The 72089-nt window shown below is 29.5% G+C and overlaps 4 protein-coding genes and 1 long non-coding RNA gene across 8 annotated transcripts; 3 read left to right on the top strand and 2 right to left on the bottom strand.

The window, feature by feature from the left end:
- Positions 1-20494: 20494 nt before the first annotated feature.
- Positions 20495-21153, top strand: LOC105151388 (trypsin inhibitor). Its single transcript, XM_011065064.2, has 2 exons — positions 20495-20722; positions 20934-21153. The coding sequence occupies exons 1-2, from the start codon at positions 20626-20628 to the stop codon at positions 21101-21103; spliced, it is 267 nt and encodes an 88-aa protein (XP_011063366.1). The 5' UTR covers positions 20495-20625; the 3' UTR covers positions 21104-21153.
- Positions 21154-22971: 1818 nt separating this feature from the next.
- On the bottom strand, positions 22972-26321 carry LOC147908766 (uncharacterized). The gene is made up of 2 exons (XR_015545878.1): positions 25415-26321; positions 22972-24376 (listed from the first exon to the last, which is right to left on the bottom strand). It is a non-coding gene; the product is annotated as an uncharacterized LOC147908766 (long non-coding RNA).
- A 608-nt stretch (positions 26322-26929) lies between these two features.
- Positions 26930-30222, top strand: Pop2 (CCR4-NOT transcription complex subunit Pop2). Of its 2 annotated transcripts, none has more exons than XM_087408539.1 (7): positions 26930-27119; positions 27533-27618; positions 28384-28569; positions 28676-28835; positions 28965-29241; positions 29333-29473; positions 29754-30222. In XM_087408539.1, the coding sequence occupies exons 2-7, from the start codon at positions 27603-27605 to the stop codon at positions 29880-29882; spliced, it is 909 nt and encodes a 302-aa protein (XP_087264665.1). In that variant the 5' UTR covers positions 26930-27119; positions 27533-27602; the 3' UTR covers positions 29883-30222. The 2 variants fall into 2 exon arrangements, with proteins under 2 accessions (XP_087264665.1, XP_087264666.1); XM_087408540.1 differs by lacking the exon at positions 26930-27119 and adding an exon at positions 27810-27899.
- Positions 30223-31146: 924 nt separating this feature from the next.
- Positions 31147-44267, top strand: mesh (sushi domain containing 2 mesh). 2 transcript variants are annotated; one of them, XM_087408538.1, is made up of 15 exons: positions 31147-31712; positions 32299-32540; positions 32973-33160; positions 33296-33611; positions 33918-34086; positions 34157-34414; positions 34869-35065; positions 35137-35282; positions 35360-35641; positions 36197-36666; positions 37172-37446; positions 38936-39362; positions 39492-39674; positions 42654-42804; positions 42878-44267. In XM_087408538.1, the coding sequence occupies exons 1-15, from the start codon at positions 31292-31294 to the stop codon at positions 42969-42971; spliced, it is 3819 nt and encodes a 1272-aa protein (XP_087264664.1). In that variant the 5' UTR covers positions 31147-31291; the 3' UTR covers positions 42972-44267. The 2 variants fall into 2 exon arrangements, with proteins under 2 accessions (XP_087264664.1, XP_087264663.1); XM_087408537.1 differs by lacking the exons at positions 42654-42804; positions 42878-44267 and adding an exon at positions 40137-41956.
- Positions 44268-49131: 4864 nt separating this feature from the next.
- On the bottom strand, positions 49132-52471 carry LOC105151423 (uncharacterized). Of its 2 annotated transcripts, XM_087408542.1 has the most exons (4): positions 51916-52471; positions 51172-51318; positions 50043-50257; positions 49132-49260 (listed from the first exon to the last, which is right to left on the bottom strand). In XM_087408542.1, the coding sequence occupies exons 1-4, from the start codon at positions 52350-52352 to the stop codon at positions 49241-49243; spliced, it is 819 nt and encodes a 272-aa protein (XP_087264668.1). In that variant the 5' UTR covers positions 52353-52471; the 3' UTR covers positions 49132-49240. The 2 variants fall into 2 exon arrangements, with proteins under 2 accessions (XP_087264668.1, XP_087264667.1); XM_087408541.1 differs by lacking the exon at positions 49132-49260 and having other exon boundaries at positions 49934-50257.
- Positions 52472-72089: the final 19618 nt, after the last annotated feature.

The following is a 72089-nucleotide window of genomic DNA, read 5'->3' as shown; positions in this document are numbered from 1 at the left end:
GTCTAAAGTCAAAGTTGGTGCAACCGAGCCTTAGAGAAATTTAATACTTTATGCACACAAATATGTAAAAAATATGAATATGTATTTAATACCATGCAGAGTTAATATAATTCTCATCATGTTAGTATTAACATTAATATCCCATCAGAAATGATTGGTCGAATCGATGTAATTATTTCTGGCTGGGATAATGTGGATTTAAAATTCTTTGTTTTTATATTACTATGCTTTGCCTATGCCCAGCATACATGAGATTAAAGCAACAACTACAATACCAGACTTGAACTTTTTAGGGAGTAGATAAGACAGCTGCGGATTGATGAACTTCTTCTCTTCTAAAGAAAGACGGAGCTCAATTAATCTGCAGCTGAGCATTGGGAAGAAACATTAGATCATGTTTAATTATTAATTAGTGGATTTCTAAGGAGATCAGCTCCCCTCCAAGCTTATTATTATTATTATTATTATTATTATTATTATTATTATTATTATTATTATTATTATTATATCAACATCAACACGATGAGAATTATATAAACACTGCATGTGGTATTAAATCCACACTTATTTTTTAGATTGTATTAAAATGGTTAATGATTAATTACTTATTTTTTAAATATAAAAAGTATTAACAACAATGCTTTTAATATTCAAAATAAATAATCATTAAACAATTTAATACTTACAGTAAATTTAAAAAAAAATTGACTGATAACTAATGATCTCTATCCTTTCCCTTAACAAAATTTGGCGTCTCTACAATGGACTAGTTTGATGCATTACTAATCTATTTGTGCACATCCTTTGACGAAAGCAGCCGAAATTTATCTTAACTTATGAATGACAACTCCTCGTATACGCTCAATATAATGGCCGGAATATCATCATGTGTATTAAGGGTTAAGATCGCGATTACCACACTGAAAGATTGGCTGCAGCAAATTGGATAAATAAAATATGGCACAGCATTTTTAATTAGCTGCAACAGTCAATTTTTGGTTGCTGTAGTCAATTTTTGGTTGCGTTAGCCTATTTATAATACAATATCAGTATAGGATTTCGATGGACTAATGCAACCAAAAATTGGCTGCTACAGCCAATTAAGAATGCCATATTTTACTATCTAATTTGCTGCAGCAACCAATCTTTTTTTTCAGTGCACCTCTCCAGGGAGTCTCAGTTAGAGACTTTTATATCATAAATCACTGATTATCCGCTCAAATTTTTTTTTAATGTGCACGTTGATTTTCCTTTTGTTTTTAGAAGGATATTTTTGGTCGAGGGAAGGGCTAAAAGTTATTTCTAGGGCTAGCGGTTATTTCTTTTTAGAGGACGCATTACAAGACTATTTAAATTTCGATAATATCAATCTTTGACGAGAGAATCACACATTTCACATTTCCAGTAGAATACTAGTCGAAAGGTGGCAACAGAGTCTCTACCAAACGTTCGCATTTCCCACCGAGCTAATCGTCGTAGTGTAACTTTAATAAGTTTGCGTATAATTTGACTGTAAGATGTCCCACACGGTGCCGAAAATGTAACCCAAGTACGCTGCTGCGCCTAGATCACTGCAACGTGTCGCCCTGGCGCTATCTCCGTCCCTTAACAAAGAAAGGCTAATATTATGGAGATGAAACTGTATGTATGTGCATAAATTTGTCATAAATTCTCCGGATGCGTCCTAAGATCTCTTGTCGAGATACAAAGCGCGAGCCGCGTTGCGCCGCGCAGCGTAACATCCGCCGATTATAAAGGACTATGAGAACTATGACTTGTTCAGTCACTGTGTCACTAGATATCAATACCGAAATTTCCGCTCGAGAAATCGGTTCTATTTTGCCACGTCGTTCTTACGTCCGCACGACTCTTTCCACAAATGTTTTCAGCAGTACGCGACGAAAACTCGCAATCAGTAAATGGAAACGTTGTCGCTCCGACAGCGACACGACGCAACGTGATCAAAGTGAATGGCTGGAATCAATCGGAATTTGGCAGAGTGACAAATGCAGTCACGGCGATCGACGTCCTATCGAAACGTTCACCGATCTTTCTTTTATATATGTTTGCACCACCTGCTCGAAAACGAAGTTATCACTACCATCGTAACAATTTGTCCTATTTCACGTAACGAGAAATACGAGAGTTCTCTCTTCCTCTCATTCTGTGCATTCGTCATTCATTTACAACTTAAGACGTGTTATCTTAATTAACAATTAGGATAATACGTCTTAACGAACGTGCATAGAAAATTCTTTAGATGAGATTCATTCTTTGAAGGACTTAATTCGACAGATTGTTCATTTATCATAAGTAAAAGCGATACGTTATACATATGCATATATATATATATGTGCGATAATACATTGATGTTAAAATTACAATATACACGTACAGGTGGCAGATAAAATTGATGTAAGCACTGAAAAAAAGTGAAAGGTTGTATTAATTGAAAATTTGATAGATTCAACTAACATGATAGTAGACGACGATTTCATAGTCATGACGTTTTGTTAAGTAAAATTTAATACACGTTCGTGTCGGTATCGCAATTATTTCTTCATATGAAATATTTTCTATATGTAATTTAAATATACCGATGGATGATAGATATATTTTCTAGAACAAATATTTTCTATCAGATAGCATATATACCTGCGAATTCACTGCAAAATTCAATATATCAAATGTGACGCTTTAACGATTACGATATTGCGCCGGACTAACGGCACAAATCATGCTTTCTGAAATAAAGATCGACATACATCCCGTTTTATAAATCATATACATTCGCAGAATATTATTGAATACTCGCACATTTGTTGCACTAGTATCTGCACCGATCAGTTTTTTTTCTATTCCCGATGTATCTTCGAACTTTTATAAGTTCCTATTTTCCTATTTTCTAAGTAATAAAAAAATAAGATTTCCGGCTCAGTCATCTCGAGGCGTTGCCGTCCGTATTAATTTTGCACGGGTAATGCAAAAAAGAAGTAATGAATAAATTTGAATGAGCAAAACTTCGCTGCGTGAGAATATTAGAACGCACGCAGCACTTCTTTTGCATAATCATCTTTAACCACGGGGACCGTAACACAGAGCAGCGCGGCAGCTACACCGGCGTATTCCCGCAAATAGTGTTAATGTATAAAGTTGCCGCTTGAAAAAAAGGTGAAGAAAAAAATGCGCGTGATGCTTCACAAGCTGTGACATGGTCAAAAAGTTACGTTTAACTTGAGTTTCTAGAGAGACTCGTAAACACCGCTTGAAAAAAAGAGCTTGCTCGCTCATTGCTGGAGGCTATACATAGCTCGGAAACTTTTTCTTGCATTCGATGATAATTCATGAGAAAGTTTAATCCTTTCGCTCGCAGAGTTCCTGTTGCGAGCATACTTTTTCGTTGTCTGTAATATGCAAATTTCGAACTCAACTATCGCATCACTTTACTCACATATTTCCGGATATAAATTACTTAGCGTCGGTGATTTTTGAGTAAAACGATTGAAAAAGGAGAAACAAGGTAGGCAACGGTGACATTTTTTTATAGTAATGGAACTAATTACGCTTATTAATATTTCTTCTCTTCGGTTGACTCGATATAGTTTTGCGCTCTTCATTCGTAAGTAAGGGATATGGCTGATATTTATAGTTAATTCTTATATTCAAGATTGCTTTAAGTTCAGCCTTGAGGTGTCACAAACCAATCAGAGAGCCGCATTAGCGTCTTAAGACATTACTTAAGACGGTCTTGAAATAAGAATCGACTATGAATACCGACAATCACTTTATTTAAAAGACACAGTCTTTCAAATAGCGATATAACTTTCTTATATACGATTATTTGAGACTGAGGGAACGTGATATGCGAGCGATCTTTAAGCGTAATTTAAGCAATGTAAAGCTGCACTTAAACTAAAGTAAGATGTAGAAAATGCTTGAGTCTCTCGAGACGAGAAGCGACACGTCTTTAGCGATGCACTTTTTATCGTAATTTTGTTCTATCACGTTGTATGATATCCCAATTAGCTCAGATCAGATTCGAACTTCGATTAACTCGCGCGGTAATTTATCAAAAAATTAAAACTATGTATTTGCACATGCATTACACGATAACGTGCTATATCATTTCGTTATAAACACAAAATACTGGATGTTTCTTATTGTAGGACAGTCTGTGCAATATGATATATGATTAATGTTTTTTTGATGGCTACTCCCAGAAACCTTTTGATTGCGAAAATGTACATTTTCCTGAATTCAAACGCTACAATACTTGAATTTAATTTAATTTACATATTTAAATTACATATTTAATTATCCACTAAAATAAAAAAACGAATTGTGGTCTCTGGAAGAGATTCTTGCGGAATTCCAGAATTTTGCATAGTTTAAGAATCGTTCGTCCAGGATAATGAAAAACTAGTAACCTGATGGTAGTTACGTATTATTAAAATAGTTTAATATCAAATACAGATGACGGATAATACTCATTAATATATGGATTAAATGAGTCTTGTGATAATTACGTTTTATATGCTCCAATTCCTCATCGCCAAGTTATAACCGTAGTATATGAAGTATTTTAATTCTTGAGAATATAAAATGAGGATTACTATATGTAGAAAAGTATTAATAATCACGTAATGAAAAGGAAAGGGAAGGAGAATCACGTAATTTTCTCCGAAATAGTTAATGTCGATCAATATATATTTTCAGAATTAATTATCAGAGAACTTTGTAATTTGCGGCATTGTTAAAAAAGATATCTACTAATAATAATTATCTAAATAAGGGGGGAGGGGAATCGCGGATTCATTAATAATTATTAAATATATAAAATTTTAATTTTAAAATTTTTAGATGTATCTTTAGAAATATATAAAAATATTGTATGTATAATTAGATTGAATGAGAATAATAAAATAAATATATGTTATTTCATTATTCTCATTCAATCTAATTATATATATTTCATGTATTATATGTATTAAATTTAGTCAAATAAAATTGTATATAAATTTGATATATGACATAATCAGTTATCAAAGAAAGTAAAAACTAATTCTAAGACAATCTGAAGGATGATATAGCAATGAATGTTATCATTATTCGTTAGAGATCGTGGAAATAATGTTTTATTTAATCAAGATAAACGCCGATATTTTCGTGCGCAAATCCGGTGTGTCACTCATCTACATAGTAATCATGTTATCGCATGTGTTCCAGGTGACTAACTCACGCTATCTTGCAAAATAGCATGTGTCTAGCAAAATAAACGGCAGGCGTATAACATGGGTAACGTTTTGACAATTCGTCGTTACATTAAAGTGAGTGAAACGTGTATACTTGTAAACTGTAAAATTGAAGTTCAAGTGAATCTTTATTCTGGCTCGAACTGTGTTTTTATCTGCAAACAAGATTAGACGAGATGAAGTCGTGTGTCTCAGTTTGTTCACCAACGAGTCTACCTGGACGGATGTTAATTGAAGAGTTTTTCAGAAAAATCAAATAAGTTTAAAAAATTAAATTTTTAGAAAACAAAAAGAACTTTTTATCTTCAAACCGTTTATTATTGTAAATATAATTATTTTTATCCGGATGTAAGAGGTATAAGAAGAAAGTTGTAGGCTATGATATTTTGAGAACCTATTTAAAAAATAAAAATAAATCTCTGAACCTTGCAAAAATTTTATATTATGTATTTGTCTCATAATATTTTAAATTGATCTCTTTTATACCGTTAATAATAAAAGTAAAAAAGGAAATATTATTTAAAATAAAAAGAATATTTTTCCACATTTTGCAAAATGTTACAAATTGCTCTTAACAAAAACATCCTTTGTTAAACTCTTTTATTTTTTTGTTTAATTCTTGCCAGAACAAAATTGGCCATGATATATCGCTATAATAGAGAATAATTTGACGTCAATAATTCAGAATTTATTTTAAAAAATAAACTCGTTCGGTTTTTATGGAAAACTCTCAAATTATGAAATATTAAACAAAATCGACGTCATGGGATACCAATATCAGCCTTGACATTAGGTGATTATGCTTGTTATCAATCATAGCGTTCACGCACTGGATATTCTCGCGCCGCGATCAGAAACTAGCATTCGAGGATCTCTAGGGGACGGTAACGGTAGCAATAATAGTAGCTGGGGCGATCTGGGCAATGACTCCGCATTGTTCTACAGCAGCAATAAATGTCAGCCGATCACGTTCGTCCAGACGCAACGATTACGCTTTTCTTTCTTCTGCCCGCGTTCCTTTTGCCGCCTCATTCGTCGGCTCAATCGTGACCGAGCACCATACAGTACGAGCTTTCGAACTTTAATGCGATCGATTTGTCGAACGGCTTGTGCACGAAGGCGAAGGAGGAGAAGAGGGAGAAACTACTCTCACCCACGTTGTAAAATATACAGTTTGATCTTTCCCCGTGAGAGTTAATTCGTGAATTGCGGAGAATCTGCGGAGTAACATTTCCAAAGGTGATATTTTTTATTTGCCATCGACAATTCACTGTCATTAAAAATAAATAGAGAAAGCTTCTGCATCATAAATCAACGGACACAACTACCTCGACCGCCGTTGATTTTTTCTCAGGACAAATTGAAATAAAAAGATCCGTAACCGAAAAAAGAAGTAATAATTCCGTAATATCTTCCACAACGTATGTATCGTGAAAATCGTGTAATGACAAGAATTCGCAGTACCAACAGATTTTAACTGAGTATCAAGAGTCTCAGCAACCAAGAGTCGTTCGCAGAATCGCTTCGCAAGCACCAGAGAGAGAAGATTACACGATAACGGAGGAATATCTTTCAGCGATAACCATCTGTTCGCAGGATGGTCTCACCAATTGACTCCTATCTCCTCACCCACTGACCTGATTATATTAATTAATCGCAAATCGATAGCGCGTTCTCGTGAGAAGGTTTTAGGAGGCATGACGTGTCGCGGACAATGAAGAGATCATAAGAAAAGCCGATGGTAACTACAATAAGTAAGAACTGAAGAGGGGTAGATGATGATGAGGAGATAGAAAAGGAGAAGGCAGGGGATAGAATAAGTAAAGGAGGTTACTGCGACGAGACATCCGAGATAGATCGCGGAAGTCACTACTCGGCCTTATTACATCGTAAATTCTCGCTTAGTGATGGATAACATTAACCCATCGGCAACGACAAATTACTTAACTCCGCCGAGGTCGGGTGGCGCAGCTTCGCCGCCGTTCACCCGGAACTGGTTCTTCTTCCGCGCCGCGGTTCTCGTAACCTCGATCGATGCTATGTTGTCGAGAGTGTTGTATCTTTGAACCCGATGTTTCCAATAACGCAGCAAAATTCCAATACAATCGTGCAGTGTCACAAACATTTTTTATTCTGCCGGCATCTAATAGTTCAAGGAGAAAAAGAAATAACAATACAAGTCGGATTGTCTTGATTGCCTCGAGCAAGATGTATCCAACATGTATCCGGAACAAACGGCTCGAAAAAAGCGTAAAAGGCATCCGGTGAACTTGATTGATTAATGTGATTTTTAGATATCTTTAGCTTTTCTTTCTAAACTTTTTCATTTAACAAGTTATATACGACTCATGATAACATCAAGAAAAAAAGCTGCAAATATAAGTACAGTATGGTAATTGATGCGCAAATGAAAAATAATAAACAATTAATTAATTAGATATAAAAATGTAATTATTTAATCATAATATATTAAGACCCTTCTTGGAGTTTCTTTTTAATCAACCTTAGTTTAGAATTAGTTATTGAAATTATAAGATGCTATTAACATCCTATCAATATAAACCCAGAGGTGAAAGATTCTTGTCAGAGAAATGTCGTCAAAAACGTATCTTCACACTTTTAACAATTAAAAGGAAGCATGTGAGATAATTATGTGTAATTATAAATTAGAAACTTAAAAATAATAAAATATTATTTAACTTAAAACATTTATTCATTGCTCCTTTGATGTCTAACAGTGTAAGGCTTGAAATAATGTTAATGGACATATGTTCCACTCCAGATTAACATTTGAAACAAAATTTCAACCCATAATATAAAATTATATGACTAGTCACGATAGATATAAATTAGTTTATAAATAATAGATGAAGACTGAGATGATACATAAACAACTTTCTCGCATCACTTAAATAAAAAAAAACTTTCTTTCTCGTATTTACAGATAATAACATCCAATTTAAAGCAATGTTGCTGATTCTTTTCCATTTCATCTTCATGGCATCAGTACGTTAATGAAATGTTGTTATATAATAATCAAGCGTTGCCGTATTAGAACATTACGTTGTTCGGCGCACGGTAGTTATTGGTCTGTAACTAGAAGAGGCGCAATTCGCTTCGCTGAAACTGCAGTACTTCGTGTTTACGTACGCGATGCGATTCACGTGGAAGAGCACCGTAGCGGAGTACGTTACATCGATTTCCTCGGAGAGCCGCGACCCGCTGTAACCGGATAATTCATTAGCGATACAACCCGAGACGCTGTGAATTCACGCGACTATTAAACATTCCACGGATTTCCCAGAAGGAGAAGAGTCTCTGAATCATTTTCCCTTGCTGTCGTTGCGGCTGCATTGCCATTATCTGTTATACGCTAAAGCTTCCGGTTTCATTGGACATGATACGGCTTATTAAAACAGCATGGAAACATTTCATCACCAGCAAAATAATTATCTCGAATCTCCAGATTAAGTGCGATAAAAATAAACGAGCGGAAATTCTTTTAACTTTAACCATCTTTCCGTATCATACGTGATTTGAAAATAAAACAGAGTAAAACAACTTTAAACAATTTGAAAAAGAGAACTTTAAATTTAGAAAATTATTTAGATCAATAAGTACTAGGAAAAGAAGAAAGAAGATATTCAAATGTTTGATGTTTCTTATAAAGAGAAAAATTCTTGCAATCTTGACGTGTATATTGATGATTTAATAATATGTAGCGTCGACACGATAAAGAACGGGCATAGCTACCGGCGCATATAGCGAGAAAATCACCTGCAAATCTAAGTGTTGAACGTGCCATTTATCATAACATGATAGGTCAGAAACCGTACAACCGGATATTACAAGCCGATAAATAATATAAGAGTAAAAACTTTAATGCTGAAAGAAAATTGTAAACTGCGAACAAGTGGGAAGTAACATAAGTATCTAAATAAGATTGTTATTAGCGATTTCTATGACAAGTCGACAAACGATGTAGATAATAAACCTACGAAAAGTGAAAATTATTATTTTCTAAGCTTGCGAAATGGTCAATCCTTAAATCATGAACATCTTTTCTAAACCGACTTTGATCTGAACTTAGCTTATCGTCATTAAAATATTAAAGAAATTTCAAACTACAGAGATAACGTATGTAAGTTAGAAAACTTTTGAAGAATTTTACAACATTTATGGAGTTTCATGTTAACGTTATATCAGTTTATTTCAGAGAGTCAAAATTATGACACACGTAGTCACGAAAACTTTATTAATTTAGAAAAGTGAGACAGATATACATAGTAAGTTTATATAAATTCCGTTGTAATGCCGTCAATATTCCATAAGCTCTCGATGATTTGCACGTATGTATATATAAACAAGATTCGTACTAAATGAATGTCCTTTTTCTGGTTTCCGATAATTTGAAACAGCAATAGCAGTATAAGCAATATCAATTATCACGTGGAAATGGAATGGCAAAAGCATGTTTAACGTACAGATGAAAATGTTGAAATCGCGGGATTATCGAAATCCCGAATCAACAAAACTTCACGTACCGTCATGTACAACGTGATAAACTTTTTCTTTAATTTTTATCAAATGATAACTAATTACTCACCGATAACTTCATCGTGCAATTGACATTTCGCTCAGTAAGATGATAAAGTGGCAGAATCTATTACAGCAGAATAATCGATCATATTTGGAATAAACTTTTTAAACAGCTGCATTTAAATTTCTATTGTATCGATTTTAAGGAGTACAGAAGGAACATTATTTTATTTATCTTGCTTGTTTCTTTAGGAAATCTATGAAAGCAACTTTCCTCTAATAAAATCGTCAAGTTGTGTTACATATATGTCATACATATAATATTTTATCTCGAAAATTAAGTAACTCCTGAGATTTCTAATTATTGTCTTTCCGAGTGATCGAAATCAGCTTCAGACGGAAGTAGAAGTTGGCTATATATGGTGTACCTACGTACGTTCCTTAGATACCAGAAGGAGGAGTACTGTTGATAGATTCCTCGATCTCGTTAGGAGTGAATCTCCGAACGTAAATGGCTGTTCGTTCATTTGCTCGAACAGATCGCTTCTGATAAGCGCACCCAACTCACAACCGTCATCATATCTTGCAAAGCTTTGATAAGAATCTTTCGCCACAGCATGCAGTTTAGTACAATGCAAACTTAATTAAATGGAACCTTGCTGTCGTCATCGTCTTCGTCGTTGTCATCGACGTTGTCGTAGTCGTCGTTGTCGTCGTTGTCGTCGCTGTCGTAATCGTAGCCCTCCTCGTCGTCATTGTCAGTCTTGTTTCAGGTAAGCTGGTAGACTTCGATAGAAAAGCACAGAGCGATACGATACTCAAGAACAGAGCAAACAATGGCAGGAATACCCGATCTAGATGTGTTTCCCCGTCATTGATATCGAGCATCGCTGTGAAAGAGGTTTCACCTGAATTTATATCTGAGACGGATGCTGACTATCTAGATGTTAGAAATGGCGATGCTTCTCGAGCGCGCAAAGTGCATTGAACGCGACAGCGTCGAATTCGAGATCCAGTTTCCCAAAGCCGCGCGATCCTGCCCACGTAATGTAACGCGCCCCGTTTCCACCGGCATTCAACGTCGCCGAAACTCGTGAGAGTCATTAAGAGATCGCATACGAATTCTCCGATTTCACAAACTTAATCGAGTCGGTTGTTCACGACGCTGATGATCCGCGCATCCGGCGTCTGTTCGATGAAGCTCCATCAGAAGATACATCTGTTAAGTTCCTCGGTGACGTTAATGCGCGTATTTGTAATAAACGCATATCATGATTGCAAAAAGATCGCGTTTATAAATGCGGATATGCACGAGCCGATTATAAAGAATTCAATTATGAACTCTCTAATATAATTATTATCAGATCAATTATGGCGATCAATTATCGAACAGATCGTTTCTGGACATTTAACATTTCTCTATCAATATAAAAAAAAAAGAAGAAATGAATCTCGCGCATACCATGTACACAAGAAAAATTTTATTGAAATATCTAAAATGTTTAGGCATATATAGATCTAAAAATAATTTTATTAGATAAGCATCAAAGATATCATAGCATCGAAATAATTATATAGGAAACTCAAACATAAAATAATGAGCAATACTGCAAAAAGTTTTGATATTTATTCTAACAATCAGATTAATTGTTCATACATAATTATGAAGGTCGTTTGATAAGTTCCATGATGACACAATCCATTTGGTAATGTAACGCTTGAAAAGTTTCACTCTTCAAACCTTTCCCGGCCAAAGGTCAGCCAGAAATGACGCATTGTTCATGTTTGATATAAATCATAAATAATGTATTCATGCATACACAAACGACACACATACGAAACTTCAATTTTTATGCACCTTTTTCATATAAAAATACGCGCGGGCGTATGTGTGTGAAAATGAGAGTAGGGGTGGAGTGGGGATAAGATTGGGAGTGAGGGTGATGAGAGTGGATGGCATATTGTTATCTAAAATCTCTTGATTTATTACAGAAATGCTTTCGAGGCATTAATAAAATAAAACTTTAAACGGCTATAACAAAAAAACTAGTCATTTTCAAGCTTTGTGTCTATGAACACGTTTTACATACTTTTACATGCATTATCACATATATTGATTCTTAGATCATTATCGAGATTGTGTTAAATAATCAACATTTGTCACGTATATCGCGATTAAATGCACGACAAGGTATATCGGAAGTAATGCAGTTCTCTACAGTTGTCGTGAGGTATTATTGTTTGGGACGCAATATTATCGATATGTTATTTGTATGATATAGAGTAAGCATACTAATGATGCTGCACAAATTGGACGATATGTAGCGCTGGGGCACGTTTGATGAGCAACAAATTATGAAAATGCACCATTCGTTTGCCATGCATTAAATTAATTAAGAGCTTTAATTAATTTTGATTTTCGCCATCGACAAGTTATACATTTTGCGGTCGAGGAAATGTATTTATTCAGTATTTGATGAAATTCTGCTGCAAACTATTGCATTTCTACAAAGCTACATGCTTTGTCACAAACGCTCCGTCACTGTGTCGTTTGCACGTAGCTCTACGCAACTGTAAATCTCACAAATGAGCTTTATTCGTTTGTGAAATTAAATTAAAATTTAACAGCCACTTCTCAAAAATGTAACGAGTACTTTTATTTATACAATTTAGTACTTTTAATTAACTCCTCAATTTTCTATATCATAGTGTCGTCATAATTAAAACTCAAATTGAATTTTAAATCTTTTACTTGAAACTCTTTACTGATTATGCTCATTGAATTTTACAACGAAATTTTCAATTAAATTAAATATTATATAATATATATTACATATACATATATAGGTATATACATAATTGAATCACGCTCCATCTCCGTATCGCACAAATCTTTGGAACAGCACGTACATAGTAATTCCCTAAGAGCGCACCTGGTCGCTCTCTCATCGAAGCAACTTCATTCGACTGGCGTTGTTCGCCACCACGATTCGAGAGACACGGGTTGTACGGAGTCCGTTAATTGCCGTTGACCAAACGTCACAAGCGACACACCGATCGAGCGAACGGCTTACCTACCTGCCAAATTATGCCCGTTCCTCCCACGGGTTGTGAGCTCGCATGCAAATCACTCGTACGTCGTCTTGCCAGCATGAGCTCAGCACAATTCACCGTGCTCTGAATTGCTGCTGGTACTGCCGACGCTACTGCTGCTGCTGCTGCTGCTGCTGCTGCTGCTGCTACTGCTGCTGCTGCGGCTGCCGTTGCTGCTGGTGTACGGTCCGTGCAGGAGGAAGCTGTAAATCAAATCAAGCGACTTCGAGTACTTTGCAGCAGTGTGAAGCTCGATTATCTCTGAACGAGTTAAAGGGATCATTTTATACACACATATACAATTAATTAAGAAAAGTAATGGGACGATCGTCTGCAACATGATAAAAAAGATATGGAAATGTATCATGTTTTGTTATTTAAAGCATCACAGAACTGCTGTTCTCGATATTCCCAATAATAATGTGAAAAATTGTATCATATACGGAAATTTAAAATGTGATAAGAGAAAGCTTAACAGAAAGGATTACAGTCAAGTCAAATGAATAGTTGTATCTCAGGAGAAATATTATCTTGCTTATCGAGAACATTCAATTTCCTTTCCTCCCTGTGAAATAATCAGGTACGAAATGTCTCGGGTTACTTGCTTGAAGGGAAATTAAATAGAAGGTTTAATATCTTCAATATTATTTCAGATATTTCTCATATTTCATTTTAGCGTAATTAAATTTAGTTATCGATATATCATGTTACTCTGATAGAATAACTATTGCGTAAGACATATATTCAGCTCTCACGGCAGAGATTATATCGCACACGAGCACAGACAGACTGTCAGATAGAATCCGACTGAAAATTTGATTTCAGTTTCGGCCAGTTTCGGCTAAAAATTGAAGTTTCGATTAGATTTTGATTTTGGCCAATAAAATTAAAAGAGAGTTTCAGCGACGTAGCCGAAATTAAGTTGTAAGAAGTATTTATTTAAAATTTATTTTATGTAAATATTTATTTTCTATAGATCTTTTACTTCTAAAGACTTATTTAAAAAGTCATTTCATTTCAGTTTTTGTTATTATTGAGATAATATGATTACTACAGATAATGTATAAGTGACTATAATTGCATGACAAAATAATTATGGCTTTCATATAATAATTATGAGTTTTATTTTTATGATTATTACTATAATGTTCATAATAATAACCATAATATTTCTCTTAAATATAAAAATATTATACTGTAAATTTTATGATTTCAAATATTAATATAGTAAAATATTAAGATATAAATATTAAGATATAAATAAATTAACTATTTTTATTTGCTAAATACAATCGCAATTATAGTAAATATAACTATTTTCTTAAATTTACTTGCTGTTTATATGGTAATAAAACATATATTAAGAAAAAAATTAAAGGTTTTTAAGCAGTGAGTGTAACTATTATTAAAAACACATTTAACTATATTAACATTATATTTGCATGATTAAAACAGCTATAAATATACCTGTAGTTATCTCAAAAATTACAATAAATTATACATTAAGTAATTGCAATCATTTGTTCCCTATCAGAGTACAGATTATGATAATATAGGAGCTGTAATATTAGAATAGTGATGATATGTGTAATTATTGTTTCAATATAAAATTATGATATTTATGGAGAAAAAGTATATGGTATACATATAGGTATATGCGCAATCTTATACATATGGTCGTTTTAAGATTCCTATGGATGTTTCGGTTTTCGATTATGGTTTTAGCCAAAATTAAAAAAGATTATTTTGATCGGACTCTATTAAATATATTAAATTATCTATCGTTTCTCTATAGTTTCAATTTCCAGTCAATGAAAATCAGAAAATTATTTTTGATTTAAATAATTTCTTTCCATTTTTAAGACAGACGGATAGTAATATTTTGCACTCTTGTGTAGTAACTGTAATAACATTTTCCATTTCTAAGATTATTTAAATAAAACTGACCCAGTTGATGAGATAATGTTCAATCTTATAAAGCCAAAACTGAGAATGAATATATTTTTCAAGAACTCTTCGAGTTGGGATCGTATTGAAACAGGTGGCGACCGGCTTGCCTTGAACACCAGACGAAAAATTGCACCTGTTCTCCTGAGTTTCGTGATATTTTTATTCCTGCCGAAATCACGAATGGGACGAATTCAGCCTTAAGAGTTACTTTCGAGAGCACCTCAACATAATAATTTTTAGCCTTACCATATTCCTGCACCTGCACCTGCGACTTTTTAAGCGCTTTAAAAGCAAATGAAAATTACATCGCGCCGCTAATTACGCATTGTCATAATTATGAATAATGAGAAAGCGATAATAATTATGATATTGCGATAAGCAATGGCAATTATGATTCCATTATGTAGAAAACCTACTATGAGAAGAGCAAAAAATTAGTATCCACATCGGCATGTTCGTATGGTTCTTATTGAAGCTACGCTTCTATAATTACCATATCCCATCTTACCTAACGAGAGCTTTCCTCCGGAAAGCTCCAAAGATAATCTTCTTACTTGTCGAGGGAAGCTAGTATCCGCCAGATAAGAGAATCCTGTATAGATATCGTTGGATTAGATCGCCGTAAAAGCAATAAATCTTGTTATTGTAACAACCTGAGAGTATGTGACTTTCGTGCACACATGACTTGACTCAGATTAAAAATTAAACTGACCGAGTATCGTTAATTCAATAAAAATATAAAGTCGACAGCTATCATCCATTTTCTTTTTTTAAATATTTATAAATAAATATATATAAATAATTAATAAATGGAAGTAAAATATCAGTGATGTACAACTAACGACAGTATTTCTATGCGCTCTTCAAGAATGAGCGGATATGTCGAAGATATTAAGGGAGTTCTCGCATTTCCACTATTATGGAAACTGTTCAGAAAGTACGCGAAGTTAAAAATACATTTCCGAAATCGGATGATTCGTGTCCAAAGTTACGGTCCATTGTGCGCAACCGGATATTTTCTCGGTGCTAACCGCGAGTGCAATCCGCAATTAATATCTAGCCGAACGACGTGTATTGTTTAGACAAGAGTAATGCTCATCGCAATAGCCAGGTAAGGAAGTCTAGTTCCACCGATTCAGACAATGGCACAGCGTGGGATCGCAACGGTACGAACTGTATAATATTATCGTAAAACACCCGTTACCGGTATACCATCGACATTCATTAAATCATGAAGGTATCGATTGCGAGGCATGGCCACGAAGCGATATTATCGCTATCATTCTATTTGTATTCGTTTCGTCGCCGAAGTTACGCGCATCGCACTGTACATACAATTCGCACGATTCTATGATACAGGTCACACATTTCAACGATAATAATGCTCCTTTGCGTCGTTTTATAACATTGCTATACATATCAATGATATTACATACACGTGCTAAAAGTGGAATCACACGATGTTTGATTTCTTGAATGATAGCATGTATAAAGTTAGGCTTGCTCTGATGTATGCTAGAATTTGTTCATACATTGAGCGCTGCATGTTGCATATACATGATTTTTATATTTATGGATTATGCTATGGATTACTTCATAGCTTATTTCCTTGCATGCATCAATCAAAAGAAATAATTGCTAATTTCATAGTTATTTGTCAAACGTCAGACTGTATACATCAAACCAAGCACAGCAGCACGCAAGTGTGCAAGAATTATCATTCAAAAAATCGAGCATCGTGTGATTCTATCTTAATATCAAGAATGATTACATGTATAATATTTTCGAGAATAAAACACCAGCAATATTGCTCGTTCATTTCACTAATAGGCTATCATCTGCCGGATTGTGAAGTTGTGATTATTTCGTATTCTTAATAACATTAAGATGCTATCAATATATTCAGTGATACAATATTATGGATACGTAAATTTTAAATTCGAGGAAATAGGATACTCATAATTAATAACACAAGATTTTTATACATTTACAATGTCCCACTTAGATAACTCTAAATTATTTAGACAAAAATAAGGCAAATTATACATAAATATATCTTAAATAAGAGACATACTTTAAAATTGATTTTATCGGAGAAAGTTTTTAAAGGATGAGGAAAAATTTTGTTCTAACATACTTCATTCATATAAATTTTGAAAAATTTTTTATTTCTTTTCCATAAGCGCTTTAATATTTCCATAAAAAGGAAAAATATTACCTCAGCCGGAAATCGAACCCGAATCTCTAGCATTCCGTGTACTATTTTTATTCCGCAATAAGAATTAATTATTTACAGATTTTAATATCATTCAACAGTATTAAGATCATTTTAAGATGCGTAAGTGCATCGAATTGTTAAATTGCTAGTCAATTTAACATGTGAAATTAGTTTAGTAGAGTTTGCGTTTTAAGACGGAAAAATCATTTCGGCGCGTAATTTAAAGAACTACATACGTAGTATATAAATTCACACAGAATTATACATAATTATATAAGAGCACTTAAGATCTAACCAGACCGTTAAAGACATTTATTTCCTATTGTATATTGAAGTATGTTAGAGCGATGCAAATAAATCTTTAGTTTTCAAATTATAAAAAGAAACAGTTAACATACGGGCTGCATACAAAAGATGAACAGAAGCTGCGCATCCTTAGAACATACCAATATGTAAATGAAAGGAGAATTGCTTATGTTGCCTATGTATCGAGCATGAAGTCCATATTTGTGCGAGAGAGAAAACTAGAAAATCTTAAATGTTCGCTATGCGCATATCATCGTCTGTGTGAACTATACAGTTGTTTTAAGGTTTCTCACATATTGACAACAAAATAAAATGAAGTGGTACATAAGAAAATGAGCTGAGTAGCATTACAATCAATTGAGACTTCATAGCTTTCTCTCTCGCATAGACGTTAACTTTAGTTTCAGAATTCAATTTCTCTTCCATTTATATATGTTCCAAGGGCGCATCTCACCATCACGTCCAGATATTGATATGAAGAACGCATACTGATCAGATGCATTTACAGCTGGATCAACAATTCTGAATTAATTTTTACATGATTAAATTATAATTAACAGCAATTTTGTAACAAACGTTAAAATAAGGATTTTATTCTTTATTTCAACATATCAAGTTTCCTTGAGTACAAAGTATAATAATTATTATAATTTTCGGTTTCTATAAAATATATATATATATATTATATAAATGTAGAAATAAAACGATCCCTGAATGATCACAAAAAAGTAACAATTTCTTTAGACCTGGTGCGAAGAATTATTAATAAAAACCAAAGCGCAGTACGAAACTTTTCAAGCGATCGCAAGAGCGATCCAACTCAGAACTGTAGTTCCATACTTCCGTGTTTCTGCTTTATTAGGTAAGAGACACGCGCCATGTAACAATAAGTCGTGACTCAAAGAAACTATATATGTGATGGTTAATACATTGGGAATGATGCTTTCACGCGCGATAGGATAATGTACGCGGTAGTATCGCTTCCCTCATAAAAGCGGGATGAAGGGAGAAACTACTATGTATTCGAAGCAGCGGAAGTTACCGTCAGCTACCTGACACCCGCCTCGGAGTTTGCAGCAAACTAATTTCGTAAACCTCCTGATAACCGGCGCATTTAATTGATGCCGCTCTCGAAATGAACCTATCGTACAGATTTTATGGCGCAACACTTAAATCCGGGAAGAGCCAGGCAGATAAGAATAAGTTCACCCTTGCCCCGCCGTCTTGTTGAAGAAATTCCCATATCTATTGCAGTGCCTAACGCGATTAATACACAGTTAGAGAAAACTTATATTTCAAGTTCAACACATTTCAAATTCAACACATTTCGTAAACGACTCACTTAAATTTTTATGTTAATTTAACATAGATAAATATATTTAATAGTAAATTGTGTAAGAAATTAACGTAAGGTAGTAACATATATTATGTAAAATATAACATTGATACAATTTGGAAGCATATTTTTTTAGAAAAATTAATATTTCAATGTATTAAATTAAAACATATTTTATTTATTTATCTTATGAAAATTTTCGTTTTAAAATATTTTCTATTTTTATATAATTTGTTCATTTATAAATTGTGTTGTATTGATAATAAGAAATGAATATCAATTTAACGTAAAATATTCAAATAACACATTTTATGTTAAATTAACATTAAAATATGTTAAAATTTAATTATGTTAAAATTCAATACTGATTTTAACACAAATATAAACTACTTTTACTAAGGATTGGAAAGTACTTTTTAAAAATACACAGTAAAAAAAATTGTGTATTTGTGTTGGAAACGGTTTACTCACGTTCTGTGTTAACAATTTGTGTTGAATTTTGTAAAAAAACATATTCAAGTATTAACATAATGAGATTGTTATTTAAAGATTTTATGTAAAATTGAAATTCAATATTTCTTAATGTTAAAATGATACAATGTGTGAGTAAGTGAACAAGTTACATAAAAATCTGTTTTAAAAAGTAAATTCTAACAATAAGATAAATAAATAAAATATGTGTTAATTTAACATATCTTAAATATTAATTTTTTGAAAAAAAAATATTTTTATGATTTATTTATAAACTATGTCGATATTACCTTTTTTGTATCTATTTTGTTACATAATATTTGTATAACTTTCTAACATATTTATCTTGTATTAAATTAATCCAAAAATTTGATCGGACCGTTTACGACATGAGGATTATGTTATTATAAATTCGATACATTTTTTTTAACAGTGTAATTAATTTACTGTTATTAGTTATCGAGTCAAAAAAAGTAACTAACATTACCGTTACTAGTTATTGATTTTCAAAAATAACTCGTTATAATTACAAGTTAAAAATTTAGATGATATTTGCTTTCAGATATGATTTGAGTTCTATTTCTCATTTAATAATCAAAAATATTGCTACACATATGTTGCTTGACATATGTTGTCAAAGTCAAGATCATCGAATCTGTTTCCGTTGTTATCATATTACCAAGAAAAAACTTGCAATATCTGTGTGTAACAATATTCTTGATTATTAAATGAGAAATAGAACTCAAATCATATCTGAAAGCAAATATCATCTAAATTTTTAACTTGAATCAATTACAAATATAAGTATGTCAGAAATATCAAGCTGATAACTATATTTATGTGTTAAATTAGGTATACCGTGTCTTAAAATTGGTTTCAAATTTTTCACAACTAAACGTGGGCCTTAGATAAATATTAGAAAATATACATATATACGATTTCTCTTGTCAAGATACAGAATGTAAAAGTCATACGTACATGCATACATATCTGTAGTTATGATACACAAATTAGGCCAGGTAATTGGTTTACGTTTGACCGTGATGGAAATGAGCATTTTATTGTCAGACGAATAAGGCACATGCAATTAAATTCTGTGATTAACATTTTTTTTCCATATGGTTATTGTTGCGATAACTTTTTATACTCCCGTTATAACAGCTGTTATTCAATATACAGAAAATGATAAACTCTACTGATTGTATGAAATAAAAATGCCGTTAATTTTGTATAAAAGTCTTACAGTATCTATATATATATTTAAGAAACTCATATAAATAAGATTAGGATTTTTTATAACCTATTTATGTAAAGATAATCCCCTTCTCTCATATAAATAGCACGGTTTATATAGAAGCAATTTCCAGACAAGATATATAATCTTTCATATTAGTGCATACTGATCGTCAGCAACAAGATTTTTGGAAAAGTATTAATACGCAAGAGTGGAAATATATTGTATGTACGCGAAAATGAATCTTAAACCACGTTTATTATTTGTGTTTATTATCGTTGTATTAATGCACGAGACAACATCTAAGCAATTATATCCATCATGTAAGCACTCTTCTTTTAAACGTGACATTTTTTATTACATTACTTATTGCAATATTCTAATTATAAATCGAATTTTATTAAAATGTATATTCTGCGTAGGCTTAAGCTAAGTACAAAAGAATTAAAGTTATTAAATTCAAATTCACATGAGAACTTTGACAAAGAGATTTGTGCATAATTTAACACATTTATTTGTTATTGCTTATTTTAGCAATTTGCCTGTTGCCTATAAATAGTGGCCCTTGTATAGCAAATATACTGAGATACGCGTACAATTCAGCTTCCGGACAATGCGAACAATTCGTATATGGTGGCTGTGATAGAAATGCAAACAATTTCAAAACTATGTCCGAGTGTGAATTGGCATGTAAAACTATATAATGATGGACAAAAATGATAAGCAAGAGATTCAATAAAGATTTAACAAGAAATTTATTTTTATACTTTACTTTAACCCTAGTTATACACACACTTTTTTTTATTCTTACACACATTCTGGGATCCCATCCATATTTGTTACTGTAACTTTCGTAAAAATGAACATATTTCAACTTTTTTTTCAATCGATGGAAAATTGATTAAGAAATAAGATATGTAAAAGTCGATAGAATTAAGAAACTTCATACAGGTTCAAAGAAAAAGAAAAGTTCAGAAATATGAAAAAAAAATCTCGATTTAGCAAATTGCACTGGAATTTTTGGCATCTAAGTATGTATAGTTCAGATTAACAGTACACTGTTGGAAAAAATGTGTCGAATTTAATATAAATCATATATCGCAACGAACTTTGGCTTAATTTAACACAAGATGAATATGTTAGAAGATTACACAAATATTATATAAGAGAATAAATACAAAAAAAAAATATTGGCATAGTTCGTAAACAAATCGTGGAAGCGTTTTTTCAGAAAATTTATAATATGTTATATTAACATGTATTTCATTTATTTGTTTAGAATTAATGTTTTAAAACATATGATTTTTATGTTATTTGTTCATTTACTTATAAATTGTATCATTTTGATATGTTAAGAAACGTTGAATATCAATTTCATACAAAATCTTTAAATAACATAATCACATTATATTAAATTAACACTCAAATATATTAAAAAATTCAACACAAACTGTTAGCATAGAACATGAGTGGACCGTTTCACACATACACAATTCTTTTACTGTGTAATAGAAATTATAATTTTAATGACGTAATGTAATTAAATGTATATAATAAGAATACAAAAAAGCCCTTATTTCCGCATCATTGTATATTTTAATATGATCTCCAGTAGCACATGTCGATTTATATATGATTCCTAAACATATTTAATATTCTACAACTGTCTTTAAAGTTTTTAATGTAGATTATTAGATATGTTTAGGAATCGTATATAAAACGTATATGAACGAATAAGTATTTGGGATACTTTAACATAAATAAAAAGACTAATGCTTGTAATTTTTCACCTTTTCTTTTTTCTCTTTTTTTCTGTTTTTCCTATAATATTAAAGATACAATAATAATATAAAGAGTATTTTACAATTTCAAAAATTTTATAATTTTATAATTTTATATTAATCCTTAGTACACGCGATGAACTTTCCAATCTTTTACTATACACAATGAATCATTTGTGACTGGGTTAATTTTTATTACTTTTATGAGAATATGTAAGAATTATATTAAGAGAGATAGATTTTTTGTATCTACATATTTAGCACATATTCTGATACTTATTTTGTTTCATTATTAAATTATTATATTATATAAGAATGTATTTAAAATATATTTGAAGTAAAATGGAGAAAATAATCCTAAATCAAAAGCGGGCATTAAATATTATTATATTTCAACAATAAATATTAATATATTATTAAATATTATTATATTTGAATGCCATAAAATCATGTTGTCACAATTTATGACCATCATTACATTTTTGATAGAAAAATATTAGCTTCTGTCAGTGTACACCTGATCGCTTCCGGCCCTTTCAATTTACAACGGCAAAGACGATCACTTTGTGATCTGCATAACTTAGAATAACTTCCTGCAACGAGACTATAGTCCTCTATAAAGGAAGTTGCTTTAAGTTATATAGTAGACACAACTTGCTACATACATCGCAATTTTATTGCGAAGAAATCATTCAGCATAATGTATGAGGAATAATGAAAAATAAAACGAAAAAATTTATATATTATTCGGGCTTCAATCCCCGATTCAGGTAATATTTTTCGCAATAAAATTATTTGCAGATTTTTGTGTTAATAATAAATAAATATTAAATCATGCTAGCATTAATAAAACTATTATTAATATTGCCTGTTCTCTCTGACTTGTGGTTTCTCACAGTAATGCAATATTTGCCGAGAGGGCATTAGTACACAGACATGTTTCGGATTTGCACTTTACGTGTTACATTATACATTATACAATACAGTGCATATTAATCCGCAGATACTCGTTTTAAATAAATGTTAATGTAAATAATAAATACTATTTGCCTGTTATTTACTATATAAAATACTTGTATTCCAAATAGTAATGATCGATTGACGCATTCTTTAAATAAATATTTCTATTAAATCTATTTCAATTGTTTCTTTGTACTGTGTTAAAAAAAATATTTATTTATTTTATTATTTTTTCTATCTCAACTATTTTCCCCAGCAGGTCATAGTAGTAGTCTGACTTATCGATTTCATTTAAATTACATTGGGCCGATAAATTAGATTATTACTATATTAATTTCCAAAGAACATGTATCTCTGATATTCAAAAATGTCTTGAAATAAATGTTTTTAAAACTTTTCCAAAAAATGTCTTTCAAACTTTTTGGAAAGACGTACATCTAAAAATTATTCAAGTTTTGAAGCATGAGTAGCTATTTATATTATCGACTGTAAATTTTATTTACCTAGAAAACATTGAGACGTCTCAAAAGATATCATAAAGATGTTTTAAAATTCATAAAAGCTGTTCTACAATGTGCTTTTTGTTCCCTGTTTTTTGTTTTTTGCTATTTACATCTTGATTTTTTTCTTTTTATCCGGTTTTTTGTTTTATATCGCCCAAGATAAAAGTTAACTTCGAAAGAAACAAGAAAAATGTAGCAAGAAATACAATTGTCGATAAAATGGTTACAAAGGAGAAAAAAACAAAAGGTAAAAAACAAAAACAGGAAACAAAGAGCACGTTGTAGAATAGACTTGGAAGAAAATTATTAAAAAAGCATCTATAATATATGGCGTTTATTTGATAGTTGAAATAGAAAATAAACAAATATATATATATTTTTCAGTGCAAGAAACAATTGAAATAGATTCAATAGAAATATTTATTTAAAGGACGCGTCTATAAAATTTCTATTTAAAATATGAGTATTTTGCATAGTAAATATAAAAAAGGCAAATAATATTTACTGTTTACATTAACATTTACTTGAAATAAGATACTTATTATAATTTAAACAAATTATATAATACTTTAGGAAATAAAATATAAAATTACAAATATCTATACCAAATTAATATTAAGATGAGAATTAAATATTGCAAATCTACAAATACAAGCTTAATGGATTTCAATTATCATTTGATCACGATGCCACTAGTCTCGGAGCCATTGTTCGTTCCATTGTTCACCACGACCTGTAAATGAAAAATGAATATAATTATTAAGTTGCCGAAAAAAGGTTTCGTTTAATTTCGTTTTAACGTCCGAAAAAATTTCCGTATTTCGAGATAATATAGGATGTTATTTCGTATAACAAGTTAAATGTAAAACTCTGTATAACTCTGCGTTTTAAGAATATTATTGAATTACTGAAAATTGTGGCCGAAACGTTTAATGTTTTAATGAATGTAATAATAATTAAATATCACAAACTATAACTTGTGCTGTGGTTTTTTATGCTCTTATTTTTTATATGTGTTAAATGTAAAAGTATGAATTTGTATAGATTGATATCCGAGAATCTATTTGTTAATTATTCGTGCGATACACTTCCGACTGAACAAGTTTTGCGTTTAAACAGATTATCAGTATATGAATACCGAATCTATATAGCTAAGCAATAGTTAAATATCGAAAAAGAATTAAATATAGACAATATTAAATATTAAATGTCTGGATTTTAATTACTGTATTTAATTGCGTCACTCGTCTCAAAGCCGATCCATCTCGCCATGTCATCCCCTATCTGCCGCGTTCTGCGGCGCAAATGAAATGTAAATGCGATCAAAACAGTGAAGTGGTTTCATTTCCAGCCCGCGGTTAACTTCACGCGTTAAAAGCGACGCGACGCGCGACACAGCAACACAACTGCATTACGCATCATGATTTTCAGCCGAACCAACCATTGCGAAAAATGCGTTTGAACGAATGATTAGTTTATCAATGCTGAATCTACATTACGCGATATTTAAAATGTTTCAGGAAATAAACGCAAAGTTAGTTCACCTAGTTTACTCTACTTAGTTTTACTCTATCACAAATTAAATCCTATATCCAGCGAAAAATGACAATGAAACCGATAATAACATTAAATATTTTTATAATACGACATAGAACATTATCATTCGAGAGTTTAAAGAGTTCTTAAACAATCTTAAAGCAATCGGTTCTCGGAATTTTTTTGCGTCGCGCGTGAAAATAATAATTTAATAATAGATTTATTAATTAAGTACCTCGTTGGCAAATTGTAATGATCCTTTTCTGAATCGTTTCTTGTCGGTTTATTTTCTGATACTGATAAGGATTCTCTGTAAGATACTTTTCGCAGAAAGATTATATAATAATTAATTCGAAATCAGGGCTATATTTTTCCGTGAACGCAACATGACACGCCGCTGCTCAAGTCGCAAAAGTATGAAATCACAAATTACGTGTTATTTATATGGACATGTCAACCAACATCCCCACCATTCACGTACCAGCCAATCGCGATGCCTTGCTGCAGGCACTGTATTTGAACGCTTATTGGATGAACGCTAGCTTTCAGATGGAATATATAATGAAGCGCTATACGCCGAAAAATTCAATTTTTTTTGAAAATTAGGTCTGTGTTTCTCGAGAAGCGCTCGCTTCTAAATGCACTTTATATGCTTTATGGTAGTGCGTATTTAGCATTAATATAGTTCACATTACATAGAAAGATAAAAACGTATATTTATCGATAAAAGCGTGTCCTGAATACAGACTATAAAAATCATATTCTTTTTGAAAATTAAAAACAAATTAGAGAAAAAAATAGATGATGATCATAAAGTCTATACGAAAGAAAGATCGAACTTATAAATACGCTATCAATCTTTTACAAAATACATAGCAAAGTTTTAAATTAGTAATAAAAAATTAAATGCTTATAGATTTACCGAAATTTACAATCAATAATCGTTATTTATGATAATAAATCGAAAAAATTTGTTTATACATTTGTATTTCAATTCCAATTTTAGAAAGAAAAAGAATGTAATTTAATATTATAAATTGTGGATCATTTTAAGCACTGTATATAGAAATAAATATTAGGTCATTTAAAAAGTATCCGTGGTTTTTTTGTTCAATTTTTGAATGAAAAAATCAGATACTTTTTAAATGACTCAATATATACATATTATCACTTTTTCAAAATATTATAGCGATACAACTTTACTGAGTTCTATTTATTGCACTATAGATACTAAATTTAGTCATTACGCTCATTTGTGTATAAAGTATAAATGAAATGGAAAACAATATTAAGTTTTTTTTTTATGTACGCGACGTCGGAATAAAATAGAATAATACTCAACGAAATTATATCTCAGCATTAATCTTTCAAAAGCGAATGAGCATAATTATTATCATGATGCATTTAATATTTAACGATAAATACAAAACTTAGTGGAGTCATATTAATATCCTGACTTGAAGAATTGTAGTATAGAATTTTAAGTAATTATATATTTTTATATTTACAAAATGTTTAAATGATTTAAATGTTTAAATTATAATTTATATTATACTGTTTAAAGCAATTTAACATGTAATTTAGCACTGCGATTTATGACGAACTTGCACCATATTTATTTTCGACACCGTGATTTTATCGCCAATACCACAATTAAACTGTGACATAGTTATGTAGTTCCCAAATCATTAATAGATGTCCTGACGCTAGTGTATGGGCGATTTTGACGGTTCTACGTAAAACGTCGGGATGGCCTCTCTGGCTCTCTCAAGTTTCTCTCTGATCTTAGCGACCGAAGCGCCCGTCGCGCGTACTGAGCTCGTGAGGTAAAGAAGTCGTTTAAACCGTTCATGATTTGACACGGCAAGATAGTGGGTGCAGCCTCGATTAAATCGTTTTGCGCTCAGACATTGCTGACCAGGAATATATCATACTGCAAGGTATGGATTGCCGCGCGGTGCCGTCCGTGCACCTCGTGGAAGACGTTCTCTGCTTACTCCAGGGGGAGTACATAACCCCCCTCGGTTCTCCAGTAAACTTATTTAACAAATAACGAGATCTGCTGTCCCACATCGTTCTCCCACGATGTTTTTGCACGCGTATTCACTCGTGTTCTCGCGCCGGTCCGCGTTTCATCCTTGCGCAACGTCCACTGTGATGAACTGTTGTTGTTTACCCGCGATCCATAACCTGTCTTGCCTGCAATAGTGACTGAGGATCCAGTGCTTGCTGTTATTACTAATGATACATAGTCCCCATACGATGCAGATGACATTTCAAGTTTCTCTTGGTCACTAACAGTTTGCAGGCGTTACATAAGAGATTATTTCACTGATTATTCACAAATTTCCAGTGATATGAAGAAGGAAAGACCGTGACAGCAGGAATTTGAAGACAAGCATAGCCCCGGTGAATGCAGGAATATGCCTTCAGCTACCGGTGTGTACAAGCATGATGTACATTTGATCTCTATTTTCAACGAAAAGAAAATGTAGTAATCATATATATGATTTTTACGGTGATACTGGATAACGCTTTATAGATTAAAGAGTTACGTATACTGGATCAGGAACATTAAAAGTGAAATCTTTATATATCCAATTGATAATTGAAAGACATACGCATTACAGGAATATGGAAGCAAAATAGATAAAGGACGAGTTTCGAGTGGATGAAAAGATAGATATAATAAAGGAGATAGAAGTCTCGTATGACATTGTGTTAGTACATGTGAAAATATTGAAAAACATGCATTTGTACTGTCAGTACCAGAGAAGATGTGATTTTTTGCAAAATTTGTGAAGAATATATATCTGTTTGAAGCTGCAGTTCGAGCAAACCGATTTAGCGTTAAAAAAAATTTACCATTAATTGGTTGAGAATTATGTAATTATATTACGAATAAAGAAGTCATTTTTGGAGGATGTGCATTTATAATTCTGTATAAATATGAATATTGTATGAATATTTAATTCTATGAACTTTCAAAGAGACTTTTATTATAAAAATTTCACTTTTATGTTCCTGGTACTCAAGTCTTATGATAGCAGTCTGTAAAATTAAATACGTACATTTCATATATTTTGTCAAATATTACACTAACAACAAATTAATTAAGAAATGAAAAGAGAAGCATGGAATATTTTTATTATTTCTATATATTTAATATTTTATGATATTATTTTGTTGTGAATGAACTTTTAGGTGGGACCAACCAAATAGGGCAGCAAAAGGGAGGAGGGAATATGCCCAGTAATGAAGAATGTGGAATCAGAGATGTATGGGGACACAATTTAGAAGAGGAGTTTCGTACAATTCGTCAAGTCGTACAACAATATCAGTATATCGCAATGGATACAGAATTTCCAGGTGTTGTAGCTAGGCCTATTGGTAAGAATGCATATTTTTGTATTCCATATAAAATAGAAATTCTATAATAGAATATGTTACTTCCGGGAGCATGTGCAAATTGCAAGTTTTTTTTTATTTGGAACAGGAGAATTCAGAACCAATGCCGACTATCAATACCAGCTTTTACGTTGCAATGTAGATCTTCTACGAATAATTCAACTTGGTCTCACATTCCTTGACGAATCGGGGAATACACCGGGCGGTAGCTATACAACATGGCAATTTAATTTTAAATTCAACTTACAGTAAGTGTACTTACATAAGTGTTATTAACATTAACAATCCTATATATCTAATCCTTAGTTTAAGATAATTTCGTTCAAACTTTTTTTAAAATAATGCCGGTAATAAGATGTGTATTTTATTGTTACTAGTGAAGACATGTATGCACAGGATAGTATAGATATGCTACAAAATAGTGGTATACAGTTCAAAAAACATGAAGAGGAGGGGATTGATCCTTTAGAATTTGCTGAGCTATTAATGACATCAGGAATTGTTCTTGTTGATGACATAAAATGGCTATCCTTTCATTCTGGCTATGACTTTGGTTACTTACTGAAACTCCTGACGGATCAAAAATTGCCACAGGAAGAAAGTGAATTTTTTGAGCTTCTTAGGATATACTTTCCAACGATATATGATGTAAAAGTGAGTTGTTAAAAAAAAAAAATAATAAATAAAACTAATTAAGAAATATAATAAACGAAATATAAAAAAATATGTTTTATTTTTATATTAGTACTTAATGAAATCGTGCAAAAACTTGAAAGGCGGTTTACAAGAAGTGGCAGAACAGCTGGAAATTCAAAGAGTAGGTCCTCAGCATCAAGCAGGTTCGGATTCCCTTCTTACTGGAATGGTCTTTTTTAAGATGCGAGAAGTAAGTAAAATTAAATTGCTAATACAGTGAACTTTAATAATAAACTTTAATAAAAACAGTTAAATTAAATTACTAAATTTAATTTAATAATATATAATTTGTCAAATAAAATTATAAAAATAATATGTTAGACTGCCAATTCTTAGTATGTTCTTAGTTATATTCTTATATAAGTCAAAATCAGGATATAAGATATCTTTAAAACGTATCTTATATCTTGATTTTGATCATGTCTAGATTTATACGTAAAGTTCTAATTTGCTTCTGACTTTTATTTTAGATGTTTTTCGAAGATAATATTGATGATGCAAAATATTGTGGACATCTCTACGGTTTGGGAACGTCATTTGTCATGAACGGATCTGGCGGATATATGGACAGTAATGGAGATAATGCCTCAACATCGTAATGTTAAAGAAAGAATCAACCGTAACAGAGAGATTATTTCATTACAAATAAAATGTTATAAAAAAGTCTTTTCACTTAATGATGAAGTGTATGGTTCATATCCGCAATATTATATTGACATCATTGCTGTAGGTTCCATTCGCGAAAAACAATTTAGACGTGTCTCTTTAAGATCTCTCTCCTTTTTTTTAATTTTTTTGAATTCTTTCTGTGACTTTTATAGATTTCTTCTGTGATACGTACCATCAGTTGAAAAGATTTACAACAGCATAAAAAATGTAATATAATTTTTTGTAAACATTTGGACAATATTGATATAAGATACCGTCGCAGTACAAAAATTCCATAATTTCCCCTACTTTTAAGATCCTTGCCGTATATATATTTAACTCGAATGGTGCATAAAAAAAGCGAGAAAGCGAGAGTTGCTTAACATACCCAAACCAAACATAATTTACAGCTAAACGTATTAGTAATGTTTGATGTGTTCGACATTTACAGGAATATTTCACGCATAACCGATTTTTTTGCAACTTGTTACAAACATTAAGCAGATATACATCTCATTATCGTATATGAATAATACGATTAATAATGAAAAGATGTGTTTCTCTCTCTTGTTGTAAAAAATATTTAATCGTTGAATATGAACTCGTCGAACATTATTGATGCACCCTATGCAGACGTATCTATTACTGTTAATATGTATATTTATTCTATGATGCATTTGTAGCGCGATACACATTTTAAACGCGAAAAATTCGTATTATATATTTTAAAAAACTGCAATGGAGGAAAGTACACCGTTTTTAGGCTGTCCGCGATTTTAAGTTGAATATATAAAATATATTAATATAAGAGCATCATACATTTTTATTATGCATATAACGGATACCGTAAGTGATGCGTTAATGTAAAAAAAGTACGATACGATTTTAAAGATGAAGTAGCCTTCATATATAATATTTGCTTATATACTGCACGTGTTTTATTGTAAAACCTGTCGTCCTCAAGAATGCAAGAAAGAATAAAAAGATTTTAGTACATTTTCGAACTAATCGTACTAAAAATATCTGCTTTGTAAATATGACAGTTGCAAAAATCGAATAAATAATTTGCCTTTAAAATGACGAATTTTAATCTGTTTACGACAGCAAATTGTAAACAACTTAATCGTTCTATCGACGAAATACATTTTCTCGTAAGTGGAAACGCCCTTCTTGTAAGTAGAACGTACAAATCCTTACTTTTCTGTTCGTTCTACGCACCCATCTGTAGTAAAGAGATAATGTTATCATATTAGAGCCGATGATATCAGTATCTGTTATCGCGACCTGTTACTTGAATCCGAGTTCAGTCTCGTTGTGCGTATTAAAGTAATTAGTCGGTATACCACCGCGTTTTACGAAAATGCGACCTCGAGCGTGGAAAGAGCTCGATTGCATTTTCGCATTATTAAAATGGATCCTTCTTCTCATCTGTCTTCTTTCATTAACACCACGTAATATTATCGCGCAAAATGAAAGTGAGACGTTCGAAAGTGCATTTGGATTGAATTTACCCGAATCGAATGAAAATCTAATTGCGGAGGAGAACATCGATTTACCACCACAAACGAAGGAGATTCCTCTGGAGGCCGAAGATCTGGCTGTGGAAGAGAAAGATTTAGCTCCTGTTGAAAAGAAAGACGACGTAGAAAGTTCGGTGCAAGTTTTGACGGAAGTTGAAAATGCTTTTGCAGCAAAAGGCGAATCCGCAGTGGATTCGCCCACCATTCAAATAGCTTCCGGTAGAATAGCGAACGAAAAGAATGGAAAATATGTAAGATACGGTAAGTAATCCGTTATCAGTAGGCGTAACCTATCGTTTCGCAATCAGTATAGTATTAAGCAACAATATAAATTGATAGTGAATTCATTTTCTATCAATTTCTCTTTTGAAACGACTGCATTTTTTCTGAATTGCTTTATTTCTGAACCGGTCATTTAAAATAATCTGACGCGAGTCTAAACATTCTCAAGTTCCTATGTACTTTTTACCTCGCGCACTATAAAAGAAAATCTATATCTGCTTATCGCATGGTATGTTTATCAGTTACTCACTTTAATGTGAATCAGGGATGATTCATTGGGTGAGACGAGCCATTTTGATAAATCATAAACTCGTATGGATTAATAATTTAATTAAAGATTGGTTTTTAGTCAAACGCATTAATTATTTACATTTATTCTTAATATTGCAATGATATTGTATACATGTGATTAAGAATATTCTTGTTCGAATAAAAAATATATAAAATATATAAATATATATTTAAAATATATAAATATATAAAATATTTACAATAATTGTTGCATAAATATTGTTTAATATTATGCAATAAATAATCGATCCCCTTTTTCGATGCATACTTACAGATTCGGATTCACCTGATGCTAATAGGTACGCACCTCGTCCGGATGATAATCCACCGTATTATGAATTACCAAAAGATAGATTAGAAAAAATTCGATCTGAATTCATGTACTGGTATTTTGATAAAGGTGGTGCCGATGATATGGGCGATTATCAATCAGCTCTGCAGGCGACAAATCTGCAGATCCATAAAAACTTGAATTTCCAGTTGCCTTTCTTCGGCTTTAGATTCAACTATACGAGAGTACGATCATTTTTATAATTATTTATATAATTCCTAATATCATAAATACTTATTTGCATACGTTAATTTAAAATCTGAATTTGAACTAAATTCATCAATCGAATATCCCAAAGTCGGTATCCTTTGGTAAAAATAAAATTGAAACGTAAGTCAAATGTTAGAGGATAAGTAATAGAAGCGTAATCGAAGTTTCTATAGAAGCCGAAAAAATAGAGACAATGAAAAAAACGTGTCTTTGACATTTCTTTTACGTTTCATTGTCTTAATTGTTCTAAAAACATAGTTTATGCTTTTCTAGAAACTGTCTTTTTATTTGCGTTTCGGCTTTATTTCTGCTGGATGTTCGTCATCCGTATACAGAATTATTAAAAAAGAGATAAAATAAAAATTTGTTCTCTGCTGAATATAATTAAATGAGATGTAACATTTTAGTTAACTGTCAATGGGTACTTGGAGTTTAGCGATCCACCAGAGTACCTTACATACCCTCTGGTTTTCCCCGTTAAAGATTGGCCTAAAAAGAATGACCCTGCTTTCATCGGCATTTTCTTCAGTAAATGTCGCATAGGAATGTTAAGAGAAAACGATATCGATCGTAGGAAACCGGGAGTGTATTTTAGGTATGGATATACCTAAACTTTAAACTTTAGCGCATCATTTCGGAAATTTTTATTATTTTATATTCATTTTCATGTATTTCTCAAAAAGCCGAAAAGATTTACGAAAAATGATTTACGAAAAATTGTGCTCTTTAGACTCGAGAGGGATTTGCAATCGAGAACCGATCAATTCGGCGTAGAGATGCGAGAGCGTGTCATGTGGGACATCCGTGAGGGTGTTGTTGGTGCCGATTCATTCATACCCAAACACGCTCTTATTGCAACGTGGAAAAATATGTCCTTCACGGGCGGTATCGATCTGTCTCTTCATACAACTAACACATTTCAGCTAATTTTGGCTACTGATGAAGTCTTCACTTATGTTATCTTTAATTACCTTAACATTAAATGGACGAGTCATACCGAAGCTGGCGGTGATACAACACAAGGCGAAAATGGAGTCGCTGCATTTGTAAGCAATCGCGGAATATATATACATATATATAAGGATAAATTTTATATCATATTATATTTTACTTCAATTTTATGTAATCCAAGTTAATTACCAAGTCAATAAGAATATCATAAAACAGCATAAAGACGTTTGAAACATATACATATCTAAAAAATCTGAAAGACATTATAAAAACATTTTCTAGACATGAGTGTTGTTTGGAAAAATAAAATTCTAGCAGTGTAAAACAAGAACTATTTTGAAAGAATAAAGATCCATTTGATAAAACATAAATTTTTAACTTGCAAAACTCATTCATCACAGGTGGGATTTAATGCTGGAAACGGTACTCAAAGCTACGAGTATAAGCCTTATTCTCAGGCGACCACGATCCGTGATTTAACAAGCCGTGGCTGGGCCAATGGTTTCCCAGGACGACATATTTTTAGGATAGATGAGAAAATAATGCTGGGCACCTGTAATAAAGACATTGGTAAAAGAGCAATTGTTTTTAATGATTATTAATTAAAGAATGACGATTTTCACTGCGTGATGATGTACAGCCGGAGCTCATCTGCCGCTGGTTTTCGCCCCGGAATCCGGAAACATGTTAGGAGGTACCGTCGTCAACATCACCGGTCCGTGTTTTAACGAGAGTCAAAAGATCAAGTGCCGTTTCGAAAACGAAGTAGTGATGGGTACGGTAGTAGACAGGAATCGCGCGATTTGCGTACAACCGTTCTTGAAATACGAAGGCTACATACGTTTTTATATTGCCATCGATAGTGGCACTTACGATTGGAAGGGAAAATATTTCGTTGGTAAGATCTCTCTTCTACATCACAATAATTTTTATGCACTCCAAAAAATATGTATGTGAACATTATGTAGTATTTATATAATTCTCACCATATAAACACCAACATGATGTACATTTAACATCATGGCATTAAATCCATATCATTTATGTTGGTGTTATATATAAAAATATGGATATGAATTTTTAAATCGTGAATTACTTTAAATATATAATTTATCGTATTGATATAAACATTAACATGATCTAAATTTAACACCATGGTTTGAGCTCATGATGTTAAATTCGTACTATGTTTATCAACAGTGAAAATTATATTTAAGATTCATGTTGTTAAATACACTCCATATTTTTTTGAAATGTGTATACGTTTCTTCGACTATATTAATCATGTGTAATAGAGAAGTAATAGTGTTTCTATTATCTTTAATAAGATTGCGTAAAACTTTCATTCATAGAAACCCCAGCAACGGCAACGGAGAGAATTTTTTTTACTGATAAGGAAGCCGTTCACTTGAAGAACCCGGAGGAAATAAAAATCACATGGAACGCGTATAATTTAACTACCAATTTCGGAGCAGGAATACAGATATCCTTATGGGGATACAGAGAGACTAAGACCACACCCGAATTTGAATACATAACGGTTTTGGAGGTTTGTACGAGACAATCCGAAACGATGAAAAAATGAAACAGCGGTAAATTAAATTAGTATATACACTTCAGAGATCGCATACCAATATTGGTAACTATGTCATCAAACCAGCCAAATACAGGGACGAGTACAATCCATATCATACGGACATGGTGTTTGGCTTTATTCAAATCAACTTGACTGAACCGCACTTATACTCCGGACTATCGATAACACCGTAGGTTTATTAAGATTAAATATTTATATTCTGATTGTTTGTTTGAGATCGCGTTTAAAAATTTTAATCTTATATAGGAGTTTATGGAGCAGGCCGATTCCGCTCGGTTGGTATTTCGCTCCTCAATGGGAACGTCAATACGGATCACGATGGGCTGCAAAAATCTGTGACAAATGGATTATGCATGATCGATACCTCAAAAACTTTGCCGCCGAAGTGGCGCTTTGCCCTTGCATCCTAGATCATGCTTTGTACGACAAAGGTCGCTTTCTTCCGGATTACAATTGTGACAAAGACTCAAATATAGATTGCTATTATAATCAACGTGCGACTCACTGTGTGAGAACAGGTGCGCCCAAGTAAGTAATCTTCCGTTTGGGAGGGACACTATCTATTTCTTACACATGTATATTTCACACATATATTGCTACGATAAAAATGACACATCTTAAGCAACAATTTCAATAGAGCATTTTTTAAATTCTGATTTAGAAACGTTTTAATTAGAACAGAGTAAATATATAATTTTTCTAATTTTACTTTCCTCCTTATATTATACTTTCAATTATAATGTATTCCAATCAATTATAATGTATAAAACTATATTCTTAAAATTCGAGTACTGTTGTTTAAGACAGATTTCATCCCTTATCAGAGTTGTAATAAGGGATGAAACACTTTTTCATATAAATGAATGAGTTACATATTGTTTTTACACAAAAATATGTTAGTCTTAATAGATCGATTTCTTCAAAAAATGTTAATATTTTATTATTTGTGTTACTTTTAACGATATGGCAACTAATATTGATTTCTCGAACGAGAGCATTTATTTATAAATCACAATAAAGTATTACTTATACAATAGCTTAACATATAAACTCTTGATACACTGCTTACTCCTGCTATTTTAGTTTGGACGGTTCGGAGCAACAATGTTGTTACGATCAAAATGGTTTTCTCATGCTGTCTTATGATCAGCAATGGGGATCGCGACCGCATCGATCTCACAATTTAGGCTTCTTCCCGTGGAATGAGGCTAACAAGGTCCCGACTCTCTCACAATGGTGGCACGATGTAGTGCCTATGTATGCGTGTTGTCTCTGGCAGGAAGAACAGGCTGTCGGTTGCGAGACGTTCCGATTTGAACGGAGACCATCGCAGGATTGCATTGCCTATCAATCGCCGGGGGTGTCAGCGATATTCGGTGATCCTCACTTTGTCACGTTCGACGGCGTGGAATATACGTTTAATGGTAAAGGCGAATTCGTTCTGTTACGAGTGAATGATGTCAGAGATAAACTCGACGTACAAGGTAGATTTGAGCAAATGCCGAAGAATATCTATGGTAACGTAATGGCAACGCATCTTACCTCGGTAGTAGGTGAGTTTCTGCTGTTTTATGCTACTGTATGAAAATTTTCTGACGTTCTGTTAGCAACTTTTCAGGTTTAAATTGCTTTCTTAACCCTTTGAAGCTAATAGTGAATCTATTTAATTTCATTCTTTGTATTATATCCGCAAATTTAAATTATTGTTATAATAAAATCACACTGCAATGTTCTAAAATCATAAATTATATTATTAAAATAAATTTAGTATTTACACACACACACACACACACACACACACACACACACACACACACACACAGACACACATTTTTTGCACAAGTTATATTACTTTAGTTTCTTAAAATTAATTAATGTTGTTTAGTTAACATATAATTAACTGGATCTCACAGACTCAGCGTAATCAATAACTAATGTGTCGTTATTAATGTTGACATCGTCTTTGGAGGGTTAAAGTGATCTTTCGGCCTTCATCTAATATTAATATCATTATTACATTAATGTGATGATAATTAATGCATTATATATATCATGCAGTAAGAGGTAATAATTCCGCTACCATCGAAGTTCGTTTGAGACCCAAGCATGCTCAATGGCGATATCGACTTGATGTCTTCGCAGATGGTCAAAGAATATACTTCGATAGACCAGCCTTAAAATTCCAACATTTCCCCGGAGTTGTCGTTTACACTCCCACGTATATTTTGAATCAGAGCGAGGTTATTATTATGCTGGACACTGGTGCTGGTGTAGAAGTCGTTGAGAACGAAGGATTCTTATGCACTCGAACGTATCTACCGTGGACATATGTGGTAAGAAGGGAATGATTTTTTTCTATTACATAGTATAAGGATTGAAACTAATATACATATAAATATACAGTAAAAAACGGTGGCAATTTAGGGCTAAAATTTTCCTGTGAAAATATATAAAATCGGTCAATCTTTATAGATTTAGACATGCTGAACTCGAATATAAAATTTAAAATTCTCCAAAGTCGAGGAACTTTAAAATTGAAAATGCAATTTTTTTGCAAAAAAATTGAATTTTTACGAAATTCCCCAGACTTTGGAGAATTTTAAGCTTTACTTTGCAGCAAAATATTATATTTCCCGATGAACAAATAGTAATTGACTGAATAGTAACAAGAAGACTGAATAGTAACAAGAAGACTGAATAGTAACCTCTTTTTCTATTATAATGACCTCAAAAACTGCAATTTTTTTGCAATGTAAAAATCAATGTTACACGGCATACAATAATTTGAACAAAACAAAAATGAATGTCTGTATCTAAGCGTGGGCATGAATGCGTTTCTGTTTTTTCAATATTAGCATTAGCTTTATCCAAAATACACTGCGTGGTAATTACTGAATTGGATATTTCTTACAAAGAAAGGGACCTAACTATCTCCCTCCGATCATAATGAATTTTTAATGTGTTATTCTCCAAATAAAAGTGACACGTATTTTTTTATACGTGCCTATTTTCACTTTTAAGGGGTAAAACACCCCTTCGAAAAATATCGGTTTTTCTCTTTTGAAATAAATATCATCGAAACTATAAGAGATAAGAAAAAAATGTTTGAAATGAAAGTAGTAGTTACGGTTTCCAGAGTTTTATAAAAAAAAAGAAAAAATTTTTGATTTTTTTATTATATTATTATATAATTAAATAAAAACAATTAAAAAAATTTTTTTTCTTGTTTTGTTATAATATATATACGAGTAATATTTCGTTTTATTTTATTACGGATATTCATCTTTGTTTTATTATTATCGTGTAACTTTTACATTGCAAAAAAGTTGCAGTTTTTAAGATTATAACAGAAAAAGAGATTTCTTGTTCAGTTATTATTTGTTCATCGGGAAATATAATATTTTGCTGCAGAGCAAAGCTTAAAATTCTCCAAAGTCTGAGGAATTTTGTGAAAATGCAATTTTTTTGTAAAAAAGAAAAATTGCATTTTCGTAAAGTTCCTTTGAAGAATGGACTTTGAAGAATTATAAACTTTATATTCGAGTTCAGAACGTCCAAATCTACAAGATTGATCGATTTCATACGTTTCCATCACAGACATGTTTTGGTCCTAAACTGCCACCGTTTTTTACATAAAGTATAAGTATCAAAAAACCTGTTTTTTTAAACTGAAGTTCTTATATAGTATTATATTCAATTTTTCTTTTTTTTCTAATGTAGAGAGAAAAAGAAGAAAGATAAATTATGCAAGTACTTCATCTAAAAAGAATAGACCTATTATTTACTATAAATCTATGTTTATTAAATATTTTTTCATTGTAGAATAAAACCAGAGGACTTTTCGGTATTTGGAATTTCGATCCTCTAGACGATTTGACAAGTCCGTTGGGATATCAAGTCCCAATCAATAGTGTAAATCATTCAGAAGCTATTCATATAGATTTCGCAATACAGTGGATGTTAGAAGACAAAGAGAACAAACTGTTAGGAGCGGCTTTATTTCACAGGGAGTTTGGAAGAACGGCGAGCTATTATGCTAATCGCACATTCAAGCCGGAATTTCGAAAATATCCATCAGAAATACTCCCAGCGAATAGGACGTACGATATTAACCGCGCGATTGATCTTTGCGGTGATTCGTATCAGTGTCAATATGATTACGTTATGACGTTGAATCGAGATTTAGCGCATTTTACTCGAAATTATTACGACACCTATACTCAAATCCGAGCGTTGAACAATAAAGAAAGTGAGTAAACAATTCACAACTTTAAGTATTACTATTTCTAAACTTAAATTAAATATTTAAAGATATTAATAATATAACTTTCTTTGTCATACGCTTATATTATATACGTATATATTTTTCATTTTCAAGTTGTATCCTGTGGTATACTGGAAACACCACGATTCGGACGTAAGAGCAATTTCCTATTTGTTCCGGGAACGAAAGTAAGTTTCGAATGCAACCAGGATTTCATACTAATTGGTGATCAACGTCGAGTGTGCACACCGGAAGGACGATGGAACGTCCCGGAATATGGATATACGGAATGTCTTCGTAAGTATGCTTGCGTTATTATTTAATACATCAGTTTCTCACTGCAATCTCACCGTACTTACTAAATGATCTTAAACAATTAAGGTACAAAAATAAGGAATGCAATAAGATATAAGATAAAGAAAATATTTAATGATAACGCATTTATCAGACTGATTAATTAACTCGAGAGAAAATTCAAATTCTTTCAATTTGTTAAATTGTAAAAGTTAAATCAAATCTGATCTTACAGTAATTAATCAATAAGAATTTGTTTTTGCCGAAGTTAAGTTCATAGAATTACTAACAAACAATCCTCTTGATTTGATAATTGATTTTCGTAGCTCTCCTTTTTTTCCCTTTATTTCACTGATATCTCTCAATGTAATCTCTTTTTCTATTCCCTCCGACGTGATTTTCAAATTAATATATTTACTCTATTTTTATGCTACAATTGATACGCTTGTTATAATATAAATATAGGTCAAATCGAGTACGTTCAGCGTACAGCGTGGACCGTAATGGGCATTATTTCCGCCGTGTTAATACCCGTGGTGGCCTGCATTGCCGGTGGCTTTATTTATATGAGAAGGAATCAATCGCGGGGAGGTTCGATGAAATCTTGGCGTTATTCCGAGCGCGATTCTGGTATCGACAATGAATCCACGTTGAAACAGAACGCGCCGTTAAAATCGTACGATGATAGGGCCATTACTCCAATTAGCGACACTAGTACAATTGAGACTAGTAGCGGCACTAGAAAGCGCCGTAGTTACGATAGAGTGTATCGCACCCATGAACCCCTACCCAATAGACCAGACATTGACTTCGAGGATAAAGAATGGGACCTGAAGGACCCTATCTCACCCACAGAGTCAGATTCGGGTACGGACTCGATTAGAAAAACAGGAAGTCCTTCGAAAGAGAGCGACGTTTAAATAATATTTGTCTCTTATGTCATAGATATGTGCAACTTACTGAAAAAAATTTTCCATTTCTATCAATGTAGATTAATTTTAGTGGTCGGTTTAATTTATTCTTTATTTCTACTAATTCTTCGAACTGAAAAAAAAATGAAACGTGAGTTAAACCAAGAAAAAAATTTAAATCTACAGTGATAGAAAGTATTAATAGTACATAAATATAATTGCAGTATAAATGATATATTCTGCTCAGAAATTGTTTTATTTCCACGCATCATTTTGAGTCAATATATATCAGACACAGTGTGTATCAGACCATGACAATACAATATATTTTGATTTCAATTTCAAATACATACATACATTTTGCACGCACACATGTAAGAATGACTGTTGTACACACATGAAAAAATAATATATATATATATATATTTATTTATATATATATATACATATATATATATATATATATGGTATATATATCCGTAAAAGTTAAAAGGCCAAAATTGAACAAGCAAAAATATATATCAATTTAATTAATACATGTATTTAATGAAATTAAATAATAAGTAGAACGTTTCGATTAATAAAGCCCTCTTCAGTCGTTACAAATGCTCAATCAATCGATCATAATTAAAACAGACAAAAATTTTTTTCGTCTATGTGTTGCATATTTTTACATGTTTTATATGAAAACTTTCTTTGTTCTATTTTGTATTCGACTGGTTAAATGTTCATTGCGGTTGAAAAGAGCTTTGTTAAGTCGAAACGTTCCGATTCATTAAATACATGTGTTTTATTAATTTGACATTTATTTTTATTTGTTTAATACTAATCATTTAATTTTATATATTTAATACGAGCTACTTTCGCTCTTTATATTAATATATCTGTAACAACATAATATCTAACATATATTGAGCGAAAAATTAAATTGATACGCGACTGATTAAAATCTAGTATAAAAACAACTATTGATAATTTCTTTCTCTTTAGAAGATTTAGATGATATTTTTCAAACATATCATTTTCGTTATCGTTCGATGCTGTTTAATGTATAGTTTTATAATAATAGAGATACTACACATCTGTACTGTTCTTGCTGTGGAATAGAAATACAGTATTAACTGTTTAAAATATACTTATTATTTCATTTATATATATATGTATATGCAGAGCGATAATTAGTTAATACAAAAGATTAGATTGTGACATGGTTCTAAGCAATGAATGCAATAGCAACTATTTAATTGTATCATCGATTTATATTTACAATCGCAATGATAGTATTTATGTATTTTATTACAATTCAATCACACATACTTGTGTTCACATATTGTAAAAGAATCTTAATAAAATTTTATACATCATTAAACAAAATGATGGGAAATTTCTATTCCACATGCATGCACAGAATGTTTAAATTATCTAAAAAAGAATGATTTATATTATATAACGCAGCATTAGAACAGCATTCGAATGGAATGGAAATTTCTATCAGAGAATTGGGTTTTTTTTCTGTCAATATATTTCTTTGTCTCCTCCTTCTATTACTTGATTATTTTATTTAATGTATTATTACGAAAAATTCATTTAATAATAATAATGATACTTAGAATTGATTTACAATTAGAAATTTATAAATTATAATACTTTGTAGCGCGGAATATTTCGTGAGATTTTACGGTAAACTAGTTTAAATATTCTTAAATATGTTACATTTTAAGATAATCTCTCTCTTTCCACTTCCTCTAATAGAAAGAAATTATTTAAGTTAAGCATACGAAAATAATAGCATGCTGATTGCGTTTATTTCCATGTATTCCGTTTGAAAATAAAATTTTATCAGTTATCACACACATCTACATAAAAAATGTCTTTTATACTACTGTCAGAGAAACAATGCCTTATTCTGTTCTATGACTTATCATAAAATTTTGCCATTATCTGTGTCCTTTTGATGACGAGCACATAATGTAAATTGATTCCATTTAAACTCAAAAATTTTCGCGATTATTTGATTAGCTTCTTCTTATATGTTCATGTAATGTACGATGTTTTATTATGCATATCGCAGGTCAACAGGAATATAGCTCTCGTCAAGCGGGCATTACCAGCGGCATAGTGCTGGCTTGTCTGATACCCATTCTATTGGTAATCATTTGTATCGGATATCGAGCTCTCAAGAGCCGAAAGCAAGAACGAGAAAATGAGGAGGTTTTAGCAAGGTACCCTGAAACCTGTTCACTGTCAATTCCGAAATGAATCTTGTACATCATCGCTGACTATGATATGTTTCAGGACGCGGCAAGCAGAACTGCAACGATTGCGGAAGATCGATGAAGATGAGGAGTCTATCCCTTACAGTCCAAGCAAAATTACGGAAATCAATTAGAGGAAATTTTATACGTCCAATTTTTAGAAATGTAAAACTTTTGTATGATATTCATATATCATTTCGCATTATTTACTTATAATTCACCAATTCCCACTCAGTGAATATTATGTCATACTTTTTATTTAAGTATACATATTTACGAAAAATTACATTTAAGGCGGTAACAAATTAGCTTTTCTTTTTTTCTTCATCTTTTTTTAAGTCTACTATTGCTTGCATTGTAAATCTGCACGACAGAAGAAAAAAATAACACTTTTTCCTTCTTTTAAATTAAACATACTTTCAAACTAATCAATTTTTTTAAAGATACATTAATAAATAAGAATAAGAGGAACCTTTTTTTTTGGATTATCCAAGTTACGAATAATGTTCCGTCATAAATATATTACTCCATTTTTTATAGGCAGGATTTATGAAGTTGAAGAAATAGAAACACAGATACCTATACAGAGTGTAACAAAAATGTTGAATAAAACTTTAATAATTTTTATTGCTTATAATATACACTTAAAGAAAAATTGATTATATATTATGCAGTTAATATGAGTACAATAGAAATACTTATAGCATCTGTCGTACTCAAATTCATCAGAAATCGGCTTGAGTACGAAGTTTATACAGTTTATATTCAACAGTGTTCTTCCCTTAACATTTGGATAGGAACTATTGGTGATTTTTTATTAGGATTTTATGTGTACTTTTGAGACAAACATATATAAAGTTTATTAGAAAACAATTATTTGATCCATCTGTCATTATGGTGATCGTATACCTTATTATAAAGGATAAACCTTTATTTCAGGTAACTTCATTAGATTTATATATTCTTTTAATATTCAATTTTGTTCTTTATTTTTTTTACTACTTTTTTAATACTACAGTAAATTTCTTTCTAATTAGCAATGTTTAATGTATTGGTGTGCGTATTCAAATTTCAATTGAATTTCACTAGATTCGATTCGTTCTGAATTTGAGAAATTCGAAACCGAATTAATTCGAAATTTTAAATCATTGATTGTTTAATTTTGAATCATTCGCCCATTTTATTTGTTTTAATTATACGAGACTCTTCCCTGCTACATGAACACGTTACGCGTGGTAAGAAACAGTAGCCAAATAAGCGTATCTAATATCTCTCGTTTCGATTATTGGATTTTGATGAGTACATCGTCCAAAGTATTATGCTAGAACAAGCTACAATCGATACGATGTATGTATATAATATATTAATCATTGCCCTGTGCAATAGATAATGCTGCGCGACGACCAAAATATAAAACTGTTTTTAAAGAATTTTTCTACACTAAACAGTACTGTAACTCACCTTTTCAAATGCCAAATATGTCACTATATATAAGTTCCAAAAGCATACACTTCAGCCACAGAAAACAGACTTCACATATCAAGAACGCCACTAACATTTTGTTTGAAAATGTATGCTTTATAAAGAATGCTTCTTTCTAATATAAGCTTTTTTCAATTATACAAATTTAAAAAATTAGAACGAAAATTGCAAAATGGCAAAGAATTAACTTCTTTATTCAAATTAAATTGCTTCAACCGTACTTTAAATTTATGATCAGACACTCTAGCATTATATCTGTCAACATTTGCATATTACATTATGTGATTTAATTTCTGCATTATATTTCAATATTCAATTTTAAAGAATTTTAAACATTAATTTTATACAAATGTAAAATGTAAATGTTAACGAATAGATAATATCAATACTGAATCCAAAAAATGCAAATTTTGTGATATCTCAATAGAACGTACACTTTGAATTTACATTGTTATGTATTTCATGGCATTTTTTTGTTTTTTAAATAATACGTAACAGTTTCTATCTTTTTAATAATATGTAAATACAGATCTGGACAATACATTCCGAGGGTGTACTAGAGATACTAGAGACACCAAAGACACTAGAGTCTAGTGAAATACGAAGCATTGCTATGCAAAGTTCTGCAATTGTGAAAAACATGCTTAGACAAAGCAGTGACAGTGGGGGTATAACACTCTCCGGCGAAACGCAAAGTCCTTTGAATGTGGAACCACCACATCAAAACAAATAAGATCAGATTCTGATAATTACTCGCTTCGTTTATGTCACGTAAAGATAAATCTTACATATTGTACAATTTGTAATAAATATAACTTCTCCTGATCACATATAATAAAACTGGTTAACAGAAAAAATTATGAAGAAAATTATACAAAATATCTTTTGTTGTGTTGCAATTTTTATAATAACTTATCAAATGAAATATAAATAATAAATATTGAGTAAAAACAAAATAACAGATGTTATAGATCGATTTAATCCGAAAAAAATTCAAAACCGCCGTTGAGGCATCTTTGTACAAAGGATATTATGCTATCTATTTAAAATCCCATTATTATGAAGTTTGGTTTATCTCGAAGAGTTGATGCCCGAGAATCTTTTGTTATATAAAAAATTACTATGACGCATGTATTATGTTGTTATGAAATATATTTCTTCGTAATCACTATTCCGTAAGGAAATCATCCTATCCATTTATTTTTAACAAGGCGAAGATTTTTGGGACTAAGAATGTGGGGCGAAGAATGCGAAGCAGAACATATTTTCTTGTGAATTTTAATTATAATAAAGATGCAATAAAAATGACTATCTCGGTCTGAAAGATTCATATTCTCCTGTAGATAGCTTGTATTTGATGGATTGCTTAACTTTTCTTTGCGAATGAGTATTGTGAATTTGATGTTGAATCAGAATATATTAAGTTCATTCTCCACTATGAAGATCGCTCTTCTTTGATCAGATACTAAACTATCAAAAAGCACAGAGAGTTCAAAAGAATTCGAAATGAATTTCAGTGATATGTCATTAATTCTGAACATATTTTCAGATACAACATGAATTCTTTTTAGAACTTGTCAGAAAAAGAATTCTTTTTGCGTCTGAAAATAAATTCAGAATTGATGACATATCACTGAATACTTGTTGAACTCTTTGTGGTACCTGGGTAATCAGCGTATTACAAGGCACAAGGGGGGGTGGAGCTTGGAGAGTCTCTATCTCGTTTTTTGCAAAAATTAAACCTTAAATTAGCGATATACGATTGGAAAAGTTTGAAGTGTATTCAAAATCTCTGTAATTGTTAGTAATTATAAAGACTTTGGAATATACTTACATACTAATAATGTTTGGTTAAAAACGAACTGAAAGTATTTATAAAGAAATATAACTTTCTAATTTCAATTTTATGCGGGTATTATAAGACAAAATTCGTTAAATTAACTTGTTTGGATATTCCGATTGTTTGAAAATGATCCGATCACGATCAATATGTATAGAGAGTAACGCATTTTTTCAGCGCGCGTGCATAAACAATAAGATTTTTATTTTTTGGATAATACTCAGACCGTAGTGGCGCTTCGAATTTTAAAGTAATGTTATTTAACATAAACGGTCTTGTTTCCTATCTTATTGTTTATACACGCGCGCTGAATTTAGAATATCATTTGTCCATTTGTATGTAAGATAAGTTGTATTATATTAATTTTCACTCGTCGAATAGGCAGAAATTTAAAAAATATTTCTCTTAAAAATTTTGCATCAAAAATATTTATTTAATTGAAAACAAAATCAATATAAATTTCTAATTTCTCAATTATGTAAGTATATACGTAATTTATTAATAAATGCTTATAAAGTTTTAGTTATTAATACATTTTTATATGTTTTTAAAGTTGAATGATATTACTAAAATTATTAGGTGTTGGAATTAATTCGTAGCGTTTTACAAGTGATGGGAAGTACTTTCATTAATGTATTTTTTAATGCTCATGTGAAATAAATAACATTCTTTCATTAAAAAACGCTACGAATTAATTCCAACACCTAATAGAAAAAAATTTTGAATAAAGAAATATTTTAAATAAAAGTTTAAAATGCACAAAACTATTATTTTATATTTTCTAAAAATTAATGAATATGGTAAATATTATATTAAAAATAGTAGAGAAGTAGTACTTGTAAATTATTCGTTATTTTTACTTAATACGCATTTCTTGTTACACTAAATTTTACTAATATTCACGACCTTTTTAACAATGTATGTACAAAAACGGATAAAAAATATTAACAGCTTTAAACGATTAAAAGGAACCTGGAATCGAACATTTTATCATCCAAAATTCATTTTGATCTATTCATGAGATGTACTTCATATTGATTTCTCAGAAAAATGTGAAAAATTAATTTTCCACTACTAAAATTGAAGAATAAAGAAATCGCTAACTATAATATAAGAAATTTGAATTTTTTTATTTGAATGTTTTGATATGTAGTTTGAAAATCTCTGTTTTCGACAGGAAATTTAGATCATCAATTTCGGCAAATTATTTATTCTTCTCAATAACAACGGCATATCCAGCGTATTATAATTATTGCTATTGATTAAAATATCTGACAACAGAATAGTACATTAATTCCGAACTTTGATTAATTATCTTAATTTTTCCTTAAATATTAATAAAAAATAAATATATAAAATTTTGGTGAACAATGTATCATGCATCTTACGTTTATTAAATCAAAATCGTTATACATCAAAGCCAATTCACATGCAGAAAAAATACATTTTTTTCTTACAAATTTATAAACGTGATTTTATTTCTCTTTTATCTAAATATTAATAAATGTTAATATTCGCTGCCATTATATTCAAAGTATAAATAAACACATTCTAAAATTAAATAATACATAATTTCCACAGGAATTTCTATAGCAATAATACATAATTTCCGTAGAAATTTAAACTATACGCTTCCTGTTGTTCATTTATGCTCCGAATATGTATGAAAATAATCTTTTATTAATTTATTGTGTTAAAAAGTAAGAAAGGAAATTCTATAGGATAAACGATGTCATTGACAGTATTTTTATTCTATAATGCTAATATGTAGTATAATACATTTGATAAGCACAATTATTTTCCAAAAGGAACGCACCAAATTATTTATAATACTAAAGAACAAAAATAATAATTAATATACGAATATAAAAGTGTGCCAATAAAACAAAAATATTAATAAAAAACACGTAGATTTATAGGATATTTGGAAAATCGCCCGCAATACTTCGGGAAATGATTCGGCATTCAAAGGAAGGAACAAGATCTATATAAACATAGGTCCGGAAATAGATCGTTTCCAAATTATAACTACATTTATGTTAAAAAAAATTGTAATTGGTTATTTATAATTACAATAATAACTATTTCATACTATTTTTAAACTACGTTTTGAAATATTTTGGAGACATAGTCTGCTAGATCTCTCTAGTAAAATAAAAAAATTTTTAAATAAAAAAGATTAAAAAAGAGGGATGCCTAACGGAGTATGTCTCCGCGTGGTGCATTTTTGGTAACGCTAAAATAATCTGAAATGTAGTTATGTATGTTAAAACCCTATGAAATAAATTATGATTATAAAAAATAAAATACAATTTTTTAAAAATATAAGTAGTTATAACTCAAAAGCGACTTACTTCCGGTTCTTTATATAGATTTTTTTTTCATCTTAAATCCCGAATTACTTCTTGTATAAAATGTGTATTTCGGGCGATTTCCGGACACTTGTATAAAATAGAGAATGTGCATTATAATGTATGCTTATGTAAACTGCATTATTCGATTATTCGAAATGAACCATACATTTTAAATTGTAAGTTTTGTTTTCGAAGAATATGATTAATTACTGCAGACATAATTATTCTTCGATAAACGTTGTTTTTTAATTTAATAATTCTATTTATCTTTTATTTGACACATTTTATTTATATTGTTAAATATAATAATATACTTGACGCGTTTATATTTCCATTCTAAATTTTTTTTAGTTACCGTGTATAGAACGCGTGTCAATTTTTCGAGAAAAAAGCGTAGCACCCAATTTACACTCTTTGCAATACATACACTCTTGAGTTTTTCAAATACAATAATGTGTAATAATATTATATAAATCATATTTGCAAATTAAATAACTGCTTAACAGTTCGAAATTGTTGTTAATAAAATCATTGATAAAATACGATCTATGTAAAATAATGTAGATTATTATATTTACAAGACTATTATTATTTAATTTGTAATTTGATCCTATTACGATGAACATTCAGAATTGCATGTTTTACTCTTTGATCTTCCAGCCAAATATGGATGCTACTTGTTTGTGTAATTCTTTCGTAATCAAATGAGAATCCGTCACAGTGACATTTAATCAACTACATCTGAATCTATAGAAATGGTAAATATGTAAAATGAGTAAAATATCTAATCACAATTGGTTTTGTCAAAAGTTTATTCATAACAATTATTTAGAGGAATTGTATTTTAAAAACTGAAAACTAATTTAGATTGGGAAATTGTTCATCTCCCGGCACTACTACAATGTTTCAATGCGTACAGTGCCATATTCTCCAATTTTAATGGAGCAACACTTCTCCTAGTCATATAATACGAGTTAAATTAATTAAAAAATTCCTCTATCATCATGTATCTTTTTCTGTATTACTGAATTTAAAAACCAAAAAAATTTAATAATTTTAATAAAAATGTTTTTTTTTATTTTTACATAGTCTCTGGATTAGGAAAAAAAGTTACATAACCGATATTTTTGATAAAATGAAAAATTGACCTCTGCCTAAACTCATTTGAAAAGGTTATTTTAAAAAATATTTCATTTTATAATAAATATTAGTAAATTTGAACTATTAAAACACATGGCATAATATCTTTTGTACAAAGATGCCTTGTATCAGCGGCGGTTTTGAATTCTTTTCGGATTCAATATAACGTATAACATCTGTAATTTTGTTTTTGCACATATGTATTATTTATATTTCATTTAATCAGTTATTACAAAAATTGCAACACAATCAAAAGATATTCTGAATAATATTCTGTATAATTTTATTCTGTTAACTAGTTTTATGTGATCAGGAGAAGTTATATTTATTACAAATTGTATAATATGTAAGATTTATCGTTACGTGACATAAACGAAACGAGTAATTACCAGGATCTAATCTTATTTGTTTTGATAGTGGTTCCACAGTCAAAGGACTTTGCGTTTCGCCGGAGACTGGTATAGCCTCATCGTCACTGCTTTGTGTTGGCATGTTTTCCACAGTTGCAGAACTTTGCGTCGGAGTACTTCGTATTTCGCTGGACTCTGCCTCTGGTGTCTCTTGTGTCTCTGGTACACCCTCACTCGGAATGTCTTGTTCAGGCCTATATTTACATGTTATTAAAAAGATAGAAAACTGTTACGTATTATTTAAAAAACAGAAAAATGCCATGAAATACATAACAATGTAAATTCAAAGTGTACGTCCTGTTGAGAAATCAAATCAAAATTTGCATTTTTTGGATTCAGTATTAATATTATCAATTCGTTAACATTTACATTTGTAATTTATTTATGTTATACATTTTGTATAAAATTAATGTCTTTAAAATTGAATATTGTAATATAATGCTATATATACAGAAATTAAATCACATAATGTAATATGCAAATGTTGACAGATATACTGCTTGAGTGTCCGATCATAAATTTAAAGAACGGTTGAAGCAATTTAAATTGAACAAAGAAGTTAATTTTTTTCCATTTTGCAATTTACGTACTAACTAATAAGAAATTATTTAATTAAAATAAATGAATGAACGTTTATTAGGAGCAATTCTGATAGTAAATGTATTGCACATTATACATGCATGTTAAATACGCCCTAATATTTCATTACATACGAAGTAACCGCAATCGTCGCGATACGTTTGTTAGCGAACTCTTCTTTGCGTTTATATACATTCATTATTGAATCTATCATCACAAATTCCTTATATAAGCAATATGAAGCAGAAAATGTTAGTATTTATCCTTTTTGCTTATTTTTTACATACAGGAAATATGATGTTGGCCATATTATGTAAGAAATTTTTGATACTTGTATAATTGAAAAAATCTTAAATATTTTGTAATTTATCAGTTTGTTAATAACGTGAAAATGTAATAATTAGTTTAAAATTTATTCCATTTTTTGTAACATAATATGAATTATACTTTTATTGAAAATTAATATTTAATTTTATACCTCGTTCATTTCATGTTAATGTTATTTAATATAAGAAAAGTGAATAATTACTCAACAACGTGTACTTCTTCAATCTCATATCTCTCCGCTGGATGTGATATCTGCGTTGCAGCTTCTCGCTTTTTCTTCTTTAATTCTTCCACCTCACGTTGTAGATTTTCATCTGCCTTTATCATAGTTCTCGACATAGGTGCCATACTATTATTAAATAATTGTTTCGGGATAAATATTAAAATTATAAATGAGATCGTTTATTTGAGTAAATCAATTAAGTACAAAATAACACCGATTATGATCAAAATTAAACGTTAAATTATACGAAAAGAAGTTTCCCGTTTGCCTACAAAACGATTGTCTATAGCTTCGCATATATATGTATGTATTTTAAATAAAATAATCGTAAAATTAATAAAAGTTACATTATTTTCAAGAAGTTCTTTACTGGTTTTAAGATGCTAGCACGAAGTTAAAGTTTCTATATTTGGGATTATTATAATATTTCACATTGATTATGTGTTGAAAGACCGAAAGTAATTATCGCGCAGTCATTTTTGAGATGATTTCATTTAAAGTAAGTTCGTATACGTGTGTCCGATTTTGACCATAACTTCAGTTGCTTTGTGATTATATTACTATTTGTAAAATGTTTCTGATAAGATGTATTTTGATAGAACAAAACTGAAGTCAAATCAATTATTGTCTCTTCGGATTATTATAAAGTTATAGAAATAAATCAAATAAAACGCAATTAACTTTTGTTCGTTTTGATATGTCTAAAAAATATTCGTTTTATACCCATGATATTGATTCCAGTGGTCTCTCATAATTTTGAAATTGTCATAATACAATTCATTGTCTTTTTCCAAATTTTCTGAATATTCACACTCAGAGCAGTTTGCTAACGTTCCATTCGTTATTTCGTAATGTAGAAGTAGATTATTTATACTTCTGTATTTTGGCTTTATATCATTGTACATCATACTTTTCGGCCCGTGATGAATTTCCCAATGGTTTCTTATGCAATATAACTTATTAGCATTATATGTAAAGTGGTGAGCTCCATTTATTTCACAACATAGTTCTTCTTTTTCTTTATTTAATTTCATTCTGTATCGTTGCAGTAGCGTATTAAGATCTTCTGAATCAGCTTCCGTTGTTGTTTTTCTTTTAGGCTCTTTCATTTTAACTTCTTTATCAATATTTTGCTTTATTTCGTTTACTTTTAATTGCATTTCTTTTTTTTCTTCTAGTTCACTTTGTATGAATGCTTCGTCTAGGAACAGTAATTCTTCTACTTCTACTTCTAGTATGCCAAAAAATTCGCTGTGGAAGCCGTAAGATTATTATTAAATATAGTTGATAAATTTTTGTTTTATTTGTTTTTCCAGTAATTTTTAAAATTTTAATTTTTCTAAAGATTGTAATTCCAATCCCCGAAAAACGAATTTGGAAAAGGATTATATGTTTCAATTAATAATTTAAATTATTTTATTACCAAACGGTCTTTCAAATTTAAAATTTTTTAAAAAACCTCTTAATGTTACATAGTAAATGTCTTATCGTATATTTCCCTACGAGAAAATAAGGGTTTTTAAAAAAATGGAAAAAAATTATTTCTTATTAAATTTTATTAACGGGGGGGTTGATAAAACATTTTTATATAACTAATTTATGAAAAATTTCTAATTTTTAAAATTTTTTTTGCAAAAACTTTTCTTTTTTCAATTAAAACAAAATTTAAAAAAAAAAAAGTAAAAATAAATTTTTTATACTTTTGAAAGATAAATTGAAACTAAATTTTTCATACTCAAATGGGAAAAGCCCCCTTTTTAAAAGGCCGCAATTCAGCATTTTTGCGAACCAAACCTTTTAAAGGGTATCGCTTCCGCAATGACTTTCGCTTTTTGGGTTTCCCCTTATTATAAAATTTTCAGTATTTTTCGCCAGTCTTTTTTCCCCCGGCTTTTCAAAAAAATTTTTTTGTCACTTGGAGGTTAAAATCGATTTTTTAAATGTAATGCTTTCCAAAAATTTTTATTTTAATTTTTTTTTTTACAAAAAAATAAGGGAAAAGCCCTTTAACTTTTTTTTTTTGTGGTACAAATAAAATTTGTGTATGGAGGTTTTTTTGGGTTTTTATTTTTTTTTTTCCAGCCTTCGTACCCCTGACTATCATTCGAAAACATGGCGAAAAACGGTTTTTTAAATCTGCCCAAATTTTACATTAAAAAACTTTCCCCCCATCAAATTCAGTTCCCTTTTTAAACTGCACTGTACCTCGGTCGCTTTTGAGCCTGTTTTTAAATTTTCTCTACATGGTTACTCAAAAACTAAGTTTTTCCCGGAATTTTTAATTTAAATTGATAAAAAGGGGTCAAAGAAGAACCTTTTTTCCTTGTCAAAAATGAAAATTTGATATCTTTTTTTGTTGGGGTTTTTAGAAAACCGTTTTACCGACAAATTTTGTAATCTCATCCTTTCTTTAATACAATTTTAATTTAATAAATTCAAATTTTAAATTTTAAACCTAAAGGAAAAAATTTCCCCTTAAAATTTGGAAAAGTTTTTTTTTTTTAAAATATAAATTTAAAAATAAATATAGCGTTAAATAACTTGTTAAAATTTTTAAAAATTTTTTAAAAAAACCAAAAGAATATTTTTTTTTTTTCAATAAAAAATTAATTTGGAGAAAAAAACCAGTAAAAAATTTTTTTTAAAATTGAGAATCAAATTGGTTTTTTAAAAAATTTAAAATTTTTGTTTATTTTTTTCCTTAAAACAAGCTGTGTTTTTAAATTTTTTTTTTAAAATTAAGCGGCACCCTATGATCTATATTTCAAGGGGCCGTAATAAAAAAACCCCAGACCCCTTATAGCCTTCGCAAAAAAAATTCAAATTTTAACTTTTTTTATAACAATCGTTAAATAAGAAAAAAAATTTTAAAAAAATTTAAAAGTTAATATTTATTTATCTTTTTTAAATTTTAAATTTATTTTTTAAATAGACTATTTTAAAAGACTAAATTTTTTCACTTTTAGTTGGGAAAAAAGTTCCCCCCTTTTTGGAAAAAACAAATTTAATATAATTTTTTGTAAAAACGACGTTTTTTAAAAAGATTCGAACTGTTCCCTTCATTTGCTAACGTTTGAAAACCCCCAAATATTTGAAAAATGAAAAAAGCAATTTAAGTTTTAGACGATTCACAATTTTTTTTTTTAGATTAATTGAACGCTATAACTATAATACATTCCAATTTGCAAATTTGTCTTTTGAAACAATTTAAAGGGAAAATTTTGAAAATTTACAAATTTCGTACGTTAATAAAAAAACTGAGGGTTTCAGGAAACCCCCGCAAACCGTTTTTTTAATTACCAAATTTTTGGGGAAAATTCCCAAAAATTAAAATTGTTAAAATTTTAAATATAAAATTTTTTTTTAAAACTTTTTTAAACCCGTTTTTAAGGGTTTTGGGGTTCCAAGATTTTAGCCCGAGAATTAGTTTAAAAAAATTTTGTGACGTGTATTTTTTTTATTATTTAATATATTTTCGACCTATTTCCCTAAAGGGAAAAAATTGACCATTTTTTTTTTAATAAACGAGATTTTTTAATGGGGGCAGAACATATTTTCTTGTGAATTTAAAATTTATTAAAATTTTTAAAAATTTTAATTTATTGCGTATTTTTAAAAATTACTGTCGTAAGCTCTGAAAAATTCTTTCCTCCTTAACAAAATTTTCTTCTTAGAAAAAGGTTTTTTAATTTTTTTGCGAAGAATTTGGGGAATTTTGTGAAACAAAACATTAAGTTTTTCCATACGAAGTTTCCCCTTGTATCAATTCTAAATATCAAAAAGCACGAGGTTCAAAAGGATGCAAAAAAAATTTTAAAGATATTCTCAATTTGAACTTAAAATTTTGGATGCAAAATGAATTTTTTTAGAAAATTTAAAAAAGAATTTTTTGGATCCTAAAAATTTTGAATTGATTTTATCACTGAATTTTGTTAACCTTTTGGGGGCCTGGGGAAACCCGTGTTTAAAAAGATTTCCCAAAAGGGGGGGGGGGCTTGGAAATTTTTTTTCCGTTTTTTCTAATTTTAAATTAAGATAAAAAATTTTTGGGAAAATTTGAAGTGTATTAAAGTTTTTATATTTTTTGTTTTTAAAAAATTTGGGGAAAACTTAAACCCCAAAATTGGTTGGGTTAAAAGGGGGAAAATTTTTAAAGAATTAACAGAATTCCTTTTTTGAGATATTAAAAAAAAAATTTTTAAATTAAATTTTTTATTTTTTCGAAATTTCTTAAAACAAAACTTTTATTTCCCGTGGAAATTAAAATTTTTTTTTTAAAAACCCTTAAAAAAAATTGTTTAAAAATTATGTTTTAAGTTCAGAAGGGAAAAAATTTTTTTTCATTTCTTTTACTTTTTCATTTTCACGTCTATTTGCACCCCAAAACCCTTTAAAATTTTGATTCAGGTCAAAAACTATTTGCGTTTTCCTTTCTTTTAAAAAAAAGATTTTCACGATTACTAAAATTACACAACCCTTTTTAAAGATTGCTGCAAGAGCTTTATTATGTGGTTTCTTTTTTTCCGTTATTATTATAAATATGTAATTATGAATTCGTGTTTTGGTTTTCCAGCGTCAGAACGAAATATTTTAAATTTTTTATTTTTTTTTTTTTCCCTTTTTTCCCCACTGTCCCCCTTTTTTTTTTTTTAATTGAAAATGTCCCCGCGATCGAAACGCCCCGCTAGCTTTCTATATTAAATTTTTTAAAATTAAAACATTTTTGTTCTTTTTTTTTTTTTTTTTTTCTGGTTTTTTAGTTTATTTTTATAAAAATTTTTTTGGGGTTTTTGTCCCTTTTTTTCTTTTTTTTAAATTTTTTAAAAAAAATATTAAATAAAAATGAAAAGGGTTTTTTTTTGCGAATCAAATTTGGGGGTTTTTTTAATTTTTTCGAAAATTTTTATTGTGATATGCATACATTTTTTATACGATTTTTAAACCCCCACCCACAGGGGCACGCGCGCGCGCGCCCCTGTAGTCTCTATAATCATTGTTAAAAAAAAATTTTTAAAAAATTTGGGGGTTCTTTGCATTTAGAAAGTTTTTTTAAAAACCTTTTTTTAAATTTAAAAATTTTTTTTTAAAAAAAAAAAATTTTATTTTTTGGGAACCCCAAAATTTTTTTTTTGGGAAAAAGTACTCAAAGGGGAAAAAATACTAATAGGGGCCCCTACTAATAGAAAAAAAAGGGATGGGGTTGGGGAAGTTTAAAGACAGAAGTTAGATTTTAATCGAAAAATCAAAATGTAGAATTTGAAATTTTTGTACCCCGGTATTTCAAATAAAAAAAACCCCTGCTTCTATGGCATAATTAAAACTTTTCTGTACCCTTTTTCATTTTTTATTGATTTTTGGGGGGGAAAACTAAAATTTGGGCACAATTTTTTGACTTTGCGATTTGTTTTTTTCTTTTTTTTTAAATTTTTTAAAAAAAAAGGGAATTTTAATATAATTTATATCTAAAATTTTTTAATTTTTCCCTTTAATAAAAAACCCCAATTTTTTTTTTTTTTTTAAATTTTTTTTTTGCCTTTTGGGGTTTTTCCCCCCAAAAAAAATTTTAGTATCTTTAAAAAGGGGCCTTTCCTCTAACATGTATATAAAAAAGTATAAATAAAAGTTTTTTTAAAAGATAAGAAATTTTGCATTTAAATTTAATATTAAAAAGTTTTTAAATTTTTTTTTGGGGGTTTATTATTTTTTTTTTATTTTTTGGGGTTTTTGTGTCTGTTTAAATTTATTTTTTAAAAAAATTTTTTCTTTTTTTTTTCCCCTGTTTTGCCCCAAATAATTGAAAAAAAAATTTTAAATTTTTTTTATACATAAAAAATTTTTTTAATCTTCAAACCTCCAGTTATACGTTTTTTTTCCCCTTTTAAATTTTTCATTCAAATATAATTGTAAAATAATATTTATCTTTTTATTCTTTTAAAATTTTTTTTAACTTTTAAAAAAAAATGAAATTTTTTTGGGGAATTTGGGGAAAAAATTTAAAAATTTATTCTATTTGAAAAAATTTCAAATATTTTTGGGGGAAAAAAAGAGCATTTTTTAAAAATCACAATAGGGGTTTTTTAGAAAAATTTTAAAAAAATTTTAAATTTTTTTGGGGGAAAAAATTTTTTTAAAAAAAAGGGAAAAATTTGAAATAAAAAAAATTTAGAAAACCAAATTTTTAAAACCCCCAAAAAAGAATTCACAGTAAATAATTTAGAGTATTTTCCTTTTTTTTTGGGGGGAATATTATAAAAAAAAAGAACTATAAATGAATTATTCGACGGGTAATGGGGCCTCAAAAAAAATCCAGCGCTTTCATTAGCAGAATTGGAATCGATAATGTTTAACAAATTTAAAAAAAACAAAAATTTAAACCCCCCCAAAAAAATTTTTATACGTACAAGTAATTTTTTTTGATAAAAATCATTTTTCTAATTTTTAAAATTTTATACATTTAATTTAGATATCTCACTTTTATATTCAAAAAAAAATTTAATACGTTCGTTTGAATCGTGAAAAAAATTTCTTTTTTGCATACGTTATATTCCGCAAAGGGTTAAAAATTTTTTTTTGGGGGTTTTTTAAAAAAAAATTTTTTTTTTTGGGGGGGGAAGTTACCTATTAATACAAATAAATAAAACGAGGGGGGTTTTTACCCAAAATGTAAGGCCCCAAAAAAGATTTACTTTTCTAAAAACCCCCCAGTAATATAAAAAACGGGAAAATTTTAAAAAAATCCATTTTCTAACAAAACCCCCTTTTTTACAGCATCAATTTTTTTACATCATTTTTTTTATGACGAGATACTACCAAAAAACCCCCTCAACCCCGGGGGTTTATTTTTTTTTAAAAAGCCTAAAAAAACCCGGGGATAATTAAAGAACAGGACTCTCATAATTAGGGAAATAAATTGAATTTTTAACACAGATATAAAAAAACTTTTTTTTTTTTTAAATAATATTCATTTTTTCTAAGGGGGAAAAATTTTTCAAGCAAAATATATATAGAAAAGGGCATAAAAAAAATTTTAATTTTTTTTTTTGTTTACAATTTTTAAAAATTTTTTCGACAACTTTGACGCAAAATAAAAATTTTTTTGTTTATATCAATTTTTAAAACTAGCGGGGTTTTTTTTCCCTGTATTGGGGTTTTATTATTCCAAAATTTTTTTTTTTTTTTAGAAACAATTTTTATTGTTCCCCATTTAATGGGTTAAAGGGGGCCTAAAGTGAAACCGAATTCGAGGGGGTCGCTGTTTTTCCGATAAAAAAAACACGTCGTTTTTTTTTATATAGGGGGATAGAAGAAAAACCCCCATTATTTTTAAGGCCCTAATATTAATGCAGTTTTTTCTGCCAAAATAATTATGCAAAACCATTTTCCCCCCTTTTTTTAAAGAACCACAAAGATAATTTTTGGGGGGAAAAACTTTTTTTTTTTTTTTTTTGGTTAAACAAAAAATTATTCTATGTCTGTTTTACAGCATCAGAAAAAAAGGTTTTTAAAAACAATACTTTTCCAAAATTTTTTTTGAAAAACAAAAAAAAAAAGTTTTATGCAAACCGAAAAAAAAAACCCTTTAAAAAAAAAAGAAAAAAAAACAAAAAATTTTTAAAATTTAAAACCAAAAATTTGGAAAAAAAAAATAAAAAAAATTGATAATTTTTACTTATAACTGTATTATTAGTTTAAATTTTTCCCAAAAAAAAATTTTTGACCATTTATAAAAATTTTTTAATTTTTAAAATCCCAAAAACAGTCCCCTCGTTTTTCTACATTAACAATATCCCTCGTCTAACCAGCCTTTTATGACAAAAACATGGGAAAGATTTTTGGGGCCCTGTTTTTAAAAATTTTAAAATTTAAAAAAAAAAGGGGAATTTTTAAAAAGGGGGGATCAATATAAAAAAGGGAAATTTTTAAATTAAAAGTATGAAAATAGAATCTGGGCGTTCGAAAGGGCTTGATTACTACTGAATCACGTTTTTTAAAATTTTAAAAAAAATTTAAAGGCGAAAAAATTTAAAATGAAAAAGGAAAAAAAGGGGTTTTTGCTTAAAAACCCCTTTTTATAATATTCTCCATGCGATACAAAAAGGGGAACCTAATTGTAAATCAACGTTTCGTTTTTTTAATTTTTTTTTTTCGTCTTTTGGGTTTGCTATCTTCAATTCAAAAATTTGGGTTTTTAATTAAAAAAAAAAACAGAGTTTTTAAAAAAAACCCTCAGAACTATTTGATGTACTTTTTTTAAAAAAAAGTTGACCTTATTTTGGGACCCCCCCTTTTTAATTGCCATTTTTTTCTTCCCCTTTTAAAACAGGGACCAAAAAGTCTGGGAAAAAAAAAAAAAAAATTTTTTTTTGGGCTAGTGTCGACTCAAGAAAAAATGGGGTTAAGAAAAAGGGGGACTCCTTTGGTCCCTTTTAAAAAAAAAATTTTTTTAAAAAAAAGGTGGGAATTTTTTTTTCCAAAAAAAGGTTTTAAACTAAAAAATTTTAAAAAAAATTAAGAATTTTTTTTTGTTTTTTTTTAAAGTATTTTTTTGCGGTTTTGCAAGAAATTTTTATAAGTATCGAAAAATATTTTGGGGAAAAAAGTATTTTTTGGGAAAACTTCTTTTAAAACTGCAAACGACTTTTTCCCCTTTTTTTTTTTAATTTTTGGAAAAAAAAAAAAAAAAATTTTTTTCCCCAAAAAGTTTCCCCTTTTGAAATTTAAAAAAAAAAGGGTAAAAAACAAAAAACTTTTGACTTTTTTAAAACCCAGGGGAAAATTTTAAAACAAAAAATTTTTCCCCCCCAAATTTTTCCCCGTTGTGTTAAAAAAAACCCCCTTCCAATTATCAAATTTTAAAAAAAAAACAAAAAAAAATAATTTGAATTTTTTTTGAATTTTTAGTTTTCAAAATTTAAAAAATTTTTTTTTGAAAAAAATTTTAACCCCTAAAAAAAATCTTTAACGTTAATATTGTTTTTAATTTTTTTTTTTAAAAAATGAAAAATTAAATTTTAAAATTTTTATAAAAAAAAATTTTCGAGATAAAAATCATGTTTACGTTTGTAATTTTCGCAATAAATAACTAATAAATTATAAATTTTGAATCTTTTTATTCGTATGAATAATTATTCCCCCCAGATAGCATTTTTCTGGGCGTAAATCCAATTTTTGTTTGATTTTTTTTCTATGATCTAATTACACAAAATCGCAAAAAAATAATAACAAAAATTTTTTATTTTTTAAAAGAATTTTTAAATATTTAATTTTTAAAAATTTTTTTTAAAAGGTTTCATTTTAAAAATTTAAAAAATTTTTTTTAATTTTTAAAAAAACTTTTTTTAAAAATTCATGTTTAAATAACTCAAAATTTTTTTTTTTATTTTGTACACAAAATTTTTTTAAAAACAGTTTTAAATTTTGGGGTTTTTTTCCCAACGTGATTTAAAAAAATTAAAAATTTTTTTATTTTTTCCCCCCAAAATTTTTTTCATTAGAGAAATTCAAGTATATCTTTGTGATGATTTTTTACATTTTTCCAAAAAAATTTCAGTCCCTGCGTGATGATCCCCCTGAAAAAGTGATTTGTATCAAAAAAGACGTAATTCTTTAAAAAAAGGGGGTTTTTCCCCCTTGCTTTTTTTAAAATCCCCCCGGGAAGGGGGCCCCCTTTTATGTTCCCCCGAAAATTTTGTACGGGGGGAAATTAAAAACGAGTTTTTTTTTTATCAATTCCGGGGGAAAAAATTTAAAAATTTTTTTAATGATTTTTAAAAAAAACCCCTTTCGTGCCTATTTTAAAGCAATCGTGAAATATTTAGTTACTTAGTTTAATTAAGTTTTGTTACTTTTAAAAAAGATTTTTTTTTACTCGTAAAAAGGGGTTTTTTTTGGGTTTTAAATTTTTTTTATTTTGGAGGGAAAAAAAAATTTTTTTGGTTTTTTACTAAGTTTTAAACCTGAAAAAACAATTTTTTTTTTAAAATTAAAATTTTGAAAATTAATACGAAAGATTGGGGGTTTTTAAAAAAAAAGTATGTATTTTTTAGTGCGTGTGATGCAGTGTTTTGTGTATAAAAATTTTTTTGCTTGTTTATTTGGGGCGCTTTGGGGTTTGGGAAAAAGTAAAATTTCCTCGGAATTCAAAATTTCCCCCTTTTGGGGTTTTTTTAAAAGGGGTTTAAAAAAAAGGTAAACAAAATTGCACTAACAAAAAATGCATAAAAAAAGTCCCAAAAATACAGGGGTACAGACACTAATGTCAAAATGATTAAAATTTTTGATTTTATTTTTTCGTAAAAATTTTATCAATGAAAATGAAAATTTTTGGGGGGGAAAAAAATGAAATTTTTTTTTTAAAATAAAAAAAATTTTTTCTTAATTTTTCAAGTGAAACCCTAGTTTTTATAGAAATTATATTTTTTTAAAAAGAATATTTATTATATAAAAAAATTAAATTTTAAAAATGATTAGTTGTATAATTCTTTTTAAAAAAAAAATTTATTTACTTAATTATCGAGTGTCCCTTTTTTTTAAATTTTCCCCCGGCTCTTAAGGCTTATTTAAAAATAAAAATCAAATTTACAATTTTGATAGTATTGGGAAAAGGGAAAAAGATTTAAATGAGAAAAAAACGATTTTAAAAAAAGGATTACATTGATATATTTGGTAGGCATTAGAACAGAAATTTTCTGGTGTTCATCATTTTTTAAAAGTTTTCACTCACTTCGGGGGTTTTTTTATAATAGTTTTTAAAAGTAATTTTCTGCAAAAATAAATTAAAAAATTTTTTTAATTTAAAAATCTGACAAAGAAGAAAAATTTTACTAAAAAATTTTTCTCGGGTTTTTGTGACAAAACTCCACAAATTTAAAAATATAAAGGGGTTTTACCCTTTAAAAGAAAAAATTTAGAATACTTTTGGGGACATTTGTTGAAAGATATTTGTAACTTTAAAATTTTTAAAATTTTGGTATAGGGAAGATAAAAAAAATATCTGTAAAAAAATTGCTTTTAAAAACCGAAAAATTATTTAATAAAAAAAAATTAATAAAAATTTTTTTAATAAAAAAATTTTTTTCAATTTTTTTTCAATTATGTAGGGGTTTTTAAAAATTTATTAAAAAATGCTTTTTTTTTAGTTTTTAATATATATTTTTTTTTTTAAAATTTTTTATATATTTTAAAAATATATTAATATCGTAATTTTAATTTTTTTTTATTATTAAATTAAATGTTATTTTAAAACTGGGGAAAATTTTTTTTAAAGCCCTATTTCCCCCAAATTAAAAATTTTTAATTTTTTTTCACAAAAAAACCCCTTTTTTTTATTTTTCTAGAAATTAAAGTATCGGAATTTTTTTATTAAAATAGTAGAGAAATAATGTTTGTAAATTTTCGTCATTTTCTTAACCTTTTTTTGACTTAATACGTTTTGGTTTTAAAAAAATTGTGGATTCTAGAATTTTTTTTTAAAAATTTTTGGACAAAAACGGAAAAAAAAATTAAAGCTTAAAATTAAAGGGGTCTGGAAAAAAACATTTTATCAACAAAAAAATTTTTTTGGGGTTATTTTTTGGGTTTTACTTTTAAGCATTTTTTTTTTCCCGAATAAAAATTTAAAATTTTTTTTCCCCCACTAAAAAATTTTTTAAAAAAAGAAAAGGTTTTAAAAAAATTTTTTTCATTTTTAATGTTTAAATTTTTTTATAAATTAAATAAAAATAAAAAAATTTCAGGGGAAAAATTTTTTTTTTTTAAACAATGTGCGCGACGGCCCAAAAATTTTTCGTAAAATTTTTTTAAAATTATCTTATGTACTATATTATCTAGGGGGTTTTTTACACCCCCATTAAAAATTATATATTTATAATTTTTTTGTTAACGTACGTATTTTTTTTGGGGGTTTTAAAATTTTTTTAGAAAAAAAATAAAAGAATACTGGGGGGGTGCATATTTATTTTTAAAACTCTGGGTTTTTTACCCCCAAATTAGATCATCAATTTCGGCAAAAAATTTTTTTTTCTTCTCCCCCAAAAACGGCGTAAAAAGCGTAAAATTTTTAAATTTTTGCTATTGAAAAAATTGGGGCAACAGAATAGACTTTTTAAAAACCCAACCCCTTTTTTTTTAAAATCTTAATCTTTATTAAATATTAATAAAAAATAATTATAAAATTTTTTGGGGGACAATTTTCGTGTTAAAGATTTAAAAGTTTATTATTCCCAAAAAAATACATTTAAAGCCAATTTAAAAAAGAAAAAAAAAATTTTTTCTTATCAATAAATAAACCCTTTTTTTTTCTTTTATCAAAATTAAAAAAAATTAATATTTGCTCTTTTATATTCCAAAAAAAAAAAAAAAAAATTAAAAATTTTAAAAAATACTTTTAAATTTTTTTTACAAAGGGGAAATTTTTTTTGGGGGTAATACAAATTTCCCTAAAAAATTTTTTCTATACTTTTCCCGTTTTTTGGATCTGAAAATGAATGAAAAATCTTTTATTAAAATTTTTTTTTTAAAAAAAAGAAAATTTTTTAGGGGGAAAAAAAAGTCATGATTGCCGGTATTTTTTTTCCTAAAATAAAAAATTGTAAAAAATACGTTTAAAAGCCAATTTTTTTTAAAAAAAAACGCACCAAATTACTTAAAAACTGAAGCACAAAAAAAATTAAACCCGAAAAAAAAAACGTCGCAATAAAACAAGAATATTAATAAAAAACACGTGGTTACAGGGAAAAGGGGGAAAAGGGGCCCCAAAAGCTCGGGGTGATTAGCAAATCAAAAAAGGAAACATGAGTATATAAACATGGGCCAAAATTTTAAAAACTTTTTCAAATTAAATTCCCCTTTAGGGGAAAAAAAATTTTTAAATTTAATTTTAAAATTTTTCCAAAAAAAAAATTTTTTATACAAATTTTTTTCTTTTAAATTTTTTGGGGGAAAATTATGGGGGGAAAAACCCCAAAATGCCGTGGGGGCAAGTTTTTTTGGGGAAAAACCTTTTCCCCGTAAAAAAAAAAAATTTTTAAAAAAAAAAATTTTTAAAAAAGGGGGGTGCTTGGGAGTACATTTCGCGTGGTGCTTTTTTTGGGAATGCCAAAAAAATCGAAAGAAAATTTTTTTGTTAAAGCCCATAAATTTAAAATTTTGATTATAAAAAAAAATTAAAAATTTTTAAAAAAAAAAATATTAAAAATCAAAAGCGACTTTTTTTTCCGGGGCCCAAAACTTTTTTAATTTTTTTTTCCCCTTCCCCTTTAAACCCCCAATTTTTTTTTTTTTTGTTTGGGGGCGATTTCCAGACACCTTTTAAAAAGCAGTAAAATTTTTTAAAAAAGGGGGAAAATGTATGGACCCCTAAACTCTTTATTATTTTTCGAAAAGAATCATTTTTTAAATTTGGGATCAGTTTTGTTTTCAAAATAAAAAAAATTTTAAATTTTGCGGGCATAATTCCCCGAAAAAAATTTTTTTTTTAAATTTTTAAAGATTCCATTTTTCCTTTTTTTTGGCACTTTATTTTTTAAAAATTTAAAATATATTTTAAGCTTTTTTCCATTCAAAAATTTTTTTTTTGTTACCGTGTTAGCCCCGTACAATTTTTGGGAAAAAAACGTGGGGTTTTCCCAAATTTTAAAAATCTTTGCAAACATCCCTCTTGATTTTTAAATAAAAAAATGTGTATTAAATTTTAAAATCCCCCCTGAAAATTTAATTTTAAATGTTAAAAAAGCCCCAAAAAGGTTTTTAAAAAAAACTTTGTAAAAATATTTTTTGTAAAATAATATAGTTTTTTAAATTTTTAAATTTTTAAAGGGGCTATATTTTTTAAATTTTTAATTTTTTCATTACGATGAAAATTCAAATGAAAAAGTTTTCTTTTTGGGGGTTTTCCCCGCCAAAAAGGACTACTTTCGGGAAAAATTTTTTGTAGCCCCAAAAGAGAATCCCCCAGTGACTTTTTAAACAACTCTGAATTAAAATGGAAAAAAATGTAAAAGGGGTATCTTTCACAAGGGTTTTTTTCCCCAAAAATTTTTTCTAACAAAAATTTTAAAGGGAAATTTTAATTTTTAAAAAAATAAAAACTATTTTAAATTTTGGGAAAATTTTTCCTCCCCCGGGGACTACCCCCCCGGGTTTTAATGGTACAGTCCCCTATTCCCCAAAATTTTTAAGGAGCAAACTTCCCCCACATAAAAAACGATTTAAATTTTAAAAAAAAAATTCCCCTTTTCATGGGGGATTTTTTTCGTATTTTAAAATTTAAAAAAACCCAAAAAAAAAGATAATTTCAATAAAAAAGGTTTTTATTTTTTTTTTTGGGGGTTTCAAAAAAAAAATTATAAAAACGATTTTTTTATGAAAAAAAATTGACCTCTTCCTAAATCATTTGAAAAAAATTATTTTAAAAAAAATTTTTTTTTTTTTGGTTTGTAAATTTTAACTAAAAAATTTTTTAAAAAGGGGTGGCAAAAAATCCTTGTAGAAAAAATCTTGTATCCGGCGAGTTTTAATTTTTTTTTGAAAAATACGATCTATAACATTGTAAATTTTTTATTGTTTCATAAGTTATCAAAAAAAATTTAAAAACAACAAAAAAATTCCCCTAAATTTTTTGTAATTTTATTCTTTTAAAACCCAAATTTTTTTTTGTCAGAAAAAAAGTTTATTTTTTTCAAATTGTATAAATGTAAGATTTATTTTTTGTGAAAAAAACAAAGCGAGATTAATTTAACCCCAAAAAAAATTTTTCTGTTTGATGATGGTTCCCGACCAAAGGGGGTTTTCGTTTCGCCGGAGATGATAATCCCCACTGTAATGTTTGTTTTGGTGTTTTTCCACGTTTCAGAACTTGGGTCGTAGTCCGTATTTCGCTTGGGGCTCTAGGGGGGTTTTTTGGGGTTTTGTGTCTCTGGTACACCCTCATCGGGGAAAAACTTGTCCCCGGGCCATTTACATTTTTATTAAAAAAAAAAATGTTTTACCATTTCAAAAACCGAAAAAGCCCAAAAACCCTAATAATGTTAAAAATTTTTAAAAAACGTCCTGTTAACAAATTAAAATTTGCATTTTTTTTGGGTACAGGATTTATTTACAATTTGTTTAATTTTTTTTGTAATTTTTTTTATTTTTAAATTTGGGGGAAAAAAAATTTTTTTTAAAATTGTTATTGAAAAAAATGCTTTATATAGAAACGAAAAAAAAATAAGCAAAGGGGGACGAAAATATGCAGAGTGTGATAAAAAATTTAAATACGGTTGAAGCAATTTAATTGAAAAAGAAATTTTTTTTTTCCATTTTTTGTTCTAACTAATGAGAAATTTTTTAAAAATTAAAAAAAAAAAATGAAAGTTTATTTTGGGCCCCAATTTTTTAAAATGTATTGCACAATAATGCATGTTAAATACGCCCCAATATTTCATTAATCCGAATAACCGCAATCGTCGCGATTTTTTTTTTTTTCGAACCCCTTTTTTGCGTTTTTCATTCATTATTGAACTATCATCACAAATTCCTTTATAAGCAAAAAGAAAAAAAAATGGTTTTTTTTTTTTCCTTTTTGGGTTATTTTTTCCCCCCAAAAGGGAAAAAAGATGGGTTTTGGGAAAAAATTTTGTAAGAAAAATTTTTTTTTTTTTTATAATTAAAAAATCTTAAAAATTTTTTAATTTTTCCAAAATTTTTTTTTAAAAGTTAAAAAAAATAATTAGTTTAAAAAATTTTTACTTTTTTTTTAAATAAAAAAATACTTTTTTTGAAAAAAATTTTAATTTTTTACCCCGTTTTATTTGTGTTAAAGGTTTTTTAATATAAGAAAAGTGAATAATTACCAAAACGGTATTCTTCAACTCTATTTTTCCCCGCTGGGGGGATATCTTTCGTTGCAGCTTTTTTGGGTTTTTTTTTTTTAAATTTTTCCACCCCGTTGTGATTTTTTCATCGCCTTTATCATAGTTCTCGCATAGGGGTTACTTTTTTTAAATTAAAATTTTTTTGGGGAAAATATTTTTAAAAATTTAAATGAGATGTTTATTTGAGTAAATAAAAGTACAAAATAAACCCCCCATTTTTACAAAAAAATTTAAAAAATTAAAAATTTTTAAAAAAAAAAAAGTTCCCGTTTGCCTACAAAAACCCCCTTTTCTATTTTCGCATTATATTTGTATTTTAAATTTAAAAAAAACGTAAAAAAATAAAAAAAATTTTTTTCAAAAAAGTTCTTTACTGGTGGTAATCGATAATACGCCAAATAATTAAAAAGAAGAATAAATATGTGTAAAAGAAGAAGAAATTGAAAATACTTAAAATATTCAGGAGAAAAAGAAAAGAAAACATGCTCACGAAAAAAAAACATTTTAAATGTTTGTACATCGAGTGTACATAGAGTGTGCTCTAGTTGAAGGATATTTAAATATCTTAATGGTGATTTAAAATTTAAAATATTTTTAATAGCGAATTCGGATTCGTTCACCATTGAAGTAATAATAGTAAAACAAACTTTGTGTTTGTAAAACCACTTGTGATCGAATTTAATAGAACACATACGAGAATAAATATTCATGTTTATATTCGATGATGTTTTTCATTTATCATTGCAAAACGCTAAATGCAACTAAGGACAAGTAAGATCATTCAAACTTAAGACATTACACTCGCGTAACTGAGGAAAATATCATTTTACGAGAGTCGGATCTAGTTTCGCAAAGTACTCGTCAGTAAGAAGCGCTTCCGCAAGCAGATCCACGTCCATAATAATTGTTTAAGTTATCTTGAAACCAGCCACCTCAAGTTAATTCAATTGACATAAATGCTATCTAATAGATCTATTACTGTATCTTAACAACTGGATTATTCAATTTCACCGCCAGCGATAATGTTGCGATGTCTCTTTACCGCTATGTGACTTTTAATAAAATATATATATAATAAATAATAACACGGATGCTTTAACAATAATAAAATAAACTTGAATATGCACGAGATAATGCATGTAGAAAAAAATTGAAAAAAGTTATAACAAAACTGAATGTTAAAAATGCAAAAATAAAAAAGTGACAGTGAAAGCTTAGAAAAATTATTTATACGCTAGAAAGCATAAGGATTACTGTAGGAAAAAAGATCTGTTTGAAAATGGACAAATCACAATTTTGTGATTGAGTCTATTATAATTCTAGTTTTGTGTGTGTGTGTGTGTGTGTGTGTGTGTGTGTGTGTGTGTGTGTGTGTGAGAGAGAGAGATAATCAGAATTCTGATTAGTGATAATCAGAATCTTCGTTCATTTTTAACTAGAAATTTTTCTTAGTTATTATTCATGTACTCTCTATAACTTTTAAACTAAATTTTATTCTGAAGAGTGAAAACTCACTCTTAAAGATTGAAAATTGAGTCACTCTTTTTCAAGATTGGCTCAATTTTTACTCTTAAAGTGAGATTCTATTCCAAAGAATTTAAAAGAATAACGAAGCGAAGGAATAATATCGAACAAATGGTAATAATAAATTGACATTAATCAACACAAATTAGCATTAATCGTCAATGGAGATGTATCAATGAATTAATTAGCAATAATTCCGCAATGCTAGTATTAAGAAACCTGTTTATTCGAGCCGTTTCTATAGTAGGATCGTAAAATTTTCTTTGTGGATTAAATGATGCGGACGTAGATACTAAACGATCGCGGAACGTCGGTCTGAGATATACGACAAAACAATAAATTCTGCAGCATTGATTCTACAGAAAATTCATAGTGATTTGTCTCGAATTTTCGACACACGAAGCGTGATTGTACGAGCATTTCAGTTTATGTTTTCCCTAACGCATAACGAGATATAACAGTTCCGAAACTATATTTTCTTTGTAAAGTTTTATCTTAATCTGTCATACAATTCATCTTAAACGGACGTCTTATTATTTTGTTGCGATAAAAAATTATAAAATTATAATTATAATTTTAAAGATCTCGTACCGTGAAACGCGATTGAATTACTACAATATAAACAATATACGAATGAGATTAATCGTATGAGAAAAACTACGAGATAGAGGTACGTCAGATCCAATCAAGAAGACTCGACGCTGCTAAATTCAATTGAATTAATCCAACATGTCACGCAAGAATATCTGAGAAATCGATACATATCGAGACTATCGGGAGTATCCGAGATCGAATAAGCGTTTTAATAACTACTGGTATAATAAAGTTTCGTACAATTACTTATCTTTCTCCTCCATCCCCCCCCCCTCTTTCTCTCTCTCTCTCTCTCTCTCTCTCTCTCTCTCTCTCTCTCTCTACTTTGCAAATCGCCTTTTCTCTTATTAATTATATTATTTTGATTATATTTTTCTTATATTTCCGTTTACGCCTTGCTTCGCGTGAGAACAATTTTATGACTGTATCTTAACATCCGCGATAGAACATTAAAAGTAAAACTAGCGAAAAATTTACGATACGCGCCTTCGTGCGTATGCAGCGAGCAATTGCGAATACTGTTGTGTGTTGTATTCAGCAATGCAAACGGACTCTGTCGACATGCTCGTGATTTAATTCGCCGCATATTTCTGAGTGGCACAACTACTTCATTCGCTGAAAAAAAAAGGAATAGAGAAAATAGTCGTATCGTGAAAAATCGGTGATCGAATTTTCAATTAACCATGTCTTATACACAGTTAAAATTATTTAATTAAAAATTATTCAAAATTGTTTGGTTTCTCTGAATGCTTGAGACGATTACTTCTGCATGCAAATATTTTTAATTTATCGTATCTCCGATTATACACAAGAATGCAATTAATGCTGACACATATTAAAATGCGCTCGCGAGACGTGCACAACGCCAACGTATCTTTATGTTATTTAAAAGATATACGTATCTTCTTCTTGTATTTAAATCGTGTTACATCTACGCTGTTAAACGAGCCAGCGTTTCGAAGCCTACTCGCGTCATTAGCATTCCCACCTTGCCACAGATAAATCGGACCGATCTTTCATTCGCAATAATTATCCTTACGATTAATAGAACGCAGTGATCTCTACTGCGCCGTCTGAAGTCTGATGAGAAGCAGAAAACTTATAATGGCTGGCCACTCCTTTAGATTCTTCCCACGAAGCTACAGTTGGCGCGATGGTCTCCAAGGGCAGAAACTGTCTCCTGGCAATCTGCCGGACGAATCTTTAGTTCGTAGCATCCTGCCACGTACTTTCCACATTTTTCTTCGCGAAACGTCCATCCAATAAGAAAAATACAAGGACGCTACATACCCATTTTCCAATGTGATGTTTGACATTGTGCACGCATGATGAGTAGCGTTGGAACAAGACGCGGTTGAAATCAGTCTCGCAGGATGATAGAATTTTATCTCAGTAAACAACAACTGACATTGCATAATTTTAAAGCAACGCGAGTGAAGAATTTGTAACTAACATATTGTTATGTATAGCAAAAAATATAAAGTGTTTTTGCAGAAACTATTATATAACATACATTTCCACTGCACTATAAAGGTTTAAACTTTTAATGAGATTATATCTTAATTGAAGTATAGTACAAGCAGCAAACGGTAAACGGCTATTCGAGAAATATTGTCGTACAATCGGACTGTGTTTCCGATTGTATAATAAATCTTTCGCGGACTATTACAGGGTATCTGTGTGATAAGTCGTTATTGCTGGCAATTAGTTGTCTTGTTCTCCAATGTAGTTTGCTTCAGGTGTGCGTGAATACATATTTCCAAAGGTATAGGTAGGGATGGGATTCGGTAACCAGAAGGCTGTGCACATGCGACATACACCAAAGTTGAGTGGGACATCAGCGGCATTATAAGTGGCTTGTAGATTGCTGAATTGCTTGTAGCTGGCCGCAAATGTGGCTGCAGAACATCCTAAAAGCACCGACAAAGAGGGATACCGACCGAGAAAATTTGCTGGTAGAGAAACGCATCGTACAGAAACATTAGAGAGAAATTAACTAGCTTCATGCTATCACCTTTGTAGAAAATGTTTGCATACGACGTCAAATATTTGAGGAATTTATCCTTAAAGATAGAATTTGGAATTGTTTATTAATAAGTAAAATCATATGTGTTAAGTTGTAAATGTTCCTCAGTTTGCTCTGAAACAAAGAGCAAAAGGAGAGAATTGTTAAAGTTTACGTATATGTGGTAAGCATTAGAAATAAGTAACTAACGTACAATACTGTATGAAAAAGTTGTAAACGGAAAAAATAATTTTACTAAAGTATCTAAAAATTTAGTTAAATATAAATCTAAAAAAATAATTTTGTTGGGCTATTAAAATAATTGTGTAAGACGTTTAAATAATGAGCAATATCGTAAAAAGTTTCGACATTATAAAAACTTAACGCGACATAATATTTTGATAATCCAACAAATTATTTTCAGAAATGCTAAGTTTTTAGATACTTCAATAAAATCGTTTTTTTTTTTTTTTTTCGAAAAGACTAATCGCTCATAGTATTATACATATTATTTTATTAGAGCTGCTTGTGGCTGTTATGGCACTTAATCTCGGGCTTTATAGCGCCAGTGTTTGATATGCACAATGCACTTCTGCATATAGATCTATCGATAAATTTACTAGAACACGCAAATAATTAAATCGTGGACGTTCGTGTTAGTTTGCGTACAGGAAATTGAGCATTTCGCTTCACACGAAATTAAAGTGCTGTATCGCGCTTGATGTCATATTCAAAATCATTTTCGATGACATTGGCTTAATGCCTGCGTGGATTTTTGTTGAGAAATGGATGCCGATCTCCATCAGCAGATTACAATGTACTGCGAACAAATATACGAGAATTTCTTTAAAGAAAAGCTTAATCGAACCGAATGAAAAAAGGTAATCGAGCGAAAACACCGACACAATGGATGAATACAA

The sequence above is a fragment of the Acromyrmex echinatior genome, chromosome 8 (genome assembly GCF_024713525.1).
Source record: "Acromyrmex echinatior isolate Ae372 chromosome 8, ASM2471352v2, whole genome shotgun sequence".
In the NCBI taxonomy this organism is placed as follows: domain Eukaryota; kingdom Metazoa; phylum Arthropoda; class Insecta; order Hymenoptera; family Formicidae; genus Acromyrmex; species Acromyrmex echinatior.
This window is presented reverse-complemented; position numbering and strand designations above follow the sequence as displayed.

Coding starts and splice junctions, on each gene's coding strand:
- Pop2 (XM_087408539.1), top strand. Junction 28,836..28,964: donor AATTTTAAATTCAACTTACA/GTAAGTGTACTT, acceptor TATTGTTACTAG/TGAAGACATGTATGCACAGG. Junction 29,474..29,753: donor TCTTTTTTAAGATGCGAGAA/GTAAGTAAAATT, acceptor CTTTTATTTTAG/ATGTTTTTCGAAGATAATAT.
- LOC105151388 (XM_011065064.2), top strand. CDS start 20,626: ATGTACGCGAAAATGAATCTTAAACCACGTTTATTATTTGTGTTTATT. Junction 20,723..20,933: donor TAAGCAATTATATCCATCAT/GTAAGCACTCTT, acceptor TGCTTATTTTAG/CAATTTGCCTGTTGCCTATA.
- mesh (XM_087408537.1), top strand. CDS start 31,292: ATGCGACCTCGAGCGTGGAAAGAGCTCGATTGCATTTTCGCATTATTA. Junction 35,066..35,136: donor AATACATAACGGTTTTGGAG/GTTTGTACGAGA, acceptor TATACACTTCAG/AGATCGCATACCAATATTGG. Junction 36,667..37,171: donor GCATCTTACCTCGGTAGTAG/GTGAGTTTCTGC, acceptor TATATCATGCAG/TAAGAGGTAATAATTCCGCT.
- LOC105151423 (XM_087408541.1), bottom strand. CDS start 52,352: ATGCAATTAAAAGTAAACGAAATAAAGCAAAATATTGATAAAGAAGTT. Junction 51,319..51,915: donor CACTGGAATCAATATCATGG/GTATAAAACGAA, acceptor ATTTAATAATAG/TATGGCACCTATGTCGAGAA. Junction 50,258..51,171: donor GAAGAAGTACACGTTGTTGA/GTAATTATTCAC, acceptor ATGTAAATATAG/GCCTGAACAAGACATTCCGA.